This window comes from Pseudopodoces humilis, chromosome 17, assembly GCF_049639895.1.
Source record: "Pseudopodoces humilis isolate 2021_Gansu_Grassland_sample_001 chromosome 17, ASM4963989v1, whole genome shotgun sequence".
NCBI lineage: Eukaryota > Metazoa > Chordata > Aves > Passeriformes > Paridae > Pseudopodoces > Pseudopodoces humilis.
Window position 1 is genome coordinate 11807452 of NC_142216.1, and position 72089 is coordinate 11879540.

General features: G+C 36.9%; 1 long non-coding RNA gene across 2 annotated transcripts; it reads right to left on the reverse strand.

Moving 5' to 3' along the window:
• Positions 1 to 18987: 18987 nt before the first annotated feature.
• LOC148182962 (uncharacterized) lies at positions 18988 to 36329 on the reverse strand. 2 transcript variants are annotated; one of them, XR_015774043.1, is made up of 6 exons: positions 36199 to 36329; positions 36024 to 36091; positions 25646 to 25701; positions 20875 to 21021; positions 20340 to 20471; positions 18988 to 19174 (listed from the first exon to the last, which is right to left on the reverse strand). It is a non-coding gene; the product is annotated as an uncharacterized LOC148182962 (long non-coding RNA). The 2 variants fall into 2 exon arrangements; XR_015774044.1 differs by having other exon boundaries at positions 20716 to 21021.
• Between the last annotated feature and the right edge of the window lie 35760 nt (positions 36330 to 72089).

The window sequence follows — 72089 nt, forward strand, 5'->3', positions numbered from 1 at the left end:
TGAGATACTAAAGATGGCAATACATGACATAATGAATTTAGATTATTTCTTCAAAGAAATTTCTATATTGGATTATGACTGTGTGTTGTTTTCAGCTGGATGATTTCTGAAGCACCTGTCCTCTAGGGAAAGTCAAACAACATAATTCCCATGAAATTCTCTTGTCTCATGGAATAGTGATTATGGTGTAGTATGTATGTATGTATGTCAAAACTGACATAGGAGCCAAGAAGATTTTGAGGGTTGATGAATATGGGCATTCATCAGATATCCAAATGACATTTTTTAGTTCAGAGATCCATCCTGACAAGTCTAAACACACTCTTAACCCACTCATAACCTGGTAGCTAAAATTTGCTAGCAAGAGCTCACCAAGGAGTAAACCTACCCTCAAGTAGCCCCTCCTTTCTGGGGTGAGCCCAGAGAGGGGCTGTTGAACACTTTGAAGAATTCCCTCTTTTGTTTCTGCCCAAGGGCTAAACTTACTCCTTATATGAGGCTGATATAGGAGGTTTTACTTCAATACTTGTATAAAATCCTGATAATCTACAAGTAGAGAGTGCATATGGAGAATTAATATAATAATGACCTTTTAATTAGCTTTTAATAACCCAGCACATTACGTGGTAAGGAGTACTTCATCCACTTACACTTTTCATGACAGAGCACATAGGATTGTGGCTTACTTGAGGAACAGCATCAGGTGATGAACACATATATTTACTTGAAATTTAAACATCCCCAGAGTTCCTTCAGGTTGATCAAGCCCAGTCATACACATTTTCAGTGTTGCAAGTATTTCTGAAAGAGAAATGGGACATGGGGCAAGACAGAAAAGGATGTCCTTCCAGATTGCTCTTTTCCATAGTTTGGCTTAAGCTCTGCGGGTATAAACACTGAAAAGGGCATCATGTCCAAAAACATCTGCTAGATTCAATGCCTTCATGTCAGCAAGTTTAATGCAACCTGAAACATGATATTACAGCTAGAAGTCATACAACTTAGAATCAAATAGACTGGTACAAACCGCATTTTAATATTAAAAAGAACAGTCCTGAGGACAAGAGCAAAATCCTTGCCAAGTTTTCAGTTTGTAGAAGAAGCTGAAACTCAATATGGAGAACAAATGAGCAACAATGATAGGAGATTGCCATCTGGCCTTCTTATTTATAAATTAAGAGGCATAACAGGATGAACAGCAAAAAAGAAGCAAGAGATGACAGATTATTGCCTTCAATATCTCTTGAAATGATCCCTAAATGATGCTGATCAAGGGAGGCTCAGCAGGCTCTGTAAACTCATACAACTCACAAAACCTTGACAAAGCAGATGTAATTATTGCAATTTAAGTGCTTTTAACAATGTTTTTTTTGGTGAAATTATTCTGGTTTCCAAAATAACTGGATTTTAATAGAGACAGTTTTGAACTATGGGAATCATTATACTGCTACCACATATGAAGATCTCTGTGGACATTTTTGATTTCTTTTCACTTATCTGCCATAGTTTTAAGGAGATTCTGCAGGATAGGATTTATTTCTTCTGTCTCTCGAAGTCTGCACTACCTTAGTATGTTCATTAACATTAATATCCTTATAATAATTCCATTAGAGAGAAGTTTTACATAATAATTTCAAAAAATAAATTTTTAGCCACAGGAAGCAGGACAAATTATGTTCAGTCTACTTATAAAACATCTTGGTTTCTCCTCTCTTTTGCAGGAGGAGAATAAGAAATACAGGAAAATTAAAATGCCAGTACTATCCATCCTGAAGTTCATATAGTTTCAAACAAAAGCACTGTTTATCTTCAAAGAAGACAGCTTTGAATCCAAGCACTTTGAAACAGAAATGGTCTAAAAGTATGTGTGCTTCTTAGTATACAAATTTCTGAATCTGAGCAATTCTGCTTAACTGTTCTGCTTGCCCAGTGCATACACGTCATAGTTACACCCCCAAAATACATCAGAAGAATTCTAATTATATGTTTCATTAACTTTTTTAAAAAAATAGTATGCACTGGTGACTTTTAGGTGCACTACTTTATTTTAAGTGCCATAATAAATGCTGCTGGGCTCTGCATTTTCCCCCTGAACTAATTTATTCTGTTTTGATAAGTCCCTCTCCAGTAGGAGACAAAGATGTTTTGTGAAGAGTGGAAGGTAGGTATATTTATTTTAGACAACTGCTGGAGAATGGCAAGTGGACAGTCAATATATTTTAGTTAAGTAACTCTATTCACTTAATATGAACAAGTTTCATCTAAATATTAGAACAACTGCTAAAGATGTTAAAAAACAGCTTTTGAAAGTTCAAGGAATAAAATAAAGGATGAGTTGGGGTTTTTAATGCTTTTTTAAAGACTTTACACAGTTGGCAGACTTTCCCCTAACACATAAGTCTTGAAAATGCATTTAATCAATTTCAATTAATTTCTTAAATTCTTTCAAGGAGTAACATGTATATCTGACAGAAATTTAATATGAAAAGGACTAGAAAAGTAGATTTACATTTTTCATGCACAAACTCAGAGAGTCCAAGGCAGATAAATTTTCCTCCCCGTTGCCTGTACCTGAGAAGTATCAGGCACCAGTAAAATGGAGCTCTTGTTGCCAGCATCCATTAAGGACTGTCTCAGGTTCTTTTCTCTTCCACACATCAGTGCCTCACACCCTTTTTCCTTCCCCTAAATCAATTAACATTATGATAATTTTGTTCCTGACTCCTGTTTTTGGCTTGATGAAGCTGGCTTTCTAATCAGGAAGGGTAAACTTAAAAGTCAAGTGCAATCAGGGATTATTAGGCAAGAAGCGATTATGAGAAGTATTCAAACATAACAACTAATGCTGTACTAGTATAAAAAGCAAACATCCTTGAAACAAACCAAATTAATTTCTCTTTGATTTAACACACAAATAACCTAAAAATGGGTTGATGTGCTCCTATCTTATCCTCATCTTAGAAGAGGAAACATTTTTGAGAGGGAGATTTAACCACAGAAAATCTTCATGAAGTCTGATACCGGTATTTATTTTGACAGCCAACATAGAAAGCAGGAACTGGACAGAACTGGAAACTTAAGTCCCCAATAATTTGCTGTGTTTCAGACCAAGTGTGGATGTAATTTGGTTGATGAAAAGTGAAGAACAAACTCTTGATGTGGTATATGCACACTGCCACTGTTCTGTCAATGCTGGTTGGCAGCTCTACAACAGAACACACCCAGCAGAAGATGACAGTAAACGATGTTCTGAACATCAGGGAGAAGAGCTTTGGTTTTGTACTTGTAAGATATTCAGATAAAGACTTTTTCAGACAAGGTCACAAAACACAGTGTTTATAATATGTTCAGAAGCATCACTCCATTACACATGGAAATGGAACAAAGAAGACAGATGCATTTTCTTCTGCTTCTTTCAAAATCTTGAAAAATAATTCAAATCCACATAATTTTTTTTTTCCTAAAATGAAAATTACAGGATATGAATCTGTGGGAATTTAACTTTTGTCTCATTAGTCCTCTCTCACCCTAGAGATTGGACACACAAGTTACAGTACAATTGCCATGATCTCCTACAGGATTTCAGCCATAAGAGAATATAAACACATCATGGGATATGAGTAGATAAGTAGATATATAAATGGCTCCTTAAGAAAAGTCTGGATCTCACAAGACCTGGAAGTACAAGCTTTACTAGGTGCCTGCAGGAACTTTACTGAAACCAGTGAAATTAAGTTATTATGAGAATTATGAGAATATGATAATATTTTCTAGTGAAATAGAGAATTCCACTGAAGTGGAACCACTCCACAGAAATTTACCTGTTAAAAAAGAAAGACTCATAGGAAAATGCTTCACTGGAGGAAGAGGCTTTACTGAAAAATGTTCACATTATCATCACTTGGAAATTCCTTAAAGCCTCTGTTTAAAAATTCACAAAGAACTAGCTCCACCACTAGGACATCAACAGAACTTGGACATCAACAGAAGTAAAAGATGAGACAAGTTTGCCTGTTCAGGGATTTGGGAAGGCATATTGTTTTCAGACACAACATGTTAAATTGTGTGGCAGAGCTCAGTTTCCACCTTCTCCATAGGTGCTGACTGCACATAAACTTGTGACAAACAAGCTGACAAAATGACAGCATTTCAGAGTATTTAAAGAATGATTTCTATGTCCTTCCAGTATTCAACTTGGTAACTGAGTCCCTGGACAACACACCTGGATCACCCTGTCATTGCTTTGTGGCAGGTGACAAGAGTGGATTGTTAAGCGCTGCATGGGCAGTAGATTTGATATCACAAATGCAGAAGGAGTAGTCTGTTTAGACTGTGGACTATTTCTGACACACACAGAGATGAGTTTGAGTGTGGCAGGTGCTCAGACATCAAGAGTTGCCTTCTTGCCCCACCACTTGAAACTGAGAAGTTCAGATTATTTTGCATTTCCACACTGACTTCTGATATACTTCCATTAAGTATATATTTCATTAAACACCCACAAAGAGAAAACTAATTAGAATTTGTTTTTAGGATTAGCTATTATTCTAAGTGATGACAGAGTAAAAAATGTAGAGATTCTAAAAATCTATCACTACATTAACAAGGATTGCTCAATGCTTTGTATCTTAGCAACAATACCTGTTTGCAAATCAAGCAATATAGGCTATATAAAAAACAGAAGTCCAAATTTCCACTTAAAACAAATTAAATAAAACCAAACAATTTGTAAAATTACTTCTTCCCACATGTAATAATTAAATCAAAAGTCTAAAGAACTTTTCTGTTCTATTTCTGAATCAGTTTGCAAGCCTCAGGATCATAAGTATCTGTCATATGGTTCCAAAAATTCAGGGTAAATCCAGGATCTCTGAAAATTACTATTTAAGTGTCTTTTAAAGTTTCAAATGCTCCTGTTAAAATATTTTATCTAGGAAATTATGAAAATATGAATGTAAAAATACTGATCATTTTGATGGGAGTTATACTTTACAATTGTATCATACCAGACAAATAATTAACAACCAGTGACATGCAAAAACAGTGCTAAAGTCATACATCAACACATAACTTTGAATCTGAGTAATTGCATTTGTTATGGGTCCTGTGGGGAATCAGTATGAGAAGTTCTTCCTCCCCATTTCAATTATAGCTATAACACAAGTAAATTAAGCCAAGTCAATATTCTCAGAAGTTAATTCTATATATGCCAATGTCTGCTCAGAAGTTTTAAATAATAATTTATGCATAGCAAGGAACACTTGGGATTTGGTTTTGATCTCCTGCTGTTTGTGGCTTTCTCTTTTTTTTTTTTATCTAGTGGGGTTTTTGCCACACAAATTTACATGGATTAACATTTATTTAAAAGGATCTTATACTTTATTTAATCATTCCATGTTTACCTCATTTTCAAAATCTTTCTTTCTTATTCATTTCCTTACTTACGCAACATATTTATTTCTTCCAAGCCTTGAGGCATCCTGCAAACTGAAGAATATAAACCACCTTGGTGCCATTCATATTTTATGATAGTGATATTGGAATCTTTGTGCTACCTTATCCTCCATTACTTTTATATGTAGTCATAAGACAATAAAAACTAAAGGCAATTGCCATGGCTCTATGACAAAAACAGAGACTCAAGAATTTAATTATGCCAGAAATGTGAATATAAGCAGAAAAGATGAAATAATGATCTTTGTTGTTAGCAACAATTTAGTAGCACAAGGAGGTAAGGGCAGGATTCATGATTAGTCTGTCTAATGTCTTTTAAGGACTTTGGGGATTTTATTTGGATGCCTGCTGAAGTCTAACACAACATAGAAAAATCTCCTTCTCTAAGGTTTTGCTTCCTTACTTCGGTATTCTTGAGTTTTTGATGATTTAACCAAGCTGTTACCATTTGGTAGAAATAGCAATGAAATAAAGGGCCAAGGCTGTGAGTTATGAAGCTTGCTTGTTGCACACTCCAGCTCTTTCAGTTATAGTTTGATGAACAGTTATTTTTAAAAAATTCTTGCAGATATTTGCAGCTGTTTATCCTCTGTCCAGAATGGATTTTCTTGAACTGGTCCATTATAACACAATTTGAGTTAACTAACTGTCCTAACAAGGCCTTTTCTTGCATCCATCCCATCCTCAGAGGAGTTAAACTCCATGATTTTAAGAGGGGCTGAAAAATTGACTTCCCCTGGCATTGTAGCAGCAGGAAGCTCACACTGTTCCCTGCTGTCTAACCCTCCCAGACAAATCAACAGCAACATCTCATAATTAAAGCCACATTTCAAGATTTCTGTGACTGAGAGCCCCAGATGCAAGTAATCCACCTCATCCACCTGAATTTTACCCCCAGGAAGAAAGCAATGGAAATTTCTCTCCATTTCAGCCATGCTCTCTCTGCCATTGCCACTGTGGCTTTCTGTCCCTGCAGGAGAAGCTCTCATTGTTACAGACCTCTATGCTATTCCTTTTCTGGAAGAAGAATTAGTATATTAATATCTTGCAATGTCATCTCCTTTGATTTTTAAGTGTATATATAATCACACCAAATACTAATTCATTCATTTCAGATGTTAATCTTAGACAAATCCTAATAGATTGCAATCTAGAAAACAATAGTTTTCACATCTTCCCAGAAGGAATAAATTAACTGCTTGTAAGTCATTAATTTGCAGCTCTCCAATGATCAAGGCTGTCAGACTAATGTGATTTTAAACCAATTAGGATTTGTCCTTTTGTTCATTCATACCAGTAACAATAACGTGAACATAGTAAGAATTGATATTAAAATATAAACTTTCAGTTGAAAGAGAAAGATGGCAGATTTCTCTACTTCATGTGCCATTTCCCAGCAGTTGCAGTATATGGACTGTTAAGAGAGTTCATTTTAAACACAGCTGGAAAACCTGACTGGCAATGAGCTGTACCTAAGAACCTAGAGTAGGTTTCTAACCTGTCCTCCACTCAGACTGTATCTTTAAGAATGTTTCATTTCTCTGGTGAGATTTTATATATAGTTCTATCTTTTGGATCAAAGTTGTCAGGCATTATATATTCTACATTCTAGGCCAACAGAACATCTACAGCCATATAATATAATAACGCTGAATTATAGCCGCATCTTTATATTCACATTCACTTCTTCTGCAGCAGTTTGTGGTTCCTTAAACAGACACAATAAAGTGCTTGAGTTTTCCATAGCAGTTCTCAATATTCATCCCCCTGTGCAATTTCAAGCAGACATTGAAGACGAGGTGGGGCCTAGTGATCTTCACCAGTTAGAATGAGGAACTTGACAAAATAAATGAGTTTTTATTAATTTCCCTCTTCTCTTCGCCTTTAGAACAGGTAGGAAACAAACTGGCTTGAAAATTAACCTGATTTCTTCCACTGCTCAGCCCCACAAAGTTGCAGCCATGCAATTAATGCTTCATTTGTATTCAAAAGCTAACGAGAAAAATGAGTTGAAAAGTAGATGTGACATTTCTTTTAAACACTATCATAACAAGCCAGATGATACATTCACCTGCTGCTCATGCATGGCAACAGTGAATTAGGAGAAGATACAGATTTTTTTAATGAACATTTAATTGCCATGGGACTGAAGGTGCCTTGGTTTTATGTTGCAATATTTCTAAGGCTGTACCCATTAAATGCAAATTAGGAAGAAAGCAGTCTTGATAGATAGAGCAGGAAAAATGATGCATGTTTTATGTCCTTATTGAATTTCAATACTATTTGAGGTCTGACCCTTTCCCTGCCCTGGGTCCAGGGCTGTGATGCTATTTGCCTGCTTAATTTTCAGCCTGTTTCTTGAGAACTGCTGCTCAGCAGCTTTTCACACTGGCTGGGGATTCATCCAGAGCCACCCCCAGGCTCTCCACTCGACATTGTCTTTGAGCCATTTTCTATGCATATGATTTTCCTCTAACACAGAGGAAAATAAAAAAAAAACAAACCCAAACCAAAAAATCTTGAATAGTTCAGGGCACATGTATGCTCACTGTGAACACTTAAGGTAATTTAATGATAAACCAAATAAAGAAGAATAAATACCTGATCCTTACCCTGCTGTTTTAGGGAGAGACAAGCTGAGATCAAAAAGAGTTAAATAATTTGACAAAGGCACCTAGAAACACACGCATGTTCCAGCCACCTGCTCCAGGGCTCTCTATGTAGCCAGTCCTGCCCATTAATCAGAGCTGGTTATTACTTTGGGTTCTGAAGGAAGAGAAAGAAAACAAAAGCACTTTTAATCTCAACTTGTTTTCATCTCATCTTTCTGAAGAAGAGAGATATGTCTGAAGAGAGAACCCGTCTCTGACCAGTTGAGCTGTCACAATGAAGAAGGCACTCTTAGAATCTTTCTTAATTAATGAGTGTATGAATTGAGGGAAGACTTCAGGCTGAGAGTTGCCACTGAAACAATGACTTACTGACTGTAAACCAACAGGACAAGCTCCTCAGATGCTATAAAATCACAGTAGCACCATCTGGCACTCAGTCAGTTCTTGTGGAATTTAACTACCTGGCTGAAAAATGGAAAACTGTACTCTCCTGTCCACTACTTGTTAAAACCTCAAGTTTCTCATAATAACTTTAAAAACTGCATTATATTTCTAATCTCCCATTCCTCAGCTATCTTGAGAACATTTCTCTAAACTATAAATGTAGTGATATTTCTTAGTTGGCTTACCCTTAAGAGTATTTTATTCTTCTCAGAAATACATTGAGACAATTGCACTTGAAAAAAACTGATAATCTAACATCAGCCAAATCATGGCAGTTGGAATCACTGACAGGAAATGCTTCAGAGCATGAGGTGAAAAAGTATTCATTTTCCTTTTTACATTAGACACAAACCCTTCAATGGTAGCAAATAGGAATAAAATCATAGAACAACTCACTGTCAGGCTGGAAGGCTGAGCAGCATTAGAAGTTCTTGGAGTTCATCACAGAAGATTCTGACTGCTACTGCCAAAGCTTTTGTAAGGACACACAGTTTTGATAGTGACAGATTAAAATCATGGTCGTGCAAAGACATGGTCACAAAATCAAATATTTTGCTGTGTAAGCCACAGCTATCATTCCTTCCTCACAAGAGGAAATATGCTTTTATTTGCACCCCCATTTTGAACAAGAACATAGTAACATTCTTAGAAAAGCCCTTTGAAGACCTCTTTCACTTGGCTATTTTCAAACTTATTTAGCCATTCACAATGCATGTTTACTAGAATCTACTTGATATTTCTAAAAGTGTTCTTTTCCTCCAAATTAACACCAGAATGGAGGCTGATAGATCTCTTTCTTAGGCAAACAAGGATCTGGCATATAAGAAATAAAATTGTGCTATTAAATATGTTATTAGATAACATTTTATATCTGAGTTTAATGACTTGGCCCATGTGTTGTTCCTTACCATATCCAGAGTCAGATAAATAATATTTTATGATTCTGTGCAAATGAAAAGGTAATACAGTTTTTATTTATTGCTAATAAACCCACCAACACTTATCTTCTGGCAAAGGAAAATTTGTGTTCCAGATCATAATTCCTGTTCTTAGAAAAGGTTGTATCTATTTTACAAAGAGAAACATATTAGCAGCCATTGCAGTATAGTCTGTCACCTGCAAAGGTACTCTCACCTCATCACACAGATACAAGATATATATATATATTTTATACTATATACTGTATCTTTTAAATTTATATAATATATGCAAATATGAAAGAAGACAGACATGTATCCTGAGGGATTCTTCAGAGAGTTCACCCTTTCTCATTATTGTAGGTGGTTCAGTGCTAGATGAAGCATAATTAGACTTTTCTTCCACCCATGTGCCTTAAGATTTCCTGTTTTTCCATGAAGGCTCCATCACTCTCTAATGGTTTATGTCCTTAAGGTTCCAGATCAGCTAATGTCAGAATTCACCTCACTGAATTCAACTGTTATCTTTCATTGCTTTGAGTGCTGTATTTTTATCGCTTTTGTGTGGCACAAAATCCTCACCTAATACTAACTCTCAGCTGGAAACACTTACTCAGTCTTCAGTTTACCTACCTACCATTCCCTAAACTCTTCTTGCCTTTAACTCAGCAACACAGACTAGCTTCTGTCAAATATGTTCTGACAAATATTCCCAGCAGTTTATGGTGCCAGTATAACCTCAAGGTCTCTCTGCTGTCTCAAAGTAAATCCATGCTTTGCCAGCACCATCTTAGAAGCAAAATGGGGATATTCCCCCAAAACATCTTGAGTACTACTAGCAAAGTTCATTCTATACTTGACCAAAAAAAAAAAAGCACGTTTGATCTCTAGGCCTTCACAGCCCTGCTAGTGAAGGTACAGAAACAAGTTTATTTTAAACTAGGAAAGATCTTATTGACATAGCCAAATTCCTACTTAAGAGTCAGCAGCTACTCTGGAAACTAATCAAGGGCCTACAAAGGAAGTTTGGGGAACAGTGATTTAGTTCAAATAAATTATAGATTGGCTTTGGTTCAGAAACTAGCACATGAAATTTAAATATCTCATACAGAAAGGCAGACTAATTGATTCAAATTGCTTTTGGTAGCTTACCAGCTGTGAGTAAAAGTAGCACTACTGCAATTACAGACAGGCAGAAATCTTGTTCAGACAGGCACAGCATTTATGAATGAGGGAGGTTTACACTCCATTGCTTGTAGGAAAGAAGTGTGCCTTCAGATCCCCCTTCTTCAATTATTTGCTTTTGAACTGTTACAGGACTGCTGCCTTTACATATTAATATAAATTCTTTATGAAAATTTCAAAGAACTAGGTTCATCATCTTTTGTAAAGAAATAGATAATTTGTTAAGTTTTGTTGATACAGTGCCTGGCAGAGCACAGCCATGGTCTAGTTGAGGTGTTAGGGCTGGGTTGGACTCAATGATCTTGAAAGTCTTTTCCAACCTAGTGATTCTGTGATTGATTCTAGGCATGGGTACCATACAAGGACTTCAAGCTATCACACACATCTGCATCTTTGCAGGCTCTGGTGTTTTCCTTGGAAACAGAACTTTATAAAGCAGAGTTCTATTTTGTATCAAAATGTTGCATTTGATGGTGCAAAATCATTATCTTTGGCTTTAATTTTCTTCCTGTTTATATTCATAGTGGCTCAATTACTACGTTATTTATAACCTTTTCAGAGTCTAATTATATTGCATCGGATATCCTGAGATATTTCTGGATGGGCATTTTCTACACAAAAACTTCCTGCTTATTTTTATTATTGCAGCTATGCAGCTCCTGCACACCAGAAAGATTAATTAAGTAGGCACAATATTGCTGAAATCGCCTCTGGTTTGCTCTGTCTATCATCACTGAGATTTCTACAACCAGCAAAAGACCTGCTAAAGAAATATGTGAGTAATGCTGAAACAATCCAGTTTAATGAGACCTCCTGGGAAACCACTTCTCCTTAAGTGATCAAAAGAGGAACTTAAATCCCTTTTTGTTCAAATGGAAAGGGTAACGGGCTGCATAAATATGTACAGCAGCTGTTGAGGTCGATGAAAACTGACTTAAGGCCATGAGAAAAATCCTAGTAGTCATGGAGAGCAAAATATTACCCACACTGCCCCCTGAATAGTTGTATGTAAATGTTGCTAGAAAGTTCTATAGTTTCTCTGTTGTTATTGGTTAAGATTTGGTGCAATAATTTACGTATTCCTAATCCCTGGTTCTTATTGGTTCTTTCCCCTTAAACTCCACCCTCAACCAACCGTATATAAATTACTTTCTACCCTGGAACCTGGCCTTTTTGGTGCAGCCTCTACTGTTGTTTGGCTTATGTGTTTGTTGTTTTGGTATGAAAGATTTTTACTTTTCGGGTCACTGAATCGTGCCTGTCCCTCTTTTCTTCATCACCCTCTTGAGGACCTCTCAGTGAGGATCCTGAGGTAGCACCCTTCTTACTTTGTTTTTAATTAAGTTACTGCTGGGCAGAGAGTCTTCAATTTGAGCCAATGTTGACCAAGCTCCAATTACATTTTAATTTAAAATGTGAAAGAAAACAAACTACTTCATATACAATGCTTCTGCCTGATAATTTGGAAAATGCATATTTTAGTGGAGAAGTCATCTTCGTTAGCATATTTTAAATAAGGTTGTATAATAAGACCTCTTCCCATTTAATATGGTATTGCAGGGAAAATTGAGAGAATCCCACTGAATTTTACTAACATGTTTTAAGACTTTTAGCATTAATTAAATAATGTTTGATTACAGAGAAAAAAATGCAGCAAATTTCACAGAAAAGCAGAGTTTAAATGGTTTAAGTTAAACACAGGTATAAAAAGAATGAGTTCCTCAGGGCCATACATTATTGTGAAGGAAATACAGCTGAACAAGTTAAGCAGAGTGGGAGATGTCAAGAGGGAAGCTGGAAGCTTTCAAATGCCAGGTTACAGCACAGAATGAGTGACAGCCCTTGCAGCTCTAAAAGGGACTATACGTGACTGGAATTGTCAAGGATTTTTGGTACAGGAATGAATCTCTTGGGTGTGATTTTTTTCTTTTCTTTCCCTATCTTTCCATTTCCTTCTATCGACTAGAAATCTCTAGAATACAAACAGCACAAAATCTACACAGAAGAATGAAATAGAAAATATAGTCATGGAACTGACAGGGAGATTAAATTAGATATTTGTTTTCTCTGAACTAATATTGTGGATTTGTTGATCATAAATACAGGCTGGGAAGAGGTGAAAAGCATTGAAGTATGAACCATTTCAGGATGTTTGCATTATTTTATTTCTCTTCCCTTTTCTTTAAAATACACACAAAGGTAAAGAGAGGTATAACTTGTTCTGCTGCTGCTATTATTACTCTCTTCTAGTGGAGGCCTGAACCTCCAGAATTCCAGTGATGCCAATGAATCCTGACAGCTCTAATATAAAAAGCTGCTCCAAGGAATTGAATGTATATTTTTCTTTCCCAGTTGAATGACTACAACCTTGTATTGTGATATTTTTATGAGAACTTTCTGAAATCAAGTACCAACCTGGCAAAGCTGCAAGGAAGCAGTATGATGCAGGCTTAACCTGTCCCCCTGCCCCAATATTTAGCATTGGTTCAAATATTGAGTAAGCATGAAATAGTGGGGAGAAAGGGAGATGGTGGTGACTTGTACACCTCCTCAGAAGGTGAGTGGATGTAAGGCCATGTGCTGCAGCAGGTAGGTCAGGAACTGACAGGACCAGCTGGTTCTGCACCAAGGCAGATGACAGCTACTTCCCTTAGTCTCCCTCTGTATCTCCGAATCAATGATTCTTACTCCTGAGGCATCTTGGTGGCATCCATGATTTGCTGGTCCCCAAATCTGTTTATGCTGTTGAACAAGCATAAGAATTTCAGCTTCATCAACCTCAGAAGAGCTTTTTCCATGGTTATTCAATCACTGACAATACCAGCAAAGTTGAAGGGGGTCATCACTGCCATTGTTTATTTCATCTTCTTACCTAAAAAGCTCTGCTAATTCTTGAGGAATTATTCCAGACTTGGAATTACGAGATACATTATCACTGCACCTTGCCAGGTAACTTAAACCGCCCTAGCTCAGGTTCCTGGAGCAGTCAAACAGAGATAGCACAGAACTCTGCAGGGACCAATTTCTCACTTAGCAGCTTCTCCTAACCCAAACCACCAGGATTCAGCAGCTTGCTGGCTTCCAGAGCCCATTTCCATTGTCTGTTTCATTTCCAGTGCCCATTTCCATTGTCTGTTTCATTTCCAGTGCCCATTTCCATTTGTTCAGACAGCATTGCTCCACGAGCAATACAGACACAACCTGAGCGTGGTGACTCAGCCAACATTTAAAAGGGGACTCATACCCCTTGAAGTCATTTACATGGACTTTGTTGTGTTTAAATACTTGTAACTGAAAAGACAGTACTTGCTAGAGCTTAATGTATATACATGAATGTACTGATGAATGACTGGCCAATAGATCGTCAACATCATGTTAATACACAGAATTACTTTATAAAACTAGAGGGTTTTTGATTGTTTATAACATTTTTTGAAATATAACCAGTAAATATAAAGGATTTGTGATGTTTCTTCCCTTACTTGGGCCATACTGCTGATTTAAAAGAGAAGATTAGAATGTAGTTTTCAATGAGCGTAGTAATCAAGGTTCATACTAATGTGATATATATAAGTATGTGTGAGAAAAGGACTGACAATGATAATCATTACCATTGAAGATGATTTTGATTAAATGATGATTAAGTAATTAAACATACTTATTTAAAATATTTCCATTTCCATCTTAGCATGTTTGATTAAAATGTCACATAAAATAACAAGGTCCTGTATGAAATAAAGCATTATTTCAATATTACAGCCAAAGTTTATCTCCAGAACTAAGAAGGAGAGGTTTATTTCATTACTTTCCATTTTAGTTTGCCAATTATAGGTGATAATTTCTTTGCAGTAATTTTGAACTGGGGAGAAGCTGCTTGTGTGTTGTTTCTTTCCTTCTCACACCATTCAGCAGGTACTCAAAGAATCACGGAACAGGCTGAGTTTGAAGGGACCCACAATGATCATCAAGTCCAACTGCTGGCCCTGCACAAAACCACCCCCAAGAGTCACACCAAAATTCTTGTGCCCAAGAGCCTTGTCCAAACACCTCTTCAGCACTGTCAGTGCTGTGACCACTTCCCTGGGGAGCCAGTTCAGTGCCCAACCACCCTCTCTCTGGGTGAAGAGCCTTTTCCTGATATCCAGCCGAAACCTCTCCTGACAGAACTTCAGGCCATTCCCTCAGGTCCTGTCATTGGGCAGTGGGCAGAGAAAACACCATCTGTATGGTGCAGCAGCAAAGGAGAGATAGGCTGAAGACAAGGCAAGGCATTTGAATTGTTTTTCTACATTTAAATTTAGTTGTATGCAATCTGCTACTGAAAGACACCATGAGGGATTCATGTGCTCTATGCTGTAGTTCTCATGATTCCTCTGAACTGTTTTAGGTCTCCATGTCAGAATGGGATCAATCCAGGCCCAGAAATGCTGGTTTTCTTTTGTACTTTAGCACTAGAGAGGAGCCTTTATTTTGAAAAATAAGAGTATTTAATCTTGCAACTTAAAATTGTATGAATAAATGTTGAATAACATATTGCATATAGCTATATCTATCTATCTATCTGTTTAGTAAAAACTCTGTAGACATAATGACTGCCAACCTTCAGTCACTTCCAGACACTTGCCATTGACAGGACAGACAGAAAGAAATCTGTTTGATATTTTTGGTCTAAATGTTTCAAAAATAAAAGAAGAAAAAAACTTTTTTTCTTCCTTGTTTTTTTCAGGTGAGAAATTCATCAAAACCTGTTCTGTGGGGCAAATTTTTTTCCTCTAAATGATCACCATTCTGTCTCTTCACTTTCCCTGCCTCATAGTCATCAAAAATTTCCTTACCAGGTGTAAGGGACTAGGAAAGACAATAGCAGAGTCTGTAATTATTTTAATCAGTACCTTAGAATATTGAAAGCTCCACTTTGAGCAAAAGACTAAAATTCCAGTTGTAAAAACAAATTTATCAACCATATGGAAGGGGAAGCTGAAATCTTACTGGTATATCCTAGAGAGTTTCTACTAGAGCACTTACATAATTGTAGCACCTTTATAACGGGGGGAAAACCAGAAATGAATGCAGAGAAATATAACTGGTCTGATGCTCACAGATGGGAAAGAAAATAGAAATTATATTTTAGATTTATTTTTTTTTAAGCTAAAAATAATCCTGAAATCTTAAAACTGCATTAAGATAGCATCTCCAGTAGTAAGAAGGAGTTGGAGGTAACACTAAAGGGACCAACCCAGAGCAAAGATGAGCATGCAGGAGGACCTGGGGTGATGCAATATTCAAGCTACAATGGGGCCATTCTAAAAGTGAGTTTCCCCATTTCCAGTTCATGACTGTGACAGGGCATAGTATTGAAAACTGAGAGGTGGTTGTGGTCACAACATTTGGAGTTCTTCCAGAGTAACCTTCAGAGGTTTTAAAATGAGCACAATCATTTCTGTAAGTGCTTATTCATTTTTCATATGCCCAGTCTGTCTTCCATTCTGCTTTAAATGTATTATACTTGCACTTGCACTTTTAATGGATATCTAAGATTTTAATGGAATTTCAGTGAACTGCACTTTGTATTTTCCCCCAAAAAGAAATGATTCATTAGGAGCTGAAGCCAGGCTCCTTTTTTGTTCTGGCTAGTGAGAAGACAGCCTGGAGGTATACTGTATTAATTCCTAATATAAATGAAGTTAGATGACTGCAGAGCATAATGGTTATTTATGCTGAATAATAAAGCAGGCATAGCAAAGAAAATGTGAAATGGAAGGGGACAGAACAGAAAATACATTTCTGCAAACTAGGGAATGAAGTAAGAGGGTAGAAAGTTACAGAAAGATTGCATACAGAAATGCATTCAAACTATAAGCAGTATTTTCTTTCAGATATCATAAACAGAATAGGATTTTGTACCATATTAATCACAGTTTTATAAATGCAACAGAAAAAAACATACAGGTGAACACCAGTAGCTAACAAATGAAATAAAAGCTTTAGGTACATTGTTTAATTTGCCAATTCCAGTCACATTGCCTGCAGGAGCTGTCTGATATCCCCTACTTGGAATAAATATATTTGACTTCAAAAATAAATGTATTTCAGAGTGTATTTATTCAGCTTTTTGGTAGCGCAGACTTAATAACAGATGTGTGCATGCCATGGTAGATGAGCACACAGAAATTTAATTATAGCCATGTCAATTTTAGGCCCCAAATCTTGCTGAAAACACACTTACATTGGAAAAACTTGTTTGCATCAACTTTGTAGCTATCTTTTACATTATGGAATGCATTTGTTAAAGGTGACACCATTTATCTCATTTTCATCAACATATCCCAGAACTTTTTTTTACTAACCTCAGATGTTTAGCATTGTATCTTAAAATCCTAATTAAAGATGTATTTTGTGCAGGCAAAGAAATGAAAAAGCAATAGCTTTCATATGTAACCATCAGGAAAGCAGGTAAAAATATCCACTAAATGATTGCACAGGACGTATTCAGGAAGGTAAAGAAGCTTTCCCTTTCCTAAGCATGTCCAGATTAGTGACCCAACAGCATTTGCCTGTGTAAAGGACAACAGAAATAGAGCCCATTGAGTTCAGTAATTTTGCTAAGCAATTTTAGTTGACTTAGTGTTAGTCATCACACTAAGACTGGGGCTTCTACTGTAAGAATTGATTACCTTCAAGGCAACTAAGGGATAACAGATCAAAAAGAGGTGACAGAACTTCAAGTTATTGAACAGGTAGTTTGATCTTCAAAGCTGAAAATAGAAAACATCTCAATTTTCAGGTTTGTTAAAATGTAAGAAATAAGGGCAAGACAATTTAAATCTTTTTACTGCCTGTCACTCAGCCAGATCAACAATTAGGAAAGCAAGCACATGGTCTGAGCTGTCCAAATATTCCCACTCGGGGATGTGAGTTAATCATCTTTCCTAGGAACACTGGGAAATAAAACCACTGTGATGCCTGAGTAGAAGCTGCTGTTCAAAGAAGGCAGGATTAGCCTGAGGTATGTGGCCAACTCATACAGGTAAAGTGGGAAACACACAAAACACTCAAATCACTTTGCCAGCACAGAATTTACATGACATTTTTGTACCAATACATCCTTTAGCTGGCGTCTGAGGCCAAATTTCCTTTCCATCCACAATATGTAATGTCTACAATGTCCCCTAGGAACTATGCAGTGCTGGGGAGAATAGCCATACCTGTTCTAAGGATAGGTAGTCAGGTGCTTGGCTCAACACCTCCAAAATACCCTATCAACCCTTGAGAAAAACTGCTTGGATATTGTGAAACAGACAAAGTGACCAAACTACAAGAGAGCTGATGCCATGTGCCACCACGTTAAATGGAACAGATGACTAGGTAAGGCCAAGCATCTTGAAAGGAATAGACAGAATGCAGTGTCCTGCTCCATAGGTCTGAAATGATGGAATTGTTTTGCTATTTCATTGTCTTATTACATTATGCTCTTTATCAACTCATTGTCTTCCTTTGTAGTACCCATTCTCCTTTTTCTTCGCACTAAACAACCCTTTTTTTTGCAGAAACACTTAGTTGAGATGTACATTGTTGTATCTAGTTTTCTGAGAGTCTCAACCAGAGACTTCTCACTGACTTCCCTAGGGGTTGGACCAAGCCATATGAATAGATTTGAGACCAGCTCTTTCAGAGATGTTTTTACTTCACAAGTTGTTTCTCATTCACAAAATGGAATGATTCGATCCTGAGAACGTGTCATTTCTTTCCAGAGGAATTATTACATTTGTACTCAAAATAGTTCCAAGAAAGTAATTGTTTTATGTAATGCCCATGATAATTGAACTGTGTGCTGCTGATAACTATACTGGAAAAAAAAACCAAACAAAACTTGAATTGCAGAATTTCCTCTTTTGTAGAAAATAATTTGAAAGCTTCTGGATTTTACATCATAACCATGAAACTTCTGTCACCCACATGCTTGTGAAGAAGAGTGACTCACTGAAGAAACAATTATTTTTTACTTATCAAGCACAAGCATATATTTTGTAGGTATTATTTTTCCTATTGGAGACTTTCTCACACTTCAGGATACTCCTAAGCAAATTTTTACACCTTTTACGCAGTGCCAATCCTGCTTTTTACCAATCTAAGTAACCTTATACAGTATATTTGTAGTCAGAGAGAATCACAAAAGAAAAAAAAAAATAGATTAATCAGTTAAAAAAATGTAAGCATATAAATAAACCACAAAGGAGATACAAATTGTTATTTAAAGAGCTATCAATTAACAGTATTTTCACAGTTAAGAGAAACAAACTCCCTGCTGCAGAAGTGGTGGCTCCCATTCATTTCTCCATACATTCTCAGAAAATTCTCTCTGGTTATTATCCTGTTGTGATCTGCAATACTCTGAGCCTATTTCTCTGGAATCTGCCATTTATTTATTCAGATGAACACATGTGTCTCATGTGGCAGAAGGACTATGTGGCAGGAGCCACAGTGAATGAAATAGGCAGGAGCAGTAGTGAATGAAATAATGCATGAATACATTGGCAGCAGTGATGAAGAATCCTCTTCCACCTGAGAAACACAAATAATAAGCACATCTTTTCAGATAAAAAAGGCTTTAGAGCACTGTTTCAGAGGCAATGGTCCACTAATCTGGCAGTTAAAGAAGGAAATATTTTCATTGGCCAATTAATTAATTTATACCTCAAGTTATTCATCATATCCCAGGAAGGCAGCTCACCATTCAGGAGATATCTGCATGGGACATAATATGGCCTGCCTGTTCACCTGTATTTTCTTCCCAGATCTCATGCTGCAAAATATCTGTTTCTATTTCTCTTCTCAGCAACTTTCCATGAACACTTTTATTTTCTGGTACACAGATTCCTGAAAGAATGACCTTGAGGGGATGGATGCAATGAAAGAATAATCCCTAAAAAAAGCCCAAACCAAACTGTAGGGAGAAAACAGGTCTTTCCAGAGCAAGTTTTACAGCTTTCCAAGTAATTTGATATTCAGTGTTTAATAATACAAACAAAACTCATCCAGGTGCACACAGAGTATTAGACTCTTTCTGTGCTAGTTCGTTATCTATGAAACCAGAAGAACATGAAAGTTTCTTACCATGCCAAGATCTTCTCACCCTGAGCACTAACTGCTAATTAATCAAACCATCAGTTAATTGCCTATCTTTAGATTTGTTCCAAAATACGTAAATACTAGCTTAAATATTCCACAGGAAGATATTACTAGAAAAAGAATGCCATAATGAGAATAAAGCAACCTGTCACTTGAACTCTCTTTGAATTTGTTTTGTCATACACTTCCACAATATGAGGCATTCCAAATTAATCTTATCACAGATTGCTGCCCAATGGTACTTTATCTTGTACTTCATTTATACCAGTTAGATTCTTCGACTGGTCTGCTCCAGAGTGGAAGTTCTTGGGGAAAAAAAGGTTTTATTTTTCCCTATTTTTTCTTTAGATACTGCTTTAACATAGGAATTACTCCTTACATATCACCATCTAGTATACTTAGGCCAGTATGTTTTTCATTTGCAAATGCTTCAGAGACAGGTCCTTGTTCTGCAGATGTGTTTATGGGAGTGCCTGTCCCACCCAGTGACCAGCATCACCTGTGCCAACCCAGGGAGCCCAGACATCCCTTTAACAAGCCCTTGAAGGCTGGGGTGCCACAATTCTGTCTCCTGTTGATCATTTCCAGAAACACTCACTTTGGTATACAGCTGACATGGGCAGGAGGGCTGGACACGCCAGGCTGCAGTTGGCCTTTCTTCCTGTCGAGGCTGTTATATTCATTTTGATGGATGTTCTTTGTACATGGGGTAGAGATTGTGCTGCTTTCACTGCAAAGGCAAAAGGATTCACTAAGTATTTCAGTTACTCGTTACCGTGCTGAGAAAAATGCTATGAAGAACAAAAACACGTTCTTCATAACATTCACAGCATTCTTCTGTTCATTAGAATGCTAATCTGGTGTGAGTTTTTTTGAGTATTACTCAGGGAATTTAAGCACTATGAAAAGATCTTGTGGAATCAGAAATGTCGCCTAGTAATAATAATAGAAGAAGGGACTTGTTCTCTAATTACCAGACATGAATCTGAGAAATTTGTCTTCCAAGGCACCATGACTTTGCAGTTCATTACATTCTCAATGACTCATATAATGAATATGTCCTTTTAATTGCTCTGTGTTGTCTTGACCCCTATATTAAGAGGATCATCCATTCTTTCAAAGATAGTGGTTACCCTTGTGTTCACAGAGTACTGCCTTAATCCAAGTGGACTTGCTGCATCCAAATTCTAGCAGGTAATGGGAATCCAAGTGAAGAGCACAGCTACACAGACTGGGGAATAATCCAGAGAGGGAGAATCTCCTCAGAGTACAAAAGAGAGCTGACAGAAAGAACAAATTAAAGGAAGATATTAGTAAGCACCATAGGGTTAGAACTTTCTGTGTTTCTATTACATTGATATCACAGGTTTAGTATCATATGGTGAGGTCCTCATATAGATACACCTGTATCTATTAGTGTAGTAAACTGCACTGACTCTGCTTCCCATCAGAAGGTATTAAAATTTGTAAACTGAACAGTCCTTTACCACTTGTCACTAGAGTTACACACAGAACATGTACAAGTCAATACATGAAACACCTTATAGAAGTACTAAATCTTAGGGGGGCTTTAAGTATGTTTGGAATGTGGTATTGCTGACTGAGTATCTTCAAAACAATTAGCAATAAACATTCAGTTTACACGAGTGAATTTCTTGTTCCCTGAGGCTTTAAAAATTCCACTCCAACTAATTTTCATGGTTAGATCAGTATCAGTGAGGGTTGAATCAGTACCATCTTCTGTTGAAAAGCTGCTACAAACCACTAATTCATACAGACACTTTGAATTCTCAGCATAATGGAAAATCATTTATGTACATGTCAAAGAGGTCAAATTTTATTGACTTGAAAGCATTAATAGTTTATATTGACCTTGAATTAACATAGTCAATCAAAATCTGAGATAAAGCATAAGCTACCATGTCAGCTTACTGCTTTGTGCTTTTTTCCTTTAGCACTGACTCATCTTAGGTTTAAAGGTCAAAAAGTTCTGACTGCTAAAGAACTTTGAGGAAGCTTCTCACCCTTTTAGTGAAAAGGATGTTAAAAAGTTCAAAGCAAAAGAGAACATGAACTTATGGAAGAGCAGCCACTAGCAAGCCTAAAATCTGGAGTTAATCATAAAAGCAGAGTAAAGGAGGACTTTCTTTTTGTATTGCTGAGAGATGTGTTAAATCTTACCTAACTAGCATTATCCAGGAATAAGAATGTCTAGTCTTCTTGCTTAGCATCACTTTCCCTAAAAAAAAAGTCCTTTTCACATAGACCCTGGAGAAGTCTTAGCACATGCATTCACCCCTATGGTTTTTTTTGGTTTTTTCTATCAAAAAGGAAAATTATGCAAAAAAACTTACTAGTATTTTGTCTCTTAGCTCCTGATAGCTTTCTAACTTGCTAGCACTAAATTAATAAAGTCCTCCTAAAGTTTGGGCTGTCTGAATACAGTTTTTTCTAGGACAGAGGACATAATAGGAGTTTTACATGTTTCACTGTCAACTCTATCCATTGCACAGAGGCAATTATGTAGAGCAAATTATGAAATGGAATGTCTTATGTTATGAAATCTCAAGAACTGTAATAAAAACCATGAGTACTAACCCTAACCCTGCCTGCTGAGTTTACAGTACATACCAAGACAAAAGCTGTGCACTGAAATCACGGTCTCTTCTGAACAAGAATTAAATGGCAATAAAGTAGATATGCTGACAATTGATACACACCAGCATCATAATCAGGATCATGGACGTACTGGACATATTACATCCTATACTGTCTAAATAGGATCAGCACTAGAAACATTACAGAATTTATATCTATGTACTGAGAAGCAGTTAATGGAATTTCCAACAGGAATCATAGAATAATTTGGGTGGGAAGGACATGTGAAGGTCAACCAGTCCCAACTCCCCTGCACAAAGGGGTTCTTAACTAGATCAGGTTGCTCAGAGCCCCATCCAACCTGACCTTTAATGTTTCCAGGGATGGGGCATTCATCACCTATCTGGTTATCCTGTTCCAGTGTTTTGCCATCTTCATTATTAAAAATTTGTTTCTTACATCAGTATCCAATGATAGGAAAGAGAAAAAGCACACAAATGGAAGTGCAAAAAAATCTAATTAAACATAAGTGTCTTATGTAAAACTGATCAGATACCACAACCAGCCATAGAACAGGCAGCCCAGAGAGGCTGTGGCTTCTTTGCCACTGGTGATGTTCCCAACCCAACTGGACACGGTTGTGGGCAATCTGCTTAATTGATTCTGCTTTGAGCAGGGATTTCAACAAGATCATCGCCAGGGGTCCCTGCCAAACACAGCCCTCTTGGATTACGTGGTCTTAAGTGTTTTTCTCATCTTTGTAACTCCTTTTGGCAGTTAGAAACAATCAGCCTTTTGGCTCTCACACTTCCTTGGAATATAAATATTTAGGGATATAGTTAAGTTGAGGTTTACATTGTATCTTCAAAATTACAGAATTTGCCTTGCTGTTCATATCTTGTATTTTCTAAGATGCTTAATGTCTTTGTTAAAGTCAAGCAATATTGCATTTGTCACACTGCCATGCACTAAGTAACTATTTTAAATCAATGATGTTCACTGCAGAAAGTGCTAAGATGACTACTTTTTCTGGACTGGAACAGAAAAGAAAAGCACATATTTGGTGGATAAAAACCATGTTAATAGAGGCCTGTTTATGACAACACATAGTATAACTGATGATTAAATAAGCTTGCACATATGGCAAATGAAAATTATAGACAAAATCAAAATTCATGCACATATCTTTAAAGACAAATTGAGCACTGTGTAAGTCTAGGGATGGTTTTCCTTTCCTTTAGAAAATGTCAACTTTGCTTTGAATGATAACATAATATAACTAAAAACAGCACTAAAAGCAGTGCTGTTCTGAAAGACCAAGGAGGCAGGAACAAACTCAGTGCAGCAGTCTAAAAACCGTGACGAAAAGCTTCCTCTTCCCCCACTACCATTTAAATTCAGGTAGTACAAGGTGTAGTCTCATATCATAACACTGTTCTGCATGAACAGTCTCTCTTTTTTCTTTCAATAAATACTGAACGTGCTTCTGAACACTGTCCTTTGCTAGGGAAGTCAGAAGTCTAGGCAGCTAATAGAAGATTTATGACAATGTTTTTTACATTAGGATCAGTAACTTCTTACAGAGACGTGAATTGCAAGTTTTCTCAAATCATACTTGGTTACCAGTTCTAGATTGTGATGAAGAGAAAAACATAAGCATAAAATCCCAAAGCTTGTACTTGCTGTATGAAGAAAATGAGTCAAATGATGGCTCAACCTACCCAGTGCTTGGGAAACCTGTACATTAATGCAAGAAATGTGGGGAAGAAACAACAAAAGCTGAAGAGGAATACTTAAAAATGAGCATTTAGTGACTAGCAGTACAGAATCTTAGTAAATTAGACAAGTTACTGCAGCAGAAAAGGCCACCATATTCATGCATGGCATTTGAGATTCAAATTTGGGAAATTGCTTTTGCTGAAAGTCTGGAAATTTGTTAGTGCCCATTGCAGATGACCAAATAATGAAAATGCAGTGAAAAGAAATTTTCTGAACAAATACCACAAATACCGAGGCACAATATGAGGTATTAGTTTACATTACCCAGAAAACTTTTACAACCAACATGAATACAGTACAACATGGATTAATCTCTAAATTATGGTGCTGATAAGCTTTAGAGATGCACACACACATCAAAAAGGCAGAAAAAAAAATCTGTGCTAAGACTGTTATATTCTTAACAAGAAAGGAAGAGACACACAGTTTGGACAAAAATGATCACGCTATGGTAAGAGCTAATGAAACCTGGGAAAGAAAGGGGACTGGATAGCAGAATGGGAACAGATAGACTTAAAGAAAAGAAAGTTCAATAGATTCAGCAAATCCTTTGGGAAATCAAGCAATGACTGGGAACAAACTTACAAAGAGTGGCGCTTCCACAAAAATTACCTATCCCAATATAGAAATTGAAAATAACTGTATCAGAAGGTCGTCACCAGCGTCAAGCCAAAGCAGGAAGCACAGAGAAAGTGGAAATAGGTTATACTAAAAATACAGGAGGAGTATGTAAAAGAAAATTAGAAATGTCAAAGCATAAGATGGAAAGAAGCCAGCAAAGAATTCAAAGACCACAAGAAATCATCGCAGATGTTGAGAGCAAGAGAATTATGTGGCAGTCTAGTACTGACTGTAGAAGGAAAACTATCAGAATGCCAGGACAGCTCACATGCTGAATGGTATTCTTGCTTTAAAATGTTAACTGCAAGCAGGTGGGTAGAACAATTAACACCAGAGAAAAGAGTCTGGAATAATGAATAACAGATTAAAACAAGCTACTTGTACTGACTGATGAAGTCACTGAACTGGCTGAACAAATCAGACATATTAAAACTCATTAGGTATCTGTGAAGAATTGAAAAGCCCAAAATGTAATTTGCTGTATCTGTCATTAAAGGGAATATAGGAACCATAAACCAGAGGTTTGGAAGCATACATGAACTATTAAATTTCCCTTCACTCCCAAACTGGTCACAAATAACAAGGAATCTGAAAAACATGGTGGATAAAAAATCTGAAAATATATCCAAGAGGTGGTATGTCTTGGTCGAGGACATACCATGACAAACTAATTTTCTAATTTTCTTCTCTGACAGGGCAACAGGTTATTTCAAAGAGGAAGAAATAATTGTATATCAATTTTTGTAGAGCTTTTAACACAAGATATTCTATTAGGTGAACCAGGGAAGTACAATCATCAGAAAAGTAATGAAGAATAGGTATAAAAATGCTTTGGATAACCGGGCTCACAGAATTATTAATAGTGAAATAATTTCATTTTACTATGAAACAGTAAAAGTTACTCACCAAAGTTACAGAGGCTGATTCATAGGTGTGTTCTATTCAGTATTTTCATTATTAACCTAACCAAAGGAAGAGAGAATACATTTATTAAATATGCACCTCCCACCAAAATAAGAAATGTCCCATGTACATTGGGGAAGAAGTACAGAATTCACAGTGGTCTTGACAAACTGAAAAAAAAAAATAAATTACACTATATTTGTAAAGATTAAAAACAGACTTAAATTCCTTCCTAAGTGAAGCACAAGGCAGGAATGTCACACCACTACAAACATATAACAAAGGTAATGTTTTTAAATATTTGTGCCCATTTAGTAAACATATATAACGTGAAAACATACAAACCACAGTGCATATGCATATAAACATGCATACACCCAATAAATAATATGAAAAATCCTTGTCACAATGGTTCTCTAGTCACTTTGGGCAAGGCTTCAGCAAGTATTGCCTCTGTGAAACAAATGAAGCTGTCAACTGTGCTTTAGCAAAGACATGGACAAACTAAGGTAGATAATCAGAGATTTAGGAAGCATAACAAAAGAAAGAGCAAAAGAGCAGTGAATGTTTCAATTTGATAGTTACAGTAGATAAGTGAAAGACCAAAGGGCTTAAACTACACTAACACACCAGTTTAGAGACTGAGAAAAATTGCTGGCATTAAGGAAGAAACAGTGAAATTAATTGCCTGGGGTAGCCATGGCACAGTTATAATTGAAGGATTTTATAAACAATTATACAAACATTTGTCAGGAGGTACACAGCTGTAATTTATTCTGCCTTGAGGGTCTCCCTGATTTCTTTTTCCAAGATTCTGCCATCCAGGATAGTCATTAATTTAACAGATAAGGTACTCACACAGAATAAAGGTGTTCTGGTATCAAGTTTCAGGTCCTACCTAGACAAGTAAATATTTAACAAGTGCTTTGGCCCTGAATTGAATGCTGATCATCTCATCTGACATAGATGCTCCAGCTCCTGAATTACCATTGCACTGGGAATCTCATGTGGTTTCTCATTTGCTTACCTACAGGAAATTTCTGCATCTAAAAGACAACAGACTGATGTGAATTTTGTGCACATTCTTGTAGTTAATTAATTTTTCTACAGTTAAAACTATTTAGGCTGTGATTCTTTCCTACTTGACCTTATGCAGCTTTCTGCATTCATTTGAATCTCTTGGGATGGGGAAAACATCTCAGTCTGTATTTCCAGAGTTTAGCCAAATTTCTTGGACTTAACACACTAACTTTGATACAGCTACACACAGGTGGGACAAATCCCCAAATTCAAAAACTGCTTACCTACATTACTTTGCAAAATTAGGAACGTCACAGTCTGACCTTTAACATTTTTAGCTTCCATTTCAGCTCTCATCCAACAGAGATGACAGCTTGACACCTTAAAGTTATTTTATGCATATTCTGATTGTATTAGCTATTTTTAGCTGTCTTTTTTAACTGAAGTGTGTGAGTAAGCACATTTTGACAAATTGCAAAGTTCAGCAATGCTTTTAAAGGCATAAGCTCCTTTGAGGTTTAATGCAGTCTTTTCCCAAGTAATATGATTTCAGTCCAAACCCCAAAATATCATCATTTCAGTTTATGTTCTCAAGGGAACAAAGCAGATAAAAAAAAAAGAAAAAAAAAAAAACCCTAACCCCAAACCCCTCATTACTTCAAACAAGCCTCCTCTATTATTAATGTGATGTAAAATTTTTCCCTGATCACCATATTCTGAGCATACCTAGCAATGACATTCCATCCTTTAGCTAAGAGCACATGGCTTTGAGTGGAAACAGCTTCGAGGCTTCCATTATTTTAAGTTCTCTGGGAATGCCAGCATTGCAAGCTACGTTATGTTCGCTGTGTGCAGAACTTTGTGCTCTGCAGAAATGGCTGGGCTGGATCCTGCAGATGAACTCCTGAGCCCAAAAGCTGCAATTCCCAGAACAGGCTGCTCCCCTTCCCTGCTGCAAAGTGGATGCCATGAACAGGCTTGTAAGGGACAGCATATGGAGGGAGGAGAATGGGATTGTTCCAAAGTGATGAGGAAAGGCAAATCCAGCATACAAAGTGACTGTAATCGCTGCCTGGGTGGGGGTTTACTCAGGAATGGTGAAGGGAACAACTTGTGGCAGTGCCAGGTAAGTGGTAATATGGCAACACCAAATGTCAATCCATCAAAAATCCTTTACTATAGAATTTTACTGTCGTAATTCTGCATGAGAAAATCGTTAAGTGAATACAAAGAAAACTTCACTAATTCTTTAAAACTGATTTTTAAAGGAGAATTTAGATAGATTCAAATATGAAAATAAGCATAATTTTATCTTGAGATTCTCTGGCAGTCAGAAAATGCATGGGAGTCTTGCAGGAATGGTTCTGCAGTTTAATCAGTCCTGAGATAAACTTTTAAATATAACTAAGACATAGGACAATCTTCCTTGAAAACTGTAGTAAAATTCCCTTCTTCTGTAGCACTATAATTATTGTAAAGATACTACAGGATATTTTTTTCATATTTCATATTGTGATGAAAACAATTGTAGAAACTTGAGGTATTTTTCAAAGTAACTCATTACTGATTATCTTACAAATATGCTCTCATCTGTATATGCTGTAAATAGCTACAGCCAGCAGAAAGAATGCTATTTTACAATACATATAACTCAAAAGTGGCATCTTAATTAATTGGGTATCTCTTTTCACCATATATATGATCAAAATTTAAAATCATATACTTGTGTTTTTATCTAAAATTTGATAATGGTAAATCATATAATATAGAAAATATATAATTTTTGCAGGCATGCAACACAAAGACAATTAGAAACACCCTAGCTTGATTTCACACTTTTTCCTCTCTAGGCAGTGATTACTTTATAGTGGTTTCATTAGCTTCAGTCATAAGAGTTGATTATGATTTTTTAGATTATTCTTCTAAAAATAAATTTCCCTTAAGCAGAAGTACTTTTTATTACTCTTCACTTCTCTGGGTTCTTAAACATTTTATTCTTCCTTAGTTATATTATTTTTTACTTCCAAAAACATTTTTACTGGCAGGATTCACTGCCTTGCTTGATGAGTGACACAGACTATGCTATGCCCTGGGAACAGGGCACAGTTCAGGGCGGTTATGATGTGCTACAGCAGCTCTGTGATAGTGCCAGTGTTCTCCAGGCTCTGGCCTTGTGCTGGTGTACATCTTCTTTGTGGAAATATGGTAAAATGTCATCATTCCAGCTTTCCTCTGCTCAGTCATCCTCTATCCCTGCACACTGAGCACCTGTGGAGAGGCACAGGAGCCAAACCAGGCAGGACCAGTCTGTGCTCGCTGCTCTTCCACAGGAGGTGGCACCAGACTCTGTTTTCAGGCCCAGGTAAATAGTATTGTGTTTCCAATAGAAATGCTACTCCAACAGTATTTGAAGTTATAAATAAAATAATCTGAATATATCCCAAAACATTAACACAAAGAGGAAGGCTTTATTTGCTTTAATGACACACCTCTGATCAGCATTTTAATATCTCGTGGCTGTGAATTCCTTTACATAAAAGGGCATCATTTCAAGCAAAGGTGTGCAGAAAACTCTTCAATTTATGTTACTGTCTGCAAAAATATTGCTTTATAAAAACTCTTCATCTTCCTGGATATTCGTTATGACATTAATTATCTCAGATGTAAACATTAAAGAAAGGACTAATTAATTAGAAAGCCTTTTGCGCTACACACCTGATGTCTAGAAAAATTAGTATTTGTTCTTTAGAAGGTCTAGAAGGGAACAGATGAAAGAAGTCATTTGAATTAGCTGCAGATAGTTCACATTAGTGTATAATTAATTTTCTTCATATTTTGTCCTAGATTTCATTAGGCAACAATTGTAAACATGTCTGTGTTAGTGAAAGGATGTCAGAATTCAGTTTAGATTACGACTCCTCAGGAAAAAAATAATGCAACAGCAAGCATAATCAGCATGCAAAACCAGAAAGAAGAAACTTACTGAGAATTCAAAGCATTATTTTGTGTAGCTATTTAAATAACTTCTACTGGAAGTTAAGGGAATATGACCCTCATCTCTGAAGGTAGTCTATGTGACTTCCAAATAGCAAAGGCAATATTCTGGTAATTTAACCTGATGGCTACAATAATGAAATATCAGGAGCAATAATCTTATAACACAGGATAGCACTACATTTTCTTTATTTATCTATTTTTACTTTCAGTGTTTAATGTACGAATTTATAATACCAAGACATTTCTGCACTTGAGGGTTTTGTTTTTTTACATTTTCTTATTTATGTGTAGAGAGGAAAATTTTGTCTAATAAAAATTTCGTCATATTGCTTTAAATATTTGTAATAAACATGCTTAATTTTTATCTAGAAGATAGGATGAGAGATATGTTCTGAGTGTGACAAAAACTGAAACTGGGGTTTCCAGGACGTATCTTGTGGGAATAATGTTATTAACAACGTATCCTATTCAAGCATTAATTTGATGAGTGATAATTCAAATATAGCACTACTGATAACTCAGATTTAATTCCCAATTGTCTGGCTGCTAAGAACACCAGCAAGGGAGCCTGCTCTCAGTTAGCTGCCATCCTCAGAAATCATCTTAATGTGTAAATTAGACAGATGAAACATTGCACTATGCAAATTTGTTTAACTGATTGTCTTGTGTGGAGATGGGGATGATGGACGAAGGAGTCGTCGTGTTGTTGCTTACATTAATGAGGAGGTAAAGCAAGAAGTGGTAAAGTATTTACTGCTAAATCACTGTATAAAACTCAGTGCTGTAAAATTTTCTTGGGATAAATACAAAGGATTTGCTTCACTTGAGCTCAGAGGATGCAATTAAAGTCACTGGAGTAGACTTAGGCTGATACCCAAAGATTTTCTGGCTCAAGGCCTCCAGATTATTTTTATGGATGCCTTGGGCATCCACATGCTAAAGAAATGTTTTTTACAGATTACCTTGTCTCACACCAGCCTATTGCTAATGTTTTTTAATGCCTGGTAAGATTCAGTATAGTATTGACCAGTCTCAATTACAGACCTGGAATTCTGCTTTTGTTGGTTTGAAAGAATTGTGTCCAAAAAGTCTCAGACATCTACTACATATGAGGACATCCAAAGCTGCAAAACAGAACTTACTTAAAAGCAGCTCATTCATTAACAATTCGATTAGAAAAACAGACTTTTTCTACCCCAAAAAATACATTAAAAAAAAAATAGACTCACCCAAAGAAAGCAGTATAAAAATAAACAAGAAGATTTACTTTGAAAGAAGATTATTTTTACAAATCTGAAGGACAGGGGAAGTTCTTCAGATTCCTGCAGATATATGGAAATTATTTTAAAAGAACTAAGTTTTCTCAAAGGATAATTATGCTGACATTGGAACAGCAAGTGTAGCTTTCTGTGCCTACACAACATCTGTCTCAGGCACTGATATAACCATATTGAAAACAACAGAATGCATCTGCCTTCAGAAATAAAATCAAAACCAAACTGTTTACAAGACTGTCTGCTTTATCTAATCAAACTCAAATAAAAAATGTGATTTCAACTGAATTGATTGTCATTTCAATGTGGTTTCAGTAAAATTGTGCAGGCCTTATATTCTAATGAAATAAACCACTTAACAGCTGTTAACAATGAAACTTCAGTTTTCTCAGCACACTATATTAATAAAAAAAAAAAAAAGATAATTAGGGTAATTTATTTTCTAATAAAAAACTGATTTTAGTGAAAACAGGATATGTTTTAAGTGCCAACATAATTTATTATGCCAAATAAGGTTTGGAATTAGTAATATCACACTACTTCCAATGAAATCTGGTATAAGCCTTTATTAAGTCAGCTTTAAGCCACAGGAGAACGACAGAAGTTGGACTACACCAGAAGATTAAATCAGATATAAATGCAGCCTTACAGTTTGCAAGGAGACACTGGGAGAAATTGGGCTGCAAACCACACTATTGCAGTGAATCATTTTGACCTGGTCCAGGGGAGACTAAATCTCTCACTCAATGAAAAACATTTTGACACAACTCTTGGAACTTACACAAATCTCCCCAAACTTCAGCCAGTCATATTATGCCAACGAAAAGGAGAAAGTTCTCAGATTTGTATGCTTGTTTTAATGATGCTTTTGTGATTTAAACCTGATATAAATTGGTTTAATTTCTCTTAAGCAGAACCTTAAGAAGGGCAGTACAAATCCTTTTGTGGGGAAGGACAAATTCTTCAGAATTAAATTAATCCTCTTACTTAAATCTCATGCAAATTTTAAGGAAAACACATTGTTGTCTTTTGGGGGAAGGGACAGAAAATGTGTTTATAGCTAATGTGTTTTCCACTCTCTAGTTAATTTTTCAATTCTTTCTGCAGACAACAGTTTCTGCCTAATTGGGTTCAAGATAATTGACAACAACTCTGCTGTATTTAAAGGGTAAGCTTCTAACAGATGCAGGCTCAAAACTACATACATACACATATATATATATGTATATCTAAAACGTGGAAATAATTTTATCTATCTCTATATACATAACTTTTTAAGTGATTAGGATTTTTAAAAAAAGGATATTTGTCCTGGAAAAACAATGTCAATATTCTTGATCACATTTTTCAGAACACAAAGTTTTCACATCAAAATAAATATGTTTGGATAAAATCTATTTTGCAAATTTTCCTTAAATTTTTAACCAGCTGTGCATTTGTCATAGCTGACTTTGGTATTAGTTATCCTTTTAAAATCATACTACCTTTATTTGACATATTTGTCATTATTACTTGAGGTATTTTTTCAGCTTCCAGAATATTTTGTTCACATCATTCCATGAAATGCAAATTATTTTTAATGGCTTTATCTTGACATCAGTATAGTCTTCTGATACATACTGACCTTCATTGATATAAGGCATTATATTTTACTAAGAGATGAAGATTTTTCATGATGATTCTAATTCTTCATCCATCATTCTTTGGTAGGCTATAACCTTTTTGTCTTCTTCATGATGCCATTTAATTTTTCTCTCTTTATAAGCACTGGTATTGAGATCCAATTGAGAGTGAAAATCCTGTACAGTTATTTCCAGTGAGTTACTTTTCATTAAATTTTGAACTTCATCATAAGCAATGAGAAAATGAACTGCATTTCAGCTGGGACTTCCAGACAAATTCAAAGGAATTTCATACTCAATTATTACTCTATTCTATGACTCGCTTGTCACCACAGTGTCTTATCACACTGTGTGAGCCTCGCCCAGATCACATCCAGATGACCTGTAAAGATTTGCAGAGATTTCAGTCAATCATGAGAGGCTTGAGAGAGTGTCACACCCACTGCTGCTTAACAGCCACAGGAGGCATCGCTTGACCTCTCAAAACTACCAGCAGATCCAGCAGCCAGATAAAACTGACTGCAGATGATCCCGAGTTTCCCCAGCCCTCTCACGGATTGATCCCTGCCGTGGTTGTTAAGCAGAGCATTGATTAATGAGCGAGCACCTTGTGCTTCAGAGATGTCAGACCTGCATCGCTCTTTGAAACTGCAGCCCGGTTGCCATGGCTACAGCAAGCTCCCATAGGATGGCTGCATTTAGCTGGCACATCCCAAACCCAGAATACTAATGAAATGGAAGACTCCATCTATCTGCACTGCAATTCAAAGGTGCGTTTTACAAATCTAAAATATTTGCACTTAGTCAACTGCAAATACAATTATCTTATTTCTCAATTGTAAAAAAAACCCCAAACCCAAAACCAACAACCCTACTGTCTTTGGAGGAACCCTTTCTCTTTTTTTGCCCCATAACTAGATTTCATTTATATGCAATTTTTTGAAAACCAGAGTTTAAATTTTGTGGCTTAACAGAAATAAGTATCTATTTTCCTAAAATTACAATTAAGCAAAGGTAATAGGGATTTCACATTAGCCATATGCCAATTTCCTGTGGGGTCACAAAATACAAAACTGGATTAAAACTGATTTTTCTTCTTTTGGCTTAAGCATCACTGGCCTTTGCAATACAGTTTACAGAACCTCATGTTGCTGAAATTGTGACAGCCACTTAATAATTATCTAACAAAAAAACAGTCTTCCACTGTGATTTAATTCTGATCTTAGGCCATAAAGTGAGGCATTGCCAGTGCATACACTGCCTCCACAGATGTAATGCAGGACTAATTGAATCCTGCTCCATTCTCATGAGATGACTCATTAAACAATTCCCATAATAGGTACCCTTCCTGTTAAAGGACGCCCTAAGTTCACACAACATCCATAGATAGGCGAGGTTCATGAACACTAAGATTATGAAATCACCTTACCAGTAAATCCAAAAAGTCTGCAACATTACACTAAACTATGGGAGTAGTCAAGTACCCATTTTCATGTCAGATTTTTTTTTGATGCATATTCCTAGACATTTCTCTTTTACTTGGTTTTCACACATATAGAAATAAATCATTGCAGCATTTCCCACAGTTCACGTATCAGGACTGCAGTAGAAAATATAATCTGAAACCATATAAAATTTTAAATACCTCCTGTTCACATATATAACTGATCACTGGAAGAGAATCTTCCATCACTTTCTATTCACTTAACATTGGATCAGATTTTCAACCACTGATATCAACACATGCATAACTTCTTAGCAATACATGGAAAAAATGGGTCTCCCCATCAAAACAGAGATTGTTGGCAGAAAGATCAATCCTAGTCTCTTGTGGTTTTTAAAACACCACATGCATAAGGGAGACTTCAGCAAGCTTGTGCAACATCTTGAGCAACCTCCATTTAGATTTACAGTCTGTATTGACTAACATTTACCAATAGAAACCATGCACCGTGTAAAGAGAGGTATCTGGAGAAGGCAGGAGTTATGTTTTGAAGTATTTTCTACTCTGCTTTCATGAAGAGTTGAATGAATTGATTATACTGATTTGTTGAGGCAAGCAGAAAAATACAGAGCAAGAAAAAACAGTAACCTGTAAATAATCTATTACAAAGGCAGCTTCTGAAGAAAGAGGCTTTACAGTTTGATATTTGTCAAAATCCACTGTGCAAAGATTATTAAAGTGCATAATACTAAAATCTCTTAGTGACTAACAAAGCAGAGTGTTCATGATTGTTAGTATCACCCCCAAATCCTACAAATACTGTGTGAAGGGTATAAATAATGATTAAACTTGGCTAAAGACATCAATGAAAGTGTATAGCAAGAGAAGCAGTGGTCAATGGACTCTGTCTTGAGCTGTAAGACAGGTGTGGTAAGGTGGAGGGATGGACATGTAGAAGATGAAGAAAAATCCCTGTAGATATGAAGGATCTTTCTGAATGTGAAGAATTTTTCATAGCCTGACTTCACAGAGCTCAGCAACAGAATAGAATACTTTGCTGATAAATAAAAGCTTTTTGGCTTTTATTGCACATATAGTGAAACTAACAGAAGTCTTCCTCTAAATTCAGTGAAGAACAAACAGCTGTTTTAAAGCTAATCATTTTTTTAAACACCTGTCCATTTTAACAGAACATCTGTATTCCTTTTTTATTATATCCAAACTGGTAAGTGCCATGAAACAACAATCTAACTTCTTATTACACAAACAGTCTCTGGTGCAGTGACAGCTGCTATGGCACTTTCCCAATAGCACTGCAGATGCCTCCACATTTTAACTGTTCTTGAGGAGCCTGGTGACAAACTTCAGGGGGAAGAGCGATGGGTAAAACTCATATTCCTACCAAGAAGTGTGGTCCTCCTGCAAGTCTCTGTTAGCTCTTCTCAAAAGTAGTCAGTGATACTAATCTGCCCCAAGTAAAATTAAGTGAATAAAACAGCTTAAGTAGGTATCTTGAATTAATTCAGATAGATGCAGAGAAAAGTGTCCTTTCCAGCTTATTTTATTCTGTTATCCTGTTGTACAAACAGATCCAACCAAGGTTCCCCTCTCAATCCACAAATGCCAGCCACACCTTAGGACAGTATCATTCCAAATAACTTTTCAGGAACCAGAACCACAAGGCCTTATCTCTGGGGAAGTTACTGCAAGGAACAGTGAGCAATAAGTAGTAATTCCATAACAATTCCTGTAGTTGACTCTTTCAGATGTGCATAGACCTGTAAGCACATAACATTCCCTGTTTTGTAGATCTCATACACTTCTGTCATGATCTCGTTAATAAAGTTCCCAGAATTTCCTCTGCCCAAATTAAGGTCCAAATGAGAACATATGCCAGTGACAACAGTATGGATTTGATTTGACAGTACATATGAGAGAGGGAGAGAGAGAGAGAGAAAGAAAAATAGGAAATAGGTGGGAAGGACAAAAAGAGAATGACAGAGACAGAATAAAGAAAATATCACCACTCCATGGATCCCAACGATGCTCCGTCCATCCTCTCCAGCTGGTCTTCTTTGTGGTGAAGGTACCTCTGAGAAGCATAGAACATGATGGGTTATTATATGCTCAGGTGGGAATGCCCAGGTACCTCTCCTGTGGGAGGCATGGGTGGGGAGAGAGTTTGCAATTGCCTCTTACAGCAGGCTCTGGGTTTGTGTCACCACATGCAGTCCTGCGGTGCAAGGCCTCAGGAATGAGTGTGGGGAGCACTTCTGGGGGTCTGTGCTGGATTATGACACCCTCTCAGCTGCCTCTCACGTGGGTGTCCTGAGGATGTGTGGCCTGGGGGCTTGGGGGTTTCACAGCTGAGCCAGTTTGTGTAAAGAGGTTACACCTGAAACCTCCTCCCCTCCTCATTTCGGGTGTCTCCCCCAACTCAGACTCAGCCAGGGAAGAATCTCTGCTGTGTTTGGCTTTCTTGTGGATGCATTCCTCTCCCTCAGCCTTGTTTGTTTATCTCTAGGCCAAGATGATTGAACAAAAGCGTTATATAGGTGGCTTAACCTACAGTCCAAAGTTCCAGTGAGGTATATTCAGAGAGGCTTCTTTGGTTGTAGCTTCTTTATACAGTTTTTGTTATAATGGGCAGAACTCTTTTAAATCAATGTTTGAGGCATGAACTATTTCAGCCTCTGACAACTTCTCTACAAAACTGTCAGAGATACATATTATATTATTGGCTTTTCTCAAATATTAAAATTAATGTTATATGTATAATGTTGGAAAACTTTGCTGTATTAATATAGTTTATTTTATTTGTTATTGATAAAACTTAGAAATAGTGGCGTAATACATATATATATACATATATATGTATATATATATATACATGTGTGTATGTATGTGTATATATATATGTGTGTGTGTGTGTATATATATACATATATATATTTTAGGCTGTAGCATGGTAATACCACACTACATATATATATATATACATAAATAAAGACTGCTTTTGTTCATGTAACCCAGAGACTGAAGAGATAGTCAGAAATGCCCCCTGCATTCTTAGATTATCTTATCCAGATGAAGACAGCAGTGACTGGAGCTCCAAGGGAGGAATTTATTGCACCTCTGTTATCGGGGACTGTGAGACCCAATGGAGCCAAGAAGATTGATCTATTGGGGAGGGGTGAGTTGAAGCTAAACAAAGGAACATCTAAAACTGAAGAGGAAAGTTTGAATCATGCATAAGCATTTATGAATATACAAGAGATTTCTCTTTTTAAGGGACAACCCTTTGTTGGTCAGGTGTGCTCTTGGCTGAATGCTGACGCACCCAGCCGTATTTGTTCGTTTTGCTGTATTTCTGTCTCATAATTGTCTTTCTATTAAACTTTTAAAATTTTACATAAAAAAATGTGAACCCTGTTTTTCACACAATCAACAAGTGAAAAGTTTCCATACCAGCAAGCTATGTTGAATTCTTACAGAATAAAAATTCATCTTCTTTATTGAAACTGAAATAAAGCTTGCAGCTTAAATAAAGATATCACACAGAAATCTTGTGGTGTATAATACATGATAAGCACTTGAAAGATTTACATAAATCATGCCAGATTTTTAACTTCACTATTTCAGTGTCATTTTGAGTAATTTGCAGTTGGTGATTTACAGAGCAGAAATATTCATAGTGGCTGTGTGGTACTGAGCAGTTTCTACTGTGCAATTTCCCTATAAATAACAATTTTTCATCTGTCTCATGTAAGCATGACCATGCAGCCAGGCATAGTGGTATACTTCTAACATGGTCTACTCCCAAAAGTAGATCAATATTCTTTGGATGATGTTCCCTAGAACCAGACAGATTGTACATTTGTTAGAAGTGTATTTACAGCAGCTTTTCAAGGAATGGGGAAACTGATCTTAGACAGGGCCCAAAGAGCAGACCTGAACCTTGGCATGTCAGAAATAGCAAGGAACATCATGGAGCATCTGTTTCACAATGGCCTGCCACTGTGTCCCTTAGTTAAACTGGAGCTTGGCTTTGGTGCAAAATAAGAGGCAAAACAAAATTTTGCGTAGTTACTCAAATAAACAACTCAGAAGTTGTTCAGTTTCACCAAGGATCTTACAATATAGCTTTTCTCTAACTGTTGGAAAACTTACCAGTTTAAAAATTTTTGTATAACTTTAGCCAAGCTGTTCACTTTTGCCCCAGGGGAAAAGAACTGAAGTTTTTTTTCAGGGCATTGTTTCTCTACATAAGGCCTGATGAACTTGACATACCAACAGACTGGGAGCAGCCAAAGATGAAAGGCCATCAATAGAACATCAACAGAACATCAGTGGCCATTGGGAACATATACCCCAGACTCTGCCTCTGGCAGAACTGGAGACACCTCCTCTGGAAAAGACTCATAAGAAAATCAAAGAATGAAGATCTAATTAACATCAGAAGTGAAGAAATCTGGATCCAGTAGGAGACCAAATACTAAGAACTATGCAACTTGGGACCAATGTACCTGACCCTATTCAATTCTATGGGTTTTGACTACAAAAGACCTGAAAAATCTAGTAAAAGCCATGTGTCATGGAATGATTCTCTCTGCACACCCAGGCTATGTGTGGATGAAATTATTTCTGTGCTACATCCTGGCCAGAACACCAACCTGACCAGATAATAAAGCAATGCCTTGACTCTCTGCTTTAAAAATGTTGTTGGAGGGTTTTTGTTTTCCCCACAGTTTTGGTGACATAAGGGAAGAAAATTCCTGCATGATGGAAAATTCAGAAGAGGAGACCTATATACTTCTCCATCCTTATTTTACTTTTCTTAGAGCAAATTCATCTAAGTCTATTTATGTCTATTTATGTATTAATAGCTATGATGTCTTCCTCCTGAGGTGTTCAAGTGAATCTAACCCAATTCACTTGAAGTATCAACTATTTTCCTCTGTTCTTAGGACTTGAGAACAGGGAAAGGGAAAAGTTTATCAGGTATTTTCTTAATAAGCTTCTGTAGACATTATAATTAAAATTAGAAAGGAAAATAAATTACTACTTAGCATTATTCCTAAGTAACATATGTATTTGACTTAATTAAACATAGAAAAGCTATCCTTTCAGTTAACAATCAAAAGAACATTGTGTATGAAGGATTTTCTTGAACGACTCTTCAAGCATTAATTGATAGACTGTGGCTTACTTGGTGTAATTTTCTGTTTCAAGAATTACATATGTGACTCCTGAGAGTGGTTTATTGGATGTTATCCAAATCTACCATCTGTCCACAGCACTGGAAAAATTGGACTTCCCTATTTGTGCCTATTTTACACAGAAGAGGGAAAACCCCATTCATATCACCAAGTATTTCTCCATGGTATTGTTCTCAGCATTATCCATTGTTATAAATACGTACTATAATATTGGCTTTTCACAAAGTATTGGAATGAATGTCATATGCATATATATATATATAGTTAAAGTGGTTTTGCTATAGTTTTTATTTTAACTAAACCTAGGCATAGTAGTGGAATAGCTGATAGTCATGCTTGAACTGTCTGCTTGGCTGAGATAACATCCAGTGAACATATGATGGGGATCCCACTTGTCAGGAAAATTAATCCACAAACACCAGAGGTTTGTGTCCAAAAAGGAGACAGAGGAGTCCTTTTACTTTATTCAAATAAAGGGAGAGGCCATGGGGCCCTTGGGGTCTCTCAAATTTTTGTAGGGCGCAGCCTCCTTTTTATCCTAATTCCCGGCCGTACGTCCCTTCTCTCTTTCCCCACAGGCTGAGGTACAGACTTCATGGAATGCCAGATACCTGTGATCTCCCCCAGTTCATAACCCCTCTCTTAATTCTTAACTCTTGAAGAATTCCTGGTGTTTCCTCAGTGTTCCTTTCATCCTTCAGTGGAATCCATCCCATTGTTTCTGTTATCTCTCAGTGATAATTTCATCTTATCATAGACCCACAGCTTGTTTGTAAAGACCAACCTGTCATTCCTCTCACACTGATGACATGCCAATTATCAACACCTAGCATCTGTGGAGAGAATGGACCAAGGCCCAAACTGAAGGTGGTAATGAAGGTAGACACATGCTCTAAAAAGGCAGGGTGGCTATGCAAAACATTTATTGGCAAAATTTGAATATGCATAATTGTATATGAATATGCAACAGGCTGATGCAATGAAAATGGTATATAAAGGGTGTTTCCAAAACAGCACATGTGCTCATGGCAGAATGCCAAGCACCCAGCCATTTTAACCTTTTGCTTTATTGTCTTCATCTCCTATTGTCTTTTTTATTAAACTTTTAAAATTTACCAGGAAAGGTGAATGTCATTTTTCACACCCATCTATAACATGAATGGCCTGGGCTCTCTGTTGCTTAATTTTTTGTTAGCTTGGGCAAGCTTGTTTTTTTCCCTTTTCCTGGCCTCCAAGACTGTGGTAATAATCCTTTGAAACCTTTATTTTTTTCCTGAGCTGTTTGGTTTGGTTTGGTCTGAGGCCAGAGAAGAACTATTGACTGGAGAAGCAGGGGACCAGCTGAGCGGCTGCTCTGTCCCAGCCCCAGACCTCAAAAAATCCTACCCAGCGAGAGAAAGGACTTTAAATCCAGCAGCTTCATCTGCTGTGAAGAGGAGACCAACATTAGGATTTACCAGGTTTTACCATCTGCTTTTTCCCTGAGCTGCTGGGTGAACCTTTGTTTTACAATTCCCTGAGATAAAAGCCCTTGCATTTTCTTTTTTTCCCTCCTCCCCACCACGTGGTCAGTCATTGTTTTTCTTTCTTCCCCTGCCATTCTTCCCCTGGGTTTTTGTTTGGGTTTTTTGTTTGTTTGCTTTGGGGTTTTTTGTTTGTTTTTTTTGATGGGTTTTTTGTTTTGTTTTTGGGGGTTTTTGTTTGTTTTGTTTTTGTTGTGGGAGGGTGTTTTTGTTGCTTTTTTGTTTGGGTTTTTTGTTTGTTAGTTTGTTTTTTGTTTGGGAGTTTTTTGTTCTGGTGGGGGGGAGGCAACGTTCTGACAATTCAATATTTAGCATTTATTCTTTTTTTCCCATGCTATGTGGGTACTTTGTCAATAAACGATTGGGTTTTTTTCATTTCCATCCACTAATATTCATTTTTGCATTGGGAGAAAGGGATTGTTGGAACCCCTTTTTTTTGTTAGAGGAAACACTTATTCCAGAGTGTTCTTTCCCTAAACCTGTCTCTAAACTGAGACAGATGGCATTAGCACAAGAAATGGTTAATTTTGCCAGGTTCAGTCTTTAGAAATGCCTGATCTTCATCTTCTACATCTTCATCCCTACAGGACCTGGAGTCCTTAGATACTCTGGTTCACTTTTAAAAAAGAAAATGGTTCTGACCTTGGATATTTTATTAAAAACCAAATCAACAAACACTTAAATCATACTCTGGTTGGCAATCACTTCCTTCCCTCTGCCATCCAGCTGTGCACTTTATTGTTGAAATTATAACCTGAAGGTCTGTTAAATATAGCAGGGTACAAATGCCTGCTAAGTAGTGGGGTGTAATATTCTGGGGAATTAAGATAGCTACCAATAATAACTTAAACAAACAGTGCTCAATCATTGTTGTCCCTTGTGTTCATAAGTTATAGGGCAGATACAGTCATTAGTGCAGCACAGCACAGGGAATTCTCAGCTAATAAAAATTCACAAAGGCCTTAGGTGAAGTTTGTGGAAACATGACTGAACTTCCACTGATGCCGCAGCAGAAGGTTTATATAGGTAAGGGCCTGCTAATACATAGCTGACAAACTAATTTAAATATATAGGGACTTTTTCACAGCTCTCACATTTTCAATGCCTTTATCATTTTTCTTCATCAGCTGCCTCTTTTTCCTACTCCAGCTGCTGTACCTCCCAGTATTCAAGAGGAACATAGGCCAAACTCATTAATATTCATAATTTCACATTTTCTCCCGTTCTTCACAAGTTCAAAGGGTACTGGAACAACCAACTGAGGTCTATACCCAGAGGCTAATATCTCTATTTATCTTCATGTTTCATTGGAAGATAGACACAAAATGAGTAATACTTTGTTCTCAGTCAGAAACCTTCATAAACTGTGGTAATTAAAACCTTTGAATTCCCTTGAAGTTTAGAAGATGCTCAAACTTGGTTATGAAAGAGACTCAGAATGGCCACCTCAGTGGGAGGCCTCAGATGCCTTCAATTCCTCCATTGTACACCTCAAAGATTCTTATGAACCACGCACCTCATACAAATTATGAGGTATGACACTTTGCAGTAATTCACTTCAAAAATGCTGCAGCATTGGAGGTCCTGGCTTTGTGATTTACTTCTTTACAATGCAATTCAATAACCTCATCCATAGCTAAAAAAACAGACAGCTGTGATCCTTCTCTTCCCCCCAGATTTACAAATAAAGTGACTGAGAAGTCCTACAAAGTTGCTGCAAGCAAAATTAAGAACATTATCTAGGTCACTAACATGACAGGGCCAGCTCTTACACATTCAGCTCTCAATATCTCTCAGCTCACAAGAGGACTAATAACAGGGAATTTTGCTAGAAGCTGTAAGCTCATCAATTGCAGATGTCACAAAGAAACCTGGGCATATTAGTCACCAGTCACAGGATGAGCTACCAATGGGATAAAAGTGTAAAAAAGTAAATGAGCAGCTAGACAGAATCAAAACAGGCGTTTCCAGGAGAGACTGAAAAACATTAATCTTTGTCATTATTATGTTATTCATACTTTTAAAAGTTAAGTGAGACTGAAACATGCAAAAGAAAAAAAGCTACTGGCAGAAGAATGAAGAGTCTATTGCACGAGAAGAAAGAACAGCTCATCAGAGGATATGACTGTTCTCCATAAATGCACTTCAGGGTAAAGATTAGGTATTTAAAAGAATAATTTAAGCTAAAGGTTAAAGTACGTAGATGAAGAAATGCATATAAACTGAATTCTCTCTGACTGGAAACTAGAAGGTTTCTAGCCTTCAGAATGACATTGTGAATAGTTTCCCAAGTACAGCAGCTGAGACAAAAATCCTAACTAAATAGTAAAGTTTGAAGTTTATGAAACAGCAATACAAGCATGATTTGTTGAGCCATGAAGATTTTTCCAATCCTTGTTTCCTAATATGCTTCTTCCAGAAGCACAGATACAGAGCTAGGAGGCTTAATACCTAACATGTATCTGTTGCATCACAAACACAGCATCATATTGTCCTTAGGGAGTACAGCCACCTCTTTAATGAAGAAATAACACTAATTTAATACAAATAAAACATTGCTGCAGCTGCTGGGTTCAGACCTCTATCACCTAATCAGACTAGGAAAAAATAAAGAAAAAAAGATAGATTGTCCAGTTTTCTCTAATGTATTCAGATTACAGTCAGTATTTTGTTTAATGTATATTTCATGGAGCTCAGCAAGCCTAAAGTGGCGTTTTCAGATGAGGCTAGATTTTGCAGAAGGTTATAGATATAATTATTTTCTGAACTCAGAGTAAGATGGTGTTTCTGTAGACTCAAGAAAGGGCTGAGCCTGTGTTAGCAAACTAGTGTTTCCAGCAATTAGTCCTATTTTTATCCTCAGACATAGCTAAAAGAATAGTCAAACCTTGATTCAGCTCTTGGTATTAAGAGAATCCCTCTGTGTTTTCATTTTTGTATTCAGATAATGGCCAGAGATGTCCCTTACTGCCAGATTCATGGTGTGCTTTGCACTAATGCTCACCCAGAACAGAAAGCTTAGGGTAGAACCTATTCCTGAGTCACCTGATTTATAAATTCTTGATTTGCACAAGAGTTTATTTTGCACATAGGGAATGCAGGCTACTACAAGAGCCCCAGTATAATTCAAAGCCAAGATAGTTAACAGCTCTAAAAGACATTAGCATTATGCAGCAAGAAAAAACCCCTGAAGGATTTTTCTAATAAGCTTTGAAGTCTGATAGATTATCTTGCTTAACCAATAGAAAACATCTTGAAAAAATTATAAGCCAGATAAGAGAGATGGTTATCTTTATCCCTGTCACAGTCCTCTTTATTTTTCTCTAACCATGGACCCATGCTGCTCTCACATTGTGTCTTCCAACTCAGCCACCAGATAGTCTAAATTCCAGGAAGGTGAAATAATTGTTCTCAAGCTTTTCTAAGCCCATGTTAAATCCCACCTACTTGCAAGGTTAGCAACAAGGAGAAAAAAATTCAGCAGGCTCCTAGTGCAATGACTCTAAGTTAAATTCCAGTCTCCTATCATCTCTGAAATCCCCTAGCTTCCTCTTATGCTTCATTTTAATTCCTTCTATATGGAATACTAGTTATTTGCTTTATTGCAAATATATCCTTCTTCTAGGCAGAAGATTAGAAGAGTCTGCACATGCTTAGTAACTGTGCTGGGGTAAATTCTTATCAGTATGCAGAGTCTTTATGATCAGTAATTCAAACGAGCAATCAGTGCCCCATGTGAAGAGGCCTTCAGCTCAGAAGCTTCCTGTCTCTGTAAGAGTTTGAAGAGTAAGTTTGACAGGTTAAACAGCATAGTTCTATTCTGTCCTCACCCTGAATGTTCTTTCACCGTATGCTAAAAGACTGCAGCTTAAAAACCAGACTAAAAAACCCACACAAATATAAAACCCCAGGGCAAGTGCTTGCAAACTCCAGTCCACAGGCATAACAAGCAACTACACAAGAGTATTATGCAACAAGATAGGTCAATCCTTAGGTCACACAGGCAGAAGCACAGGCTTACATTAAAAGGCTACTGCCCTTGTGTTCTATCATCCAAGGACTGAACACAATCACTAATGTACATTTCTGTATACAGCACTGCAGAATACCATATCCCACTTTCCAGGTAAATAGCTAAAAAATTTCTCTGAAACTTTCTACACAAGATCCTATTCTTGTATTGGTTCCACAGTTTCCTACTCAGGTGAATCAGATCTGAAACTCAGATAAAACCAGGGTTTATCTGTCAATCCTGTGTGCTTTTCTTACACAAGAAGGCTCCAAACAGAGCTACCAGGGTGGCGATTGTGAGCTAATCACATCTCCAGGGAGTTACAATTCTTGAAGGCACTTCACACTTCCTGAGCTTCAACTTCAACAACTGTAATTAGTTTGCAATAATTAGACCTTGGCAGTGCTAATTTCTTAAATGTCTGCCATATCTAAACATGCCAAAACCAGAAGTCATTTAGCACTCGAGTCACAGGATATTAATATCTGTCCAAATATTGTTTACCTCTTCTGCAGTAAAAGCATTGGGTTTTGACTTCATAACAGCTCAGACTGTTCAAACCCCAAAGGACTGGATTTAGAACCTTTATGTGAAATAGGAGGAGCCATTTTTTTCTCTTGAGCTCCTTGAAATATGATGGCAAGTTGAAGGTTCTGGAGGATTTTTCCTTCTTGTTAACCTCTAGACTAAAGCAGTTTTAATTGCTGCATACAGTATAAACTATCTACACGATGAAAAGTGTGTTCCCCAATACCCTTCCTTCCCTCAGAACACCTCCTTGCAGCTAACTCTCATTAGCACACCAGCACTTCAAAAAGCAAAAGCTCTCAAAGTTTTCAACAAAGCAGAGGTCTACTTGCAGAGACATTCATAAAGACTGGTTAACTGAACACCAGAATATTCTTTAATTATTTGTGCTATTAGGTGCTGCCTTCTGTCTGAACTAAACATCCCACTCCAGATCACAAACTCTTCTTCCTTGTAGTCAAGGTAAAATATATTTTTTGTCTCTGCAAATGTTTGCCTTCTCAATGTTTTCATTAGAAAACAAACGTGCATTAAAACCAGCAGATTATCATTACTTAATTCCTTTTGAAAGAGACGTCCATTTACAGTCAGAAACAGTGCTGAAAGATTTCTCTATTCATGGACAAACAGCCTCTTTCCATTTGACATCATTGTACTCTGTCCAACAATATTGTCCTTTCTAAACAACTTAAATTCTTGTGTGTTCACACACTGCTTTCATCCACCTATGTGAATTTTTAATTATTGCTCTATATTAAGACATCATAAGCCTGGCAGACAAGTGAGATAAGTTAGATACAGATGAACAATTTACAAACTGGCATAAAGAATATGGCTTCAAAATAGCCCAGAGGATGACTAATAGCTCTCAAAATCAGCCAATTTTTTAGCTGCTGAATTAAAGGCCCACATTTCTTATTGTCAGACCTCCAGTTAGAGACCAGAATTTTGGGATACCATAACACAGACAGGATGAAGAACCTGAGATCTCAACCACGCCATATTTTCAGTTCTCAAATGCATCTTCTTTTTTCCAGCTTTGGAAAGACATTTATTTAATACCTGCCATAGAGATGAAAATGCCCTAGATATTCACCTTAATTATTTATGTTTTATTCATCATCTTAACTAAATTTTATGGTGCTCACTGCACATGTGTTGCTTGGTTTACTAACTCCATATACTTATGCAGAGGTTACCATATATAATATAAGAAACATTTCCAAACACTCAACCTCCTGCTTTCCTCTGTGAACTGCATTCCAAAAGAATGAAATTTCATCAAACTGATAGTTAGATTTCCACCACAAAATCAAATTCCTTGCCTTAGACCTTAGTTTCCTCATTTTCAAGAGAGCCTAAAAAAAAATTGCATCTATATATATATTGCAAACAAAGTACAAGCTAAAGAGAAGTAGCTTTTCAGGTCATTCAAGAAAAACAGGGGGAAAAAAAGAAAAAAGAGTGTAAGCACTGATCAGCTTTTTCTTAATAGGTTAATTTGAGCTCCTCAAGAACCTCTGACTTTTCTGGGCCCCTGGAAGAACAGCTCTTGTTGCAGTTACTGAGCAAGGAAGATTCTAATGGATTTTTGATGAAATCTTAATGAAGATTCAACATGAGAACAATACAGAAAGACATCTTTTCTTAGTATCTTTTGTGCTCTACTAGCTTTGACCAAGTAGGAGCAGTCTTTGAATTAAATATACATTGATGGTTTCTTATTTTGTTTTGCTTTTAAGAAACTAAACAAGGACTAGACAAGAAGAAATAATCGCTGGGTCACACTTCTGAAAGCAGAAAATAATGAAATTAGCTGTAAAGTGATTTTGACTGAAATTCAACACAGTTACAGATGGACATTTCTCTATAAGAATATCTCACTATTTCATCCAAGTCAAGAATCTCTCACCTTGAAGAACAAACTGGAATTTTTTCACATTCCAACACTGTTGAACAACATCAAATTGAAAGATATTACAGCCTCTAGGTGGGTAAACATGAAAATTTTCTATCTCAATTAATGTTTTCCATTGTCTCTCATGAGAAACCCATTAAATTGAGCTTATTCATGTCCAATATATAACAAAGCCTTTTTTTTTAATAATGCCATATGTTAAGACAATCACAGCCAGTCACAGACCTTCTCTCTTCAAGCCTTTCCAAGGTTCCATTTGATTCCCCTACTCCCTGCAATGAAAGCAGCTCTTCCTGAGCAGGCACTGGAGCTTAACCATTGCAGTCTCTTACCAATTCCTTCATTCTGCTACTTGGATCATCCCAGCCCTCAGCTTCCTGTGCTTTGTGGAAAAAGTGCCATATCTCAGTTTGTGCCACCCTGGAGGATTTTTGATCTGATTGAGCACTGGGAGCAGCCTTCAAGTGCCTGGGTAAGGCCACTTCCAGAGGGCAGGGTAACAAACACACTACTGAGAGCCTGATTCCTTCTTGCTTAGAATTTGTTCTTCCATAAATTACTTGTGATTTTGCACTGCAAGCTGATAAGCAAATTAGCTGGATTAGGCAAAAGTGCTGTTACTCCAAGTGCTGAACATCAGGCTCTCCCTCCATGCAAATGCAGGGAGAACCCCATGGGACTGTCTGTCTCCCTGCATGGTACTTTGTGCCTGCAGCTCTAACTGCTGTAGTGCACTGCAAGATAAATGAATACATGTGCTGAATAATAATGTTGTGTTTTGTAACCTATGGGTTAGAAACAAGCACTGCTACAAACCAGAGATCTTTTGGACAGATGTTGCTGTGCACTGTTACAGAAGACAAAATTGTTAAAGAATAGAGGTGGTGAGTGCTGAATCCTGCTTAAATTTCAGAAGGAATTCAGAAGCAGAAAGTAATAATTTTAAATGGAACTTAGAGAAGATACTGGCACTAATGCCTTAACTTTTACTAGAAGGGAAAGTGAGGAGCACAGGTATTGTCACTGTGTACAAGGAAAGTTGTGACTAATTTATGTCTTGTTTCTGTAATGAAAACTATAAGAGCAGAATAGTTCTCTACTCCATTGTGCCAGGTACAGATAATTTTTCTAATACAAAAAGGATTTTAAAAGCTGCTGAATGGGAGCAACTTGACCCAGACTTTGCCAAGGAACACCATACAAAAGAGAAAAAAGAAGGGGTTTGGCAAAGACATTTAAATGATCCCAACAGTTTGAACAGTCACTCAAGTATTCCAAGAACACGTTCCACTTGGCAGTGTTTTTCATCTGTCAGTCATCACTGAATTTGATGGAAATATTTCAATCACTTATGGTGATTGGTGCTATTGTATTCTGTGTATCTACATATAACATAATTACATTAATATTTATTAAGTATGATCTTTATTTTGCTTATTTCAGGCAGAGTCATTTTTAACAGCTGCTGGTACTTTCCAGGTATTTCATTATATACAGAATATTCTTATATCTACAATTAGCCTGTGACCAAAGCTAGAGGACATCTAAATTTTAAGGTCTTTTCTTTGTATTTTTTTTTTAACTGAGCATGTAAACAGTGTAATTTCTTCAGGTGACTTATACACAGTAGAAATAAACAGCTAAAATTCAAGAACCTCAAAAGGCTACTGTATTTCTCCCCATAAAAATAATGGGGAAAACAAAGCCTAATTATTACAGTTGATATTTTAGATATAAATTCAGTACAGTATAACTAACAGACAGCCATTTAGCTTTGACACTTAGGAAACAAACAAAATAGGAGTCTCAAATTCTTATTCTTCATATATTCCTTATAAATTAAGTACAATTTTAGAAGTATTTCAAGATTACTTTTCTCAAAACTTTTAAACTCTACCTAAAACAATGGAAAGCTATTTACCCCCAAAATAATATAATTTCTGCCTATTAAAATTATAATTCCAGTGAAAACAGAGAAAAACATATATAATTTCCTTGACTACAGAGAATGAATAATAATGTAAATAGTAAAATATTCAAATATAATTAGATCCTTTTGTTGATTATGTGTATTTGGTAAAGAGCTTCATCAGACCAGCTGGCATTGGGCAGACACTGATCCCAAAAACATCACCTCTGAATGGAAAAGCAAAAGAAAGAAAGAAATCCAATACAGCAGTAATTAACACCAGTGTACCACTGGAGACATACAACAGGGATTCAGGCTTACTGATGTGAACAAGAAATTTTCACATGAAGAAGTACAAAAAATCACTTCTATCTGGAACTGAAAACAAATTATTAAAAAGGACAAGATCACCTTAATGTTTCCATAACATAAGCCTAATCAACAGTTATATCACAAAATAGAAGTGGAAGGGAGGAAGGTGAGATGAACAGAAGGCTTGCTTTGACTTTGTGATGTACATAAAATAATTAAATTCCTATGTTAAGGCATTTACATACCACAGTCAGAAAAAGAATAGTGATAAGCAAAGGTTAATTCTCTGCTTTTAGAAAGCACCAGTTTTAAAAGAGGAGGGCCTGCAAACCACAAAGCATCTGTAACTATCACTGCACCACATGCACAGAAGGACAGAGTCATCTATTTGTAAAAGCTGCATCCACAGCTGATGACATATGTTTCCTGTCTAAATAGGCAGAAAGATAAAGCAAAGAAAGAATCACATAATGTAGTCATTTCAAATTTGCAAATTGTCTATGCCAGCTAATTATTGCAGTTAGAGCCCTGGACACAGGAGAAAAGATGGATCATATTCACAGCACAAATGAAGGCACTAACTCCATTTTTTCCTTCGGCAGAATCACTGGATACAATTACTGAAGTACATAGTGGGATGCAATAATAGCTTGTTTTTGTCTCTGGATGAAAATATATTGCATACTCTCCCACAGGTACAGGAGAGAACAAATTTGGCATATCTGAAAACCTGTGAAGTCCATTTCAGTGTAAGCTCAATAAAAATGCAAAGAGAGGGGAAAGAGAAGCAGCATTGCCTCTAGTCAGCCTCCTTCCACAGCTCTGGCCTCTCCACAGAAGCAGAACAACTCCCTGTGCATCAGATTCTGCAGGAAAACAGCTTTCTGAGGAAACTACTGCAGGGCTTTTTCTCTTTCCAGTGTTTCAGACTGAGCTGACCCACAGGTATGTGGAGCAGACACACCTTTAATACCTGATAGTCCTTCCAGGAGCAGGGGAATGAAAGAGGAGCAGTGAGAAGGATGAGGCCTGCCGTGCTGCCATGCTCACAGTTTCATGAAAAAGCAGCTGAACAGTCAACCTCTCTCCAAGCACCTATTTCTCACTGCTCTGATGCCATCCCAGACTGCCAATTTCTGTGAAGGCAATTTATCCTACCTTTTTAGTGGGGCTAGGTGACAGATTAAAGCAGAAATTTCTGCATGTCCCCCCTTCCCTTACCCCTGAGTGCACACAAACTCAGCATTGCATGGCATGATTCTTGTGGGCAAAAATAGGAAGAAGTGAGAAATTATTAGAGGCTTCTCCTCTTTCCTTTGCACCTTGCAGACCTTTCCATGCTCTTCTCAACTTTTTCCTTTTTCAGCCTTTTTATAAAGGCATGCAGCAATGGGATACAGCTTCTTCCAGATGATGAATAGACACACTCAGGACTAAAGATTTTGTCAGTCACAAGTCACATCCCAGTATGAATTCTGAATAATGTTCTTTTGGCACAGATTGAAAGGATCCTAATAACAACCCCCTGAGAAGTTGCTATCTTTACATTTTCCTTTGTCACGACAGACATGATGTAAATTTCAACTCCCTTTTGGTATTCTCTGTCTGCTGGGCACATTCAGACTGTCTGGGCAATGACCCTTCAGCAAAGTGACTCACAGCTTAAAAGGTAGAATGCAATTTCATTATTTTTGGTGCTGTGAGTAAAAATGCGCAGAATTCAGCAAAAGGTATTCAGATGCACACTGCAAGTCAACAAAAGCTTTGTCCTCTGTCCAACCAACTGAGCTTTATCATCTTTGGTCTTTTAGACCCTTTGCCACAACTAATTTCCTGAGCCTTTTTCTTATTTTCTTGTCCAGTTGAGAGTAATTTGTTTCCATGCTGTTCCTTGTAGCAGTACAAGGCAGATTTAAACTGACTAGCACTGGATTCCCCTCTATTCATAGTGTCTTTATATTCTTTTAACTCCCCATCTCACTTATTTTCACTTTATCATTTATTTTACACTTTTTTTTTTTCTCTTTACACAGGCAGTAGTGTTCATTTTCCTTGCTTATGTAGCTGATTTCCTCAGCTATGCAAACAGTACCAAGATTGTGATATTCTTCAGCAGACAGACATTTTGCCAGTTGGTATCTATAATGACACTTTCAGTCTCTCTTCTCCTTGTTTTTGTCTCACTTGCTGATGATGGATTTGTCACTCCTTTTCCTTTTGTGACTGCAGTAGCTCTCTACTGTGATTTTTTGCCATAAATATTAATATGTTAGTAAGACACAGAGTACCACAAACAATTTGTGTAACTATTCCTATTAGCTTTAATTCCCAATTTGCTTGAGATGGTAGCTCTCTATGGTAAAAAATTATCTAAGATCACACTGCAAGATCCAGAGGAAATGCAATGCTCCTATGTCAAATTCTTTCTAGTGACAGTGTGGCACTGATGTGATATTAGTGTGCTATTAACATTTGTGGGAAGCTAGCATGAGCTGTCACACAGCCCAACAGCAACAGCCAGACCCTGACCAGCAGCTAGTAACTAATTCCCTGCATGCATTACCCAGCACACACACAGAGGATTAGGTTCTTTTGAGCATTTGAAAACCAGTTTGTGCCACTATCACCCACCTGATTCCACTTCAGTGACTGCAAGGACAGAAACTGCAGTGGCATTGGTAAGTGTGGCATTTGCCCAAACCAAGATATTAAGTTTGCCATTCAATCTAACCCCTGTGGGTTCAAATGTAATGTATACTGTAAACCCTTTAAGAGGTATCACGGACAGGCTTTATAGAATGTAAATTTGTAATAATATTTTATTCTTCCAGTCTCATTTAAAACCTTACTTTTGTAAAGCCAGGTAAGGTTTGCCCATCTTAAAGTTCACATTAGGCTGATCTTTCCTGTGTTCCTGTGTTTGTAATTGATTCTACAGAAAATGGGGGATTTTTGCTCTGGCACAGCAAGGGCTTCTCTAGCACCATGGATTGCAAATTCTCTGCTGGAGCAGAAGAAATGTACCTTGGAGGGCATCTGCCTCAGCTCAGTGGCTAACAAAACATGAGTCCCCATGTGAGAGAGCAGGATGAGGTGAAACTGGCTGCCAAAAATCTAAAGTAAGAATTGAGTGTTTTAAAACTGTCAGCTTGATAGTCCTGGCACCTGAGCTACTCCAGCCATAGAATGAACGGCATGTCTGGTTTCCTCCTACTCTCAGTAGCACACACTGCTGTGAACATTACAAAGGTAGTACATGCAATTCATTCCCCTCACAGTCTCAGTGTTTTGGCCCTCTGCCCACATTATTCTCAGGACAGTCACTATTTATCTTTGGACAGAAATTAAATGACTAATTACAAATGGCTTATCTTAGCAAGACTGCAAAATCCTTGTTGTAGATTGAAGTCTTTCCGTTTGTTACAATTGCCAGCAGGGCTCTGCATTTGGGTTTTAGTTAACAATAAAGTTATTCAGAAAAGAAATGCCAAACCTCTCTTTCCACTTGGTCTCAGACCTTTCCTTTGAGTGACTCTGGGCAGCAGTCTGTGAGTCCCCCCAGGGTTACAAACCTCTTCTTGGATCTGGCCTTTACATCTTGAGAAGTGATAGGAGAAAAACTACAGGAACAGCATCAAGCAAACCTGCTTAGAAAGGAAAAGGAATTTATAAAGAAAAAAAGAGAAAAACACGCACCATGCAAAGCTGACGAATCTGTTGTACAAACATATAAATAAATTAAATAGTACTAATGGATGAGTGACAGAAAGACAATAGCTTATCAGCTTCAGTTGCATCAAGAAGTACCAATTTCACACTCTGACACCTTACATTACTGAAAAGAAAGATACAGACTTGTGCATTAATCAGAAAAAAGTTAAACATGAATGTTCCCCCCCATTCCCATCTGCAATTTGTTATTTAGAAAAAATATGAGAACAGTAGAAACTGGCATTAAAATAGAGATAGAATGACATCTACTGGCTGCTAGGAACTGGCTGAAAATGCTAAAAATGATTTGGATTTTTCTCCCTTTCCTCAAAATATTTAAATGGAGACTCATTACTAGTCAGAGTTTAGCTATTGAACAGGGAACAGAGAACAGCTCAGTAAGTTCCCCAAATAAAAGTCTTCTCTGGTCAAATTTAAACCAATTACCTACCTAATTAAAAACACCTACATAGCTTAATATGTTTCAGATCTTTAAGATTAATGCTAGTGAGTAAAGAGATGCTCTGCTCCAGAACTACCAGAAACTGGAAAAAAACCCCCAAAACAGTTTTGCACTGGATGAAGGTCTCTGTTGCACATCTTACAAGAATACTAAAAAACAGAACTAAATCTCTTATCAAAAAATAACTTAAGCAGCTGAATATTACAACAGAGCATCAGTTTGTAAAATGATAATCATTACCTTTTTTTCCTGAATTTATTAAGTGCATTATGTTAATTTTTTTTATTTAGACTTTCCAGCACCTTCTTTTTTAGTGATTTTATAAATTTTCACATGAACAAGACATTCTATTCCGAGGTTTTTTTTGCTCCTACTCTTTTTTTTTAACCATCCTAAAACAATCACACAGGATATAAAAATCTCAGAATGTCTTGAGATTTTGTTAAAGGTCACAGAAACATCTCAGTCCTAAGTGAACACTGTTCTTTTTGCTATACATGTCTTCTGGCCTCTCTTATGGATCTGTGAGTGAGGCTGTTTTTCCTGTCAGCAGTGATACTCTGTGGGTGATACTGCCAGTACAAACAAATCGATCTTGCTCTCTTTCCATCTACCACAAGATATATTTTCTCCTCCTGCAGTTTCTCCACACTAGTTAATTAAACTCCTCTCTACTCTGTATTTGGTGGTCTTCTCACCAAGAAATATCTATCTAGCTCTCATGCTTCTGAAAAGAATCAGATAATAGTCTGATATAGATACAAGCATTTGGTGACTCTTTCCTAATATATTCAGCTGGGGAAAAAAGAAAAACTTTAGGGAGATCACAGTGTTATCCCAACTGATGTTTGTATAGCATATATTTATACAACATACTGCAGAGAGGCAAAAGTAAGCCTCAATTCTGGCATTGAGCCATGACCAAAATAGAGAAATATGAACAATGAAATAGCATGTAAACAAAGGTGGGGGAAAAAGCTGAGGGTGAAAAAAACCAAGAGCTGATATTTGCAGGAGGAGACTGGGGGATTTAAGAGTGTCTTTCATAAAATTTCCATGGCTTCCCCACTGCAGGAATAGATACAGACTTGGAAGGAATAGCAGAGCTGTGCAGCTGCACTGAGCAGTGCTCCCTCTTCCCCAGGGTGGGACTCAGAGCAGGGGATGCTGTGGCTGTGAAGGACACTCAGGCATCCCCTGATGCTCCTTCCTGCAGCAGCTTCACTTTGGTCCATGTAGCTGGCACACACACCCCTGAACCTGGAGGGAAGCTTTAGTTCTGCATGAGTGTGTATGAATTATCACTGCCAGAGCAGGACAATACAGAATCATCTTTCATCATTCATGTGACTCTTTATTTCACATGCCAATGTGTTTTGAAGTTCACAAAATGTTTCCAGGTATTCCCTTAAGGATATTGTGGATATATTCATGCCACTACATTTTGTCCAATCCTATTATTTTTAAAAAATAGTTAGCAGTACACTAAACTGAAAATGATACATTGTTCATGATAACTTTTTACTGCCATAAGCTATCATATGAAATTTACTGAAGTGAATCATTCAGAACTTATACTGAAGTCATAACCAAATACAAAGAAAAAATACCCAAAGATATTACCTTGGATTGTTCCAACACATCCATAGAAAGAAATATGGTATTGTAGTATTCCAGGCTCATAAATTTTAATGATAAAAATAACTCCAGTATGAGTTATTCATTAAAGCTACCACTACAGATTCCAACAGTTAGCCCACTTGGGAAGTTCTAGTTGAAGCAACGAGAGAGCAGCAGGTTGCTTTAACTCAACTTGTTCATCAAACAATTCCCACAGGAAACATCATGAAGTATCTGTACTTCCTAGGGAGCAAAATCTGTCATTTCACCCAGCTCAGAACGTTACAAAAGTCACCTAATCTTTTCCTTTAAAAACCTACAAAATAGTTCTGCTAAATCACTCTCTAGAAGAGCCTCTTTCTCTTCATCAAGTTCAAAAAGAAATCTAGGTAAGATATGGACATCTGTATTGGAGAAGTCTGAATTTGGTGGAGACTGAATCTCAGTTTATAGATAAGAAGCAATATTCTCCTTGCACTCAAGCTCCCAGCAGTCTTCAGGACTGAATTTTGGTCTGTTATTTCACTGCTCTGAGGAGCTGGAGGACTTGAAGCACAGCCTGCTATGTTCTGTGCTGAGCTGTGCCTTCTGCAGAGCCTGGGAATTTCAGCTTTGTGCTTCTACGTGCAACTGAGGCTTCAGGTCTGCACTGCCGAAATGTGTCACGTAATGAGAGCAACCTCCAAGCCCAGCAGAGGAACAGTCATTCAGTTTATATCAGAACTGCCTATTTGCTCCTGGGGAGTACAGCTTGATGAGATTCTGTATTGAGAGTTTTTCCCACATTTTAATTTTTCTTTCCTATTTCTACATACTTATATTTCATGGCCCTGATTTTGTATCTGCATTTTCAGACAACTCTCCAAGTTGCGCATTAAACTGAAAAGGAAAAATTTCTCTCCTGTGATTTTGTTTGAGATCTACATAAAATTCTTATTGCATAGCTGTCTTTTTTTCCAGCATCTCTATTCACAGGTCCATGTCAAAACACAGATCTTTTATTATGTAAATAAAGTCTACAAGAAAAAAATGAGGAGGGCTGAAGCTATGTCTGACTTCATACATCACAGTGATTGATTTTTCCTACCATTAAATAGATATTTCTAACATGTATTTTGCAATGGAGATAGAAAATATAAGGGTAAAATGCAGTAGGTTCACAGCAATGTAATATGACATAATATGGTGTTTCTTTCCTTTATAATGAATTAATGTCATTATAACTTACTAATTTCTAGTTTAAAATAGATATATCTGATGCTATTATGGAAACACATTAAAAAAAACCAGATTTATTGAAAAGTTACTTTATGCTTTATATTTCATAAAATCATCTCCTCCAGTAGCCTGCCTACCATTTTCTCACAAAAATTCTATCTTAAAAAAAAAAACACCTTGCTGTTTTAGAATAAATCCCATGTGGTCATTCACTGACTGTTACAGTAAATTTGTCACAGAAAGTTTCATCTGCTTAAAGGAATGAATATTTTAATGGTTTGGCTATTTAATGGGCTTCAGGCAGGCACAATGATTTTATAGAAAACTGCATAAAAGTAAAAAAAAAAAAAAAAGATTGCTATTTCAGTGAATCCATGCTGCCTTCTGTAAAAGTAGGCTGATGGAGGTTCAACTCCCATTTCAGCCCTAAATAAAACTGAGATTTTCCTCTCAGCTTAAGTCATAAACACAAACAAAATCCCTGTGTTAGAGCTGGGACATTGCCTGGCTTTCCACACCTATCTGCATTTAGAAGAGTGAACTGCTGCTGGTGCAACAAAGACCAAGTTTTGGTTGTACCCATTCACCATCTTGGTAAATCACCACTTTGAGACTGTACCACCCTTCTGTGGAGTGTCCACAGCCTTTGTCCCATCGTGCTTTTATTCTTTAGCACCAGCTAAACGTATAAAAGAGATGTAAAAAATTAAATAAATTAAATTCTCTTCCATTCCTACCTTGACTGGCCAAGCCATTCCAAATGTGTTTCCAGATTTCATTTCAATCCCTAGCACAATGGCTGCAGCCAGCACCATGAGCTTAGCTCTCAGCTTGGTTTCCAGAAATATCTACAAAACAAAGCACAATAAAATAACCTAATTTCCTATGATGCAGGTACCAAAATATATGAGTAAAATATTTATAATGCTTTTTGCATTAAAATTGTGCATTTCAAACATAATTTTCTACTTGGTTTATCTCTTTGCTTATTCTTTTCCAGTTTAGAGATGACTTTCAAAGGTCCCTTCCAACCCAAATTATTGTAAGATTCTATGACAACTGCCTGGAATGATTTGTAAAGTTAAATTGCTTTATAGAAATTACATCCTAAAGTAAAAGATTAAATTCAACTATATTAGAAGGCTCAGGATATTATAAAGAAAAAATACAGGCTTTCTCAGTGGCCTCTTCATCAGTAATTTTTCATTACATGGTTTTCAGTATAGAAACAACAAATCAATTCCTAATGCATGTACTTTGTTGTACTCAAAGGGTGACAACCAGATTTTTACGGCTTTAAGAGCCAATGTCATACTAACAGTATCATTTAACCCTTGAAGTTTAGAGCACTTTACAGTTTCCTGCAGTTTTAAAGAAATAAATAAAAAATCATACCAGTTAATTAACTTAGTCTGATTCCCAGTATGTAAAATGCATGCAAGTCCCAGAATGAACTCAAGTCATGACACCATAAGATTGGGGGGGTATTTTTTGAGATCCTTTTCTGCTGAACTCAGCAAAGCTTTTTGCAGACTCCCTCAGTGTCTCCACAAATATGAATACTTTGCCACTACATTCACCTGCCAGCACTTCTAAAACCCTCACTCCTTTTCAAAGCTCATTGGAGTTCTCTACACTTCAGTAACCCTTTTTAAGATTTATTCCACAATTAGTATGTATCTCTGATCTCATCACGTACTTCAGAGAACCAAAGTTCTCAAGTACAGCGAATCCTTGACATTAGCTCTCACAGGTGAAAAAAAAATACCTGTGAGATTATTTTTGCTTAGAGCAAACTTTGCAACTTACATATTTCTGCACTGAGTTTTATCAGTTGGAACAAATGCATTTTATCTTTCTCTTTCTACTTTAAATTAAGAACTGCTTTCATCATTATAATTTCAGATTGAAAAAGCAAATGCTTGCAGAATAAATCATTCTGTTTCATGATGATGGCTAACCAACCCTGCAGCAGCCAAAGGGAGATTTATCAGTTCATAAACCTTTCATAAACATTGATACAGACAGAATGGAATTATTATCATCGTGGTCTTTATTGATTATTATATCACACAATGCGACTTCAAGTGTGACACAACATACCTTGAAAAATATTTCACCTCCAAGTGTTTATGTCAATACCTAGGAAAAAAATTCTTTTTCTTGACCTTTCACCACAGGCAAATCTTCCACATATTACATATTGATTTTGTGTATTTCAGAACATATTGAAAGATGAAAGCTTAAATGAGTTGCGATCAAAGGTTGCTTTCTTTTGATAAAAAAAGGATTAGGTAAAAAAACTTCTATTAAAAAAAATATAAAATCCCCTAAAAAAAGGAGGCATCCTACAATAGCATACACAATCCATACACACAATCTAAAGTGTGTATGAAGATATGGGTGAAGTTATCAGACTCATATCCCAGATGTAATACTGTGCATTTTACTGCTTCTGCTTCATTAATGTAGAAGTATATGAGGGGGAAACATTTTTACACCATGCAAAAGGTACACACTCTTTCATGCTGGATATACAGGTTTTGTCTTGCTGCATCAGTGGGTCAAACCTGCCCAAAACCACGTTTAATTTAAGTAACATCACCTGATTTTAGGTAATGGGAGAGAAGCTTAATTTGTCCTACTTCTCTAGAAGCCTTTTGTAGCTATTGAACTACTCCTTTGTCCAGGTTGTACATACAAACTGATAATATATTTGGCATCAGCAGAAATGTAGATTTATACTCTTGAAAGCAATAAAAAGGGAAGGCCACATACACATATAATGTAAAGTAATTAAACCTTTAAAAGCATAAAAATCAGGAAACTAATTTCTGATAGGACCTCCAGAAAATATGAATATAATTTCATGATGTGTCCTAGTTTCATCCAGCCAGGACAATCCACTCGTCCCTCAGCTTCCAGGTCTTTATGGTACCCATACTGACAAAAATTTCATCTCTTCTCCTGCAGGAAACCTTTTTTAAAATATTTTCTGCTTAAATTATCATCTACAATGAGTCTTGTAGAAACAAGTTTCTTGAGAACCTGGAGAGAAAACATAGGTTTCAGTTTCTGTGGTCCACACTTCGTTATGTCTGGCATTTCCTTCCTTCTGTGTTTTAGAATGTTATAAGTTTTGGTTGAGAAGTTAATGATCTGCTCTTCAGATACTGTTGGAATACAGCATCAGTTGTTCTGATGCAGAGGGATGTACTGGAAAGACATCTCTGTCCAGATATTCCCATTGCTCAGGCAGAAGATCCCATCAGCAGTGATCTCTCTCACCAGTTTTACTGCTTACTGGGTTTGTGCCATCTCTAATGTAACAGATGACCTAATTTTCTTTTTGCATAAAAACTGGCAATGTGGATGACATAAGAAACTGGGCTTGTCCTGTGAAATAAGAGTTTTGCCTGAGCTCTATAGCCAAGAGACAAATCAAAAATTAAACAATGAAGCAACTAAGCCTTTCTTCAGAAATATTTTGTACAAGTGCCTCCAAAATTTTTATTTTCACCTAAACACAAGTGCAAATTCCTAAACAAGTCAAGGTGAACTGCTAGGGGAAGGAAGGCACTTAGAAAGTCTGAATTTTTTTACAATCTGGGACATTTTCAATCTTCTTGGACAGTAAACTTTCAACTGTCAGTTTCAATGAGGATCCCAAGAAAACACCTGCCAGACTTTTCCTCTCTTTGTGGACCATAAAAAATGCACTGTGTTTGGTAACTCCATTCCTGAAAATAATTTCATCCCAGCATCTGCTGCAGAGCGCTCAGTGCTGAGCTGTTGCCATTGGAAGCACAGTCTAGACGAAGATAAAATTAGAAGCAAGCAGTGTCCTTTTTGGAAAGCAGAAAACAGTATATAATCTCATCTCATCAGACTTCTTCTGTCTTGACTACATTATCTAGTGACACTATGAAGTGGTGGACAGGACCCTTACTTCTTGAATTGAGGAGCAATCTACTAAGTGCAGTCCCAAAACCAGGTATGATGAAATATAAACACATACCACTTATCAGAAGAAAAAGAAAAATCTGACAAGTACAGTATTCATCACTATTCTACAAAATATTTCCATTTTCCCTAGCAGAATGACAGATTTAGCAACAATAATTATTAACTGAGCTGACTCCAGGGAAAAATAAAAAATATGCAATGCTACTGTACTTCAGAGACAAGCACTAACCCATGTGTATAATTTTATTTTGAAATGTTTTTTATTCACTTTCTGCACAGCCTTGACCGCAATATTTTTCAGGATCCATTTAAAAAATGCAGGATTATATTAGATTTTTTCCCCTGACTTTGGATAATGGCAAATTACTCACCACATCCTTAAGCAGGTTCTTCCCATGGCTAAGTTAACTGCAGAAAAAGCTATGAATGTGTTCATAGCTCATAGTTCATAGTGAATCCTGAATGTCCTGAATTTCATTCCCAGTGTGTCTGTTGCCACATTGATTGCTAGAACATTTTATGATTGTTTTTTCAACTAGATTGAAAAGCCATCAACTACGAGAATATTATTCCCCTTGTATGTGTTATCCTTAACTAAAATTCATTTTCACTTGTATATGCAAATAAATTCAGTTCATTAAATCTTTCACAGGTCAGTTATTTTTTCAATTGCTTCTCCTGAATCCCTCCTAATCACTTTCTGTGCTATTAGTGGGAAAGCAAAATGTGAGCAGCATTACCCTGTAAGGACAGAGGCAGTGACTGCCACATGTAGCAAACCTTCCATCCACCCCACACCAGATAACTGGTTACTCACACAGAGCAGTAGCACTCAAATCTGTCAGTTGTGTTTGCCTAACCCCAGCCTTGTACGATTAAGATAAACTTGACAGCACACAGGTGTAATGTCAGTGACTGACAAAGCATTATAATCATGACAAATGCTCCTGAACCCCTGACTTCTCCCAGCTCACAAAGATTTAGACTCCTCTGTTTGTCCATGCAATCCACACTCACAGCACATGGGTTCAGCAGGGTTTTGCCTGGCACATCTGGGTTGCCCACAGTGATGTTCCCATCTGCAACAGGCCATGCTCAGGTGAGAGGACAATCAATGTTGCATCATCTTTTACAGGTCACACTCCTAAGTGTTAATTTTGTATTTATCCGAAGGTTTCTGTGAGTTGTGTTCTCTTGTACTCCTTGTGTAGACAGATTTTTTCGTCATTCTTGTTGAACCAGCTCCAAACCCAACCCAAACATGACCAGTTACTCAGTTCTTGTCCTGCAGTTATCCTACTGGGAATTTGTCCCCCTAAATCCAACCTAGAGAGCACCAGCCCCTTCATCCTCACTCTGCCTTAACTACAATATTATTGCATTGTTTATCTTATGGCCTTTTAAATGTTAAATCAGCAATTCCCTACATATGTTAATGAAACATCAGCAATTTATTGCTACTTAATAGTTAAATCATCAATTAGTTAAATCATCAATAGTTAAGTCATCAATTAGTATCTGCCTTACCACAGGGATGTTACACTGGGCTGACAATTGATTATGAACTCCAGCCTAATGGTCTCCTTTCCCATATCATGGATCTTTGACTTCTGCTGCATTCAGCTGTTTTCTCTCAATGGCAAACCAATACAATAACTCTTGGAGTTTGGAGGTCCCCAATGTCTCTTTCACATGTCCTTACACCAATATTACCTGATAATATATTCACCTGCCTCCTTCCACAATTGCATCTGGAGTTCAAGTCTACCTGCCACTTATCACACACAGCTGTTTGAAAATGTTAAATAAACATTCTTGACGGTCTTCTACCTTCCTAATGTTCATACTCTGAAACTGTAAAATTTATTCATTCTTCTTTAGGTGCTTTAAAAAACATTCTATATGCAGAGGATGTAGATCAAGTACTTTGGTGTCTGACAGAGTGAATACTACAGTAAACATTCTTCAGCACTCCAATTATCTTCAGTTTCACTTATCTGTGCTCACTGCAGCAATTTAACCAGTGGTACATGCTTTGGTTTTTGCAGATATTTGACCTTTGAAAGTTTCACTATTTGAAATTGTTATGCCTTTGGCATTTATGACCAAAACCCAGGAAAACTGGTTTGCTTAAGTCCTCAAACTGCATCATTCAGCCCTGTGCCATAGCACTGGCTTATTTTGAGCTACAGTAACCCATGGCCATGTAAGAAAATTTCTGTCTGTAGAACTATCCTATTTACATTTTGCAATACTAAAAAGAAAACACTTCAGCCACTAAAATACACCAGGTCAGCTTTTGCTTCTTCTCTTCAGCAGTCCCAAATGCCTTGATCATGAATTTTCCTAATGATTTCCAAGGTTTCAGGTACTCCTAGTTATCCTGCATTTCATCATTTCAAATGCCACAAGCCTTTCTCCCAATGTAGAACTATTTTGCTTCTCGCAATAAACTTAGAGATAAACAGAGACTAGATTTCATTAAACTTTAGTATCAGAATCACAGAATAATTTAGATTTGACTGGACCACTGGAGGTCATTTTGTTCTAGCCCCTGCTCAACTTTATTTACATCAGAGATGTAAATATTTATTTATTTATTAGAGCTATATTTATTGCCTGAATGCTTGGGATCTAGCATATGCCTGGGCTTTAATATCTTGAAAGCTCTTTGAGGCTCCCCAGTGGAAATCAAGTACAAGATACTTACAATGAATGTACACTCCTACTTATTTAAATATGTATTTTCTATCTGTAGGAATAACACAAAAGAGGTTCCATCATGTTTCCATAATGCCTAGGTGTACTTCATACAGAGAGAGTGTGTAGTGAGGAAAATCTGTTGAAAAATTTAAGCACAGAAAAAAAATCGCCCAGTTCACTTGCAAACTTTCCTGGTCTAAATCCACTGATTTCAGATGAGTTCATCCCTATTTAAACCACAGAAATGTCAGAAACAACACATATACCTGTTCCAGAATTCCCCATATTTACCCATTAGGGAAGCTGTGGGAGACTATAATTTCCAGCTGTACAATCCCACCACCATGCCCATGCTGTTTCTTCCAAGCATTGGTGATATGCATTTTTAGCTTCCATTTATCACATTCATTTAAAAATAACATTCAGATTAAGCTCTCATAAATGGCATTTCTTTCTCACCCACAAGACTTTGATATTTTCCACTTGTATGGAAAGAGTTTGTCGGTCAGATAGGATTTCTCCGAATTCTCAAGATCCCAGCTTAGACCCCAAAAACACCAAATTGAGTTTTATACAATGTGTGTGCTTTTCCATATTAGCTATTATATTTGGATTAAACATGCAAGAGTCGAGGATCTTCAGGGTTTTCCAAGCAACTTCCATGCAGCTTCAATATACTCAGCAGGAAAGATGCAGACAGACTATTCCCAAAACAAATGTTTTTTAAGGCACAGAAATACAGCAGTAAGATAAACTTTCACTGTTTCAGGTTTATGCTGCTCAAGAACACTGTTCTAAATTAAATTTAAAAAGTGGCCCAAAAGAACAAATGGTAACTGTATAGTTAAAGATACAAGGATTTGAATATTTGAGACCAACATCTAATTTTAAGATAGATATTTCCACTACAGTTAAGCTATCTCAGAGATGATGTAACATTAGAAAGTATCTATGTTTTATCTTTGCTTTGTCTCATTTTCCTAAAAAGGCTAACAGTATATATCACACTCCCTGTTTGTCCATCTTCATTTGTCAGTCCTTCATTCTCCCTGCAATCACTTTTCAATTCACTGGACCATTTGAAGCAAATTTGATGAGGTTAAGGTTTTGCAAATTTAACTTTCAACTTTGTGAACTCTAATGACTGACTAGAGAACTGCATCCAATTAGTGCCCTGACAGAGGAGAGCACAGAGAATTCAAATTTTAGCTGCTCTGCTCATTTCACTCATCAGCTAAAGGGCAATAATCAGATGATCAGCCAACCATGAGTAGTTCCAAAGCTACCAAGGCATGTGCTGCTTGTTGACAGCCAAAAGCACAAAGAAAAGCATTTAGGGAATTAGTGAGAGACCAGACAGATTTTAAAGGATGTTGCAAGACATAAAACTGCAGTCATTAATCCTTATGGAAGGATTTTCAACTTATTTTTAGTTATTTGATTCTTAGTTGTTTTGGTTTTGTTGGGGGTTTTTTAATATCCACAATCTGTTTTTCGTATGCGGAAAAACAAATTTAAAAAAGAAATTTCTCATCCACTTATAGGTTTTCTTCCTATTTCTCCCCCACATAAGGAAATCTGTGGGTCAGTTGCCACTTCTAGGAAAATTAAATACAGTGATTTTTAACTCCCTTTAACTCATTTGTCTGGACATGCTAGTCAAGTTCACCAGGCAAAATATGCAAAACAAAAATCATATACTCACACATGTAACTCTCATTTAACAGCAGTCATCTCTTCATAAGACTGCCCTTTTCATACATTCTGGGTGGGGCTTTTTCTTGACCTTTTTTAATATTGGTACATTTATTCTGTTTGTGACCCTTTTTTGTTCCATCTTACGTAATTAATGGATCATAGATACTTTCTATTCAAACCTTTTTTTTTTTTTTCTGAAGAAATACATAATTGTTACCAAACTGATAAATGGAAATGGTCATCATCTTTTGCAATGTGTTACATCAAATTGCTATTCATTGCTCTGGTTTTATACAAAACCCATAGAACTGTCTATTTCCAGACTGCATTCACTATAGGAAAAGCTTCTCTAAGGAAGGAAAAAAAAAAAAATGAAATTGGTGTTACATGACACTGCTCTTGTTTTTGTTCATATTTCAAACAAAAAAAGGCCTTCATGATTCCCTTTCCACTCTCCTCTCCTCCCTCTCCAACAATTTTGGAATTCCTTAGCATTTGATACAGCCCAAAAACACCAAAGAAAATTTATTTCCTCTGATAATCAATTGTCAGGAATACAGGAGAAAGGAAAACTAGTGCTCTGAAGGAAGGAAGGTTGTGAAAACTCATCAGCTGCAGTTTGACACAATCCAGGTAACGACTCAAGAGGCACAAATACACAGACCAAGAGTACACTGGAGACACAGCCATATGCCTTTATGTAATGAGAAGGAAAAACACTATCTCACAAAACTTAAAAGCTCTCCCAAAAATCAACAAACAGGAATGAATAAAGAAGGGAGATGCAAGTTTCTGCACCTCAGCTCTGCAGGATATTAAGTAGCCCTAAGATAAGACACAAGGTATTTACCCTGGGATATGTATACGCAGATTGGAAACAGAAGTAAACAGTTCTTGCAGTACAAAGAAGTCACTTAAATTGTGAAATTCCACAATTTAAATTAATACTACACAGTTTCTGTACATTGGGAAATAGGAGGGTTTTAGCAATGGTGGAACAGAGACATGGACTCCCTTTGTGAATGCAAAGGAAATCACTGTATTGTATAAAACACTGCCCTTTTATATGTTCACCTTCCACCAGACATCACCAAAACTAAACAGAAGAAGGGCACCACAGGCTGGCTCAGCTGCAATCTGATGTCCACACATCCCATCACCCAACTTGCCTTTCATGTGCTGCCCATGCATTCCTTCTCAAAACTGCCTCTAACCCAAAAAGCAGCTTCCAGCTGTCCAGGCTGCAGATGTGCTCTCCTACAGGGCTTTCTAGTAAACATAAGCTTTAATAATTTAACAATTACAACCCCATATCCTACAGGGAGTGACTCTGGCCAGCTGCCCCTGGCCACTCGTCACTGCCCCTCCTCAACGGGACAGAGGGAGGAAGAATGAAGCAGCTTTTGGGCCAAAACAAAAGGCAGGGAGGTCATTTAACAATTGCCAAAAAAACATTCAATTTGGGAAATACTGATTTAATTCATTGGCAGTTAAAAGAGATTTAAAAAAAAATAAAACCCCAAATTTCACATACTTAATGATCCAGACTGTCCATACTCTTGCATGAACAGCAATTTTGAATTTTTGATCACAAAAACATCAGCTGACAAAAGCATTTGCTGACTGCCCAAAAAACTCAGTGGGCAGGGAAAGATTAGGAAGGAGCACAAAAACAAGGCATCTTGTGCCCTTACATAAAACTCCAGGCTGTGACATGGAAAAGGGCAAAGGACAGTCAGCTCAAGCAAATAGGGAGAACCATGGAGAGATGTGTAAGCCATGATCTCCCTGAACAAGAATCATTCTAATATGTCACTGGCTGTCACAGCAAGGCAGATAGCATGGGACAAAAAGGTGGTGGGTGCTTTGTACTCAGTCTGTGAAACCTTCTGCCACAGCACTCCAAGAGCTGACACAGGCACAAGAGGAGACAGAGGGAATTAATGAAGGCAAACACATCACACTTCAAACTATACAGTCACCCCACCTTCCTCTGAGCTACAGAGTGCTCCATTCCCAACCACACATTCTTGGTTTGGTCACTGTCAAACATGGTACTGGACCAAATAAATCTGGGGCTGGACCACACAGGACAAACTGTATCTTTTATGTGTGTTCCTGCTCTTCAGATCTGGGTGAGCTGAGACTATTAATGATCCTTTTTCCTTTTCTTTGTTTGTCCAACAGTCCTACACACATCATCATGCCTGAACTGTCTTAATTCCCACAAAATCTCCTATCTTATTACCTTCTACAGAACAGAACTAAGTTAACAGGGAAAGCACAGAAAACGACATCTGCAATCTCATTACTGAGTGCTAGCTATAGATGTCACTTATTTCATGTTTGTTCAAAGGATCATTTTTCTTTGTAGGTTTTTCAGATAAATGAAAAAAATAATATTCCTATCCAGATGGTGATGTCAGTAGAACAATTTAGCATCATATCTTTCTGTTTCTCAAGGAGATTATGTGATTTTATACAATGACATATTTGGAAGAAGCTTAACCACAGGTAATTCTTAACTGAAAAACAATAAAAATAAATGTGTTTTCAGCCAAGTACACAGAAACACCATAAAGAGACTTTTGAAATCTTAAAAAGTTTATCAATAGTAATTGGGGAATAAGTTGAAATTTTGTATGTGTATTTGTACATTCATGCAAATTCAAACAAGGGCCACAGAAATGGACCAGAAATAAAGAGGTAATAAATAGGGAAGTTTTCCATAAAAATAAATAACACAGAAAGATGACTAATTTTCTGGAAAATTGTAATTGCCTTAACAGCGGTTCTGCACATCTACACATCATTCAGTATAAGAATCACTTAAAACCTGCATCATAATCCTTATGTAATGATACAGACTCTGACTGTACATTTTTATTATCTCCTTTAGACATCACCTGTACATCTATTTCCAGTGAATTTATCCTAAAGGAAAAAAATTGCCCCCTGAGCTGTGCTTTTCTTGCTCTCAGTTTGTAATTTCTAATATACTAATACAACGATTATATCTAGTTTTAAAAAACTAATGTAAACATCTTGCAAATAAAATATATATTACAATCTTCAACAATTCACATAGGGTTGGGAGAGTACAAAAGAATTCTATTTTTATTCAGTTCACAGAGACAGCAGTAGAATACAACATAGCTATGTTCAAGGAAGTTCCTGCAAGTTCATATAGTGCTTTAATGGAATATTTAACAGCATATAGGTTCAGTGACATGTTTCAGCAGACACTTTGACCCACTGTAACCACCTAGAAACATTACCCAAGAAGAACAGCTGAATTCTGCACAGTTCTAACACCATGCATTCATACCCTCATTTTTCTCACTAATGTAGCTCTGAACAGCTGGGGATCCAACTTGGGCTATGAGCACGCTAATAAATATGTGATTCAACCTTATGCACCTTCAGATAGAAAGTCAGGAATTAGCAGTGGAACTACTTTAAATTAGCTAAGGCTTAAAAAAAAATCCAACAGCTCTCATTTCCTTTTCCCTAAGTCTTCTATTTTATTAATGCTAACAAAATCAAAGATGTCAATTAGTAGCAAAAAAAACCCAAATCAAGCAAACCACGAGACATTAGAAATTTCTGTTTTTAAATAGAACACTGAAGAAGTGGTACCCATATTTACTGTTACTTATTTAAGCTTTCCAGACTAGTTGGCACAGCTCCATTTTGATGTGAGTGGACTTTTTTCCATGACAAATGTACCCACATTCAGCATCTTCCCTAGTAACCTGTCTTGCTTTAAAGAATTGCTGAGCTAAGCCAGTACATTCAGAACATATAAAAAAGCCAATTGAAAAAAGGAAACCACAAATGAGAAGTGTGAGGAAAATGATCATAAATAATGAAGTCGATTTCTCTACTTAAGAAGTCATTCTCCTTCATAATACTCCTCTCATAAAAAACAGGATTTAAAACACTACTAGTGACACTGTTAATGGGTAAGGATAAAAATGTTATATCCAAAGCATTCCTTTTACCGTGACTCAGGTTTATTGAGAAATAAAAAGTCTAATAATCTCTTTCATTAACTCCTTTCTGTATCAAATTTTTAAATACTGTTGAAAATGGGAACTGCAATTCTAGTGGCCAAAGTGACATTGTGCTGCGTTCAGCAGCTGAAGACAGACATTGTACAAGATTTTGAATACTGTAGAGTACTATGGCAAAAAGAAGCATGCATTGCTTGGGGTGACTGCCTGAAAACAAGAGATCTGTGGTTATCTGAGCATCAGTACAGCGGGCGGCAGTAATAATGTACAAGATGTAATCCTAAAGGGAGTGATCAAAACATCACTGTTCAGGGATAGTGTAATTCCTTGTGACATCTGTGCTAAAATTACATTTCCATGCTACAGTATACACTAGATCTGATTTAATACTTCCAAATGCATTTCACATAAGAGCAGTTCAAAGTCTCAGAGAGACAATTTTGCCTGGCGCTGCCAAGGTCCGTTTTTGAGGAACCAGAGCAACTGGGAGAATGATTCCCTTCATTAAGTTCTGCTCTATTTCCTTAGAAAAGCTAAGTGCCAACAACAAAAATAGTGGCATATGGTAACAACATTTTAATCTGCATATTTTTGTTCTCTGCTCTTAGTCTCTTTCTATTTTGTAATCTATATCCTCCTAGTGTAGAATGATTCATCAGCACTGTTCTAAAATAGAGAAGTGACACTAAGACCTACCTAAGATTAAATCAGAACAGTTCCTCATCCATTTCTTTGTGACCTCCTTGTCTTGCCAGCAGTGCAGCTGGACAGACAAAAAGATGTATATGGAAATCAAAATAAAAATCACTTACCAAAATATTAAACCACAGGATGGCAGCTGACAAGAGAAACCACAAAATCCTACCCATGCTGCATTATTCATCAATTTCCAAACACATGTACCCAGCCATCATTCAAATATTTCTACAGTAAAAGTTACAATTCTTTCTTCACCACAAATCCAGGAGACATTCATGAGACAAGCCCACTGCCTCACTGGGAGCAGAATGGAAAGCCTGACTCCATCCACAGATTGCTGACTGCTTCTTGGCTCTGCACTGTGCCCCAGTCCCCCAGAGCACAGGGGCACTGCCTGTGCCTAGAAAGAAGCCAACAGCAGTGACTCTCAGATTTAAGAATGCTGCAAACACCATCCACACTTCAACACTCAACACAGAAATGCTGTAAAGCCAGTCAGCTCTCCAACTTACCCATAGCCTAAAACAAGGCCATTTCACCATTCTTCCTTCTGAGAGCACAAAAATTATGTTCATGTTTGCTAAGGCTTTATTTGAACTTTAAAAAAAATCAGGAAGTTGTCCACAACATAGTTTTTTTCCAAAATAATAATTATTCCATTAAATAGTTTTACTCCTTCAAGTCCAATTCAACAATAGCTACATCAGCTGATGATGAAAATACAAAAGAAAATTTTTATTTTGACACCTCCTAAGGACACCATGCTGGCAGAGCACAAGGAAAGCAGAGTCAGTTACCCAGTGGGGACATTCTTCAGGCAGTACATGGAATGTGTCAGAGTACTGAGAATGGCTCTAACTGGTGTAAACCCACCTTAGTGCTAACTTTAAACGTGCCCTTCTGAGGCACCTGGCATTGAGCACTCTCTGTGAGTGCAGAAACAGCAACAGCAGCAACTGTTAGAGGTACTTAAACAAGCAGCTTTTTGTAGTCCTCCTGTCCATCTTTGTAAGCTGCTAAAACAGAGCAGTAAATAGAATTATTAGCTTAAAAAATATGCACATGACACGAAGCCAAGCACATGAAAAGTACACACATGAACAGGAAAAGTAACAATACCAAGGATATTGAAAAATGTAACCTCAATTTCATGTATTTCCAATAAGCCTGTCTGGTAGTTTATTGCATTTCCTCTGTCAGTATAGGGATCTTTTTCACTGCAAAAAAATTCAATAAACCATGAAAAGATTAAACATAATTACCATTATTTCCATTTCTGGGGCAAGGCCTTTTCATAAATAATTATGTTGCAGTGTAAAACTGGAGGCTTTATACAGTTGTCCTATCATTCATAATAATGAGTAGCATAATAAGCCACAAGCCAAATCTTCATGTTCTCATTAGATAGCGAAGATTAATTAGGACTTTAACCAGAAATGCCACTAAGCATGATGCTTACTTAGGTAATTAAAGCACTGAGGATACTGAGGCTTATGTTGTCTTCCAAATCTGCAAATAGCATGATGCTGACAAACTTACATTGTATAAAACCATATGGTCTTCAAATAAAGTTAGAAGAATTTATTTGTGTGTGTCAGGCCTTCATAATAAAGTCACTTCAGTGTCAAACAACCAGATTTTCTTCTCACCCTGTTCTCAACTAATGTTGTGGAATTCAAGGTGGTACCTTCAGTGTAAAACTACTGTGACCAAGACTTCTGCCAGTGTGACAAAGACTCATTTCTACATGAAAGGCAAAAAGACCTTTGGCCTCAACTGGATGAGGTTAATTAACTGACTCACTGCCAAGATGCTGACTCAGAGCAGCCAATGGCATCAACTCCCACCTCCTATTCATTAAATTTTCAGAAGGACTAATTTTGGATGAAATGTTTTTTTCCTGTATTTTATGCTTGAAGGAGTTGCTTGCAAATACCTGACAGCCTGCTTTTGTCATATCTCCTCTTGGAAAGCTACTTTTTGTTCTAGCCTCCCCACAAACAATACACACAGCAAGCTGAATAGGTGGTATGCTGAAAATACTATTTACCATACAACAAAATTACACCAGTCTCCCATTTCTTCATCTTCCTTTGTCCACCTCCCAACTCTCATCACATTTTTCAACCTAAAGGCTATATGAAATTTCTCCCATTCTAGTTCTAATTCTGTATAAAATATAGGCCATGCCTATAGCTCATGGGTATTGCTCATATGCAAATAATTACATTAATAATAATAAAGTCATGGCTGAGGTCAAATCTCTTTGGGTATCTCAAGAATATTTCACTGATGTGGGAAGATAAATATTTATGACCATGTTGAAGAACAAAAAGAGAAGGAACTGTTCTGTCATTTAATGGGTCACATGAACAAGTAGTAGTTTAGGAATCTATACCAAAGAACCCCGACTAAAACACCCCTAATTTCAGTCTTAATGACTGTTTAAGAACTGAAAAGCTTATCAATAAAAAGTCTACCCCAAAAAAGTTTGGTATTTGTTGTTTTGGGTTTTTTTAAAATGGACTGTTTATTCTCCAAATATGTTCTTTCCTCAGACTAAGTCGGTAGTGAA